The sequence below is a fragment of the Helianthus annuus genome, chromosome 1, assembly GCF_002127325.2.
Source record: "Helianthus annuus cultivar XRQ/B chromosome 1, HanXRQr2.0-SUNRISE, whole genome shotgun sequence".
Taxonomy (NCBI): Eukaryota; Viridiplantae; Streptophyta; class Magnoliopsida; order Asterales; family Asteraceae; genus Helianthus; species Helianthus annuus.
Window position 1 is genome coordinate 110,067,896 of NC_035433.2, and position 72,089 is coordinate 110,139,984.

Here is a 72,089-nt window from a genome sequence, read left to right on the forward strand (position 1 = left end):
AATCGCGGTCCATTTGTTCATATATTTGGCCGTCTTTATAGACATATACAACATCTTCAGTCTAGGACCAATTGGCATGTACGCCATCACCAAATTAGGCACCTTACTTCGCTCACTCTTGTAACGAGATTCTTTACAATATTTACAATGTGTTAGAGTCTTGTCTTCCTTATAGAATAACATGCAATGATTTTTGCAAACATCTATTCTTTCATAAGGAAGGCTTAACTTTTCTAAACTTTTCTTTGTATCATAAAAACTTTTCGGGAGCTTATTCTCTTCAGGCATCATTGCATTAACCATGGAAATGTTATAGTTGTAGGCAGCAGTGGACACATTGAAAAGTGATTTCCATGTCAAAAAGTTTGTGGCAGCTTGTAACTTTGAACAACTAGTGGCCTTCTCCCCCTCCCACAAAGGTTCATCGACAGCTTGTAACATATCATAGAATCTTTTTGCTTCCGGATTCGGTACATGTCCTTCCAAAATATTTGAAGTATAACCACGTGAATACATGTTATCTAACACCATACGTCTATAGCCATCATCGTTATCATCAACTTCCATTCTAGTAGAAGACTCTCCTATCTCACGGATGGAATTTTCACCATGTTCATGCCATGTTGTATAACGAAGCATGAAACCTTCCTTATACAAGTGTTGTTGAATGGTGGCTTTATCTCTTAAACTTACATTTTGACACTTGTAACAAGGGCATTTTATTTCACGTATTGTCTCACCATGCATAGTCACCCTCGTATCAACAATTGCTTCCTTAGAAAAAGCAAAGTCTAAAAATAAATCTACATTATCACAGTATTCGGAACTTAGAAATCCATCACTATCGGTCTTTTGATACATCCACCTCTATCAATGTACCACGCCATCACTAATCAGATAAAAACTATTCAGTAAACTATATCAATACATAAAATGAGGTAGTATTTACTAAAATATCATTCACTTAAAATATATAATTCAACATGCTTTGATTACGTGGAGCTAGTAAATCAAATTCAAAAATAAAACTATAATATCACTTTTAGGATATGACTAGATTAATATCAGTACTTAAAATGAGGTGCCATCACCACTTTTAGGATATGACTAGATTAATATCAGTACTTAAAAAAAGTATTCTATCGCAACAAATACATGTGCTTTGCTTACATGGAGCTACTAAATCAAATTCAAAAACAGAACTATAATATTATGAAAAATAATAATTACTAATTACTTTTCGCTTAAAATCTGCAGCAACCTACAATATTAAATGTCCACAAATGATAATAAACAAACTAAAACAGAAGGTTAAAGGTTGTTGGGGGACATTACTAATTTCAACCAAGTTCAAAATCAAAAGTATGATTAACAATTTTTTCTTCATAAACTACCATCAATATTTTCCTAGAATTAAACTAAAATTTGAGACATCACAACAACTTAGGAAATACTGAAGTAGCAGCTCTGTTTTATATACCTTATGAAAAATTGAAGTAAACAAGCTACAACTAGTGGGAATTCCAAATAAACAAAGTAAATGAACAACGGTGTACCTATTTTTGGCCAGAAGACAAACGATAGTCCAGGTTCGATGGTCTGAGAAGCACTAGTACAAGTCGAGACGGGAGCCGCTTGTACAAATGCTAGGGTTCCAAATCGTGAATAATTTAGTAAATAATTGAAGCAAACAAGCAATAATTAGTAAGAAACTCAAGAAAAATGCCGTATACCTGAGATGGGAGTAAACCTAGCTTTGCAAAATGTGAAGTGTGTGAAGTCTTGAGATGGGAGCCCGTGGATAGCCCTAGTTTTGGGGGGGAAGAGTAATTAGGTTTGGGGGGAAAAAGTAATTGGGTGAAAATATCAAGCGGGAACAATTTCCTATTATTAAATTCTATAAAATTAAATAAATCAATAATTTGATGTAAATGTGATGTGTGGTAAAATACACATATTTGTCTCGTGTAAATTGTATAATTTTTGTATAGTTTTTATTTATTCTTTTTAGTTTTTGGTGTATATTATATTCTTTTGTGTTTTGCCAGGTCCTGGTGCAAATGGAGCAAAAACGAGTAATAAGGAAATAACCAGCCAGTTGGGCAGAGAGAGGCGCCAATGGCCGAATTGAAATTACAACTATTTTCCGTGAATGGGTCGAGCCCACTATCTCTATGTATAAGATAGCAATATAAATTATATAATATAAATAATATAAATAAATTAAAAAAAGAAAAAAAAATAATAAAAATATGTTGGACAACTTCTCGTGGGATAAAAAGTATAGTAAAAATATGTTAGAAACCCCCCCCCTCCCCTCCCTCAAACGTAAAAAAAACCTTTTAATTAATGTCGTGTCAATTTAGTTCTAGACAAAGTAATTAACGTAATTAGAGAGTCTCGTGGGTTCGATACTCAGACTTACTTTAGCTATACTGCATTGACCGGTACACTTGCCGGTTGTGTGGTTTAGGTCTAAGATATTCCTTAGTATGTCTTAGTTGGTTACGATGGATTATAATATACCCTAAGGTATCATCAATGACCATAATGAATGTGCTTGACCATCATTAACCCTAAATTATCATTAATGACCATGCTTAACCATCATTAACCCTATTTGGCCATGAATGACACGAACTGACACCTTGCATTCCCGCATTACAGATAAAGCCTAACTAACCTAATTCACCATATCTAAGCCTAATAAACAAGTATCACAACTTGCCCTCAATGAACATCATTGGCCCTAGTTGAACCATCATTCACCGTCAAATACCCTAAATTAAGCATTACTACCCTAATTAACCATCAATAGATATAACCGACCAAAAAGTCTGGTCACCGACCCAAATTAAAAATTCAATGTTGACAATTGAGCAAAAGCAGCCATGTACAATTTTAATTGAAACGGTTGAAACCGGAGAGCGAAATAACAAATATTGAACAAACAGGTTCCAGTGGTGGTCGTCAAAACCAGCAGAGGCACGAAGGAGGTGTAGCAACTCGAGCGGTGGTCGGCGGGAGCCGATTAGGGCAGGTGGGCGACTTGCGCTGGTCGGGCACCGGTGTCCGGTAGCAACAGTCTCTTTATTTCCATCTTTTTAATGACCGTCAGTAACCTTAAATAAACACGTTTTTGTTAGGCATTTAAATGATTATTTTTTTTTAAATTTTTCACATTTTTTCGTAAAAAAACTGGACAAAAAACTTGCAACCGAAAAAGTTGGTCGCAAATTTTTTAACTGATTTGCGATCGTATTGTATATTTATTGTTACCTTTTGTTAGTATTTATATATTTTTGCGACCGAAAAGCCGGTCGTAAAATTTACCACCGATTTTGCAACCGAATTATATTTCTGACTTTTGGTTTTTATTATTCATTTATTTTTTTTGCGACCGAAAAAAACGGTTGCAAATTTTGCGACCGAATTTGCGACCGTGCTTTGCACTTTAGTATTAAATAATAAAATTTGTGACCTATTTGCGACCGGAAAAGGCGGTTGCAAAATTTGCAACCGTTTTGCAACCGAATCTTTGGTGGTCGCTAATTTTGAGACAAATTTTATTTCGGTCGCAATTTGGCCGCTAATTTTACGACCGTTCCTTGCCGGTCGCAAATTTTGGTTGCAACTGCCTAGTATTCTAGTAGTGATTCACTATCACATATATTTTTACCTTTTCAAGGCTAGGTGCCTCAGTATGCTTCGTTCTTGTTATCTTAAAATTTTCGATTAAAGATTTGGTGGAGTTGTTCGATTAAAGATTTGGTGGAGTTGTATAAAGTTGTGGGTCTTGGCAGTAGGGCTAAAAAAGTGTTCCAAGGTATCATCATGGTGACCTGTTGGTGTTTGAGGAAGGCTAGAAACAAAAAAAAAAAACGGTTCTTGAATATTGAAATTAAAATAAAAAAAATCATTCAAGATATTAAGTCGCTAGGTTTCTTGTGGTATAGGAATAAATCGAATGACAGAAGTGTCTCATGGGATATGTGGTGTAATTTTGATTTATTGTAAGTCGGTGTTCTTGTTTGGTTGCCTCCTTCTGGTTTGATGGGTTGGCTTTGTGAATAATATTTACCTTTAAAAAAAAAACTTGTATTCTTCTTTAAATGGTGTGAATTACTGCGAGTATTGATCGCTAGGTTGACTTTGTTAGATTACTAAGTGCTACACGGAAACTTAGAAAGTGTAATTGTAAGTCATCATAAGGCTCAAGGGTGTGGTATAAAGCCCCCCGGGGCTTTATCACGCCACGTCAGATCCACCTATGCGCCACGTCATTGGGGGGGTGGGGGTATTTAAAGGCCCTCGCTTTAACTTGCATGCAATGGTTTAAAGCCTTCCTATTAAACAAAATTAAAAAAAAAAAATTTGGTTGAAAAGAGGTGGTCCCCACCTGCACACCAATTTTTTACTCGTTAGCACAATGGCAGACACCCTATAGCGCCCCCTCATTTAATTTCGAGGGTGTGGTCCATAGCACCTAGGGGCACCAAGATTAGTGAAGTGGCAGGGTGGCGTTAAGCCACACCACGTGGCCTAAGACTATGAGATGTGGAGGGGCTTGGGTTGGGACACGTGGCAAGGGTGGGATCCACAAGCTAATACTAAAAAACTAGGGGTGTGGTGAGGCGTCGTTTAGCTGGGCGTGACCTGCCATGTGGAATTTAAGAAAAACTACATAGAAAATTAAAAAAACCTACATTGAACCAGCCAACCACAGCCCACCATGTCACCCTCTCTTCCCCCCCCCCCCCGGCAGGCAGAATCTCCATGCCAACCGGGCAACGCTGACCAAAATGCCAACCCAGTGTGACCCGACGTTAAAGGTATAAAATGTCCAAAACTTACGCCCACATCCACCAGCCTAAATTACATACTTCCTTTGGTCAAAAGTGGAGTAAAAGAAAAAATTCACTATCACATATATTAAAGGCTAGGTGCCTCAGTATGCTTCGTTCTTGTTATCTTAAAATTTTGGAAAATTTCATTAGTTCTTGTTACATTGCTTCCTTGGCCGTGAAAAAATAGTGGTACGTGTGCGTTTTGAAACTAATAGATAATGAATACTAACTTATATTTTAGGTGAAAGCAACATGGTTATTCTTTTTCAAATATATAGGACAAGAATAAATTATTCCAGTATTTAAAATGAAAATCCAGGCAAATAAATTGTTATTACATTCCATGAACAATCCTTTTGAAGCTTCTATGTTTCGGTTTTCAGTACAGTGTTGGTTCAAATTTCTTGAAGAACATATGTTATTGGTCCATCCTCTTTCTTTTCTATGGAAGTCCATAATTTTTCTGCCCTGTATTATACCATGTAGAGAAGGCTGTAACAAAGAAGAAATGAGGAAGAAAAAAAAAACCTTAAAAACATTCTGCATGTGGGATATTACTGGGTACGTTCGAATGTTTGTTTATTGTTTTCCCGTATATGCTATTGAGCGTTTTGTTTAAAGATAGTGAAAACATACCTAATATTCCCAAATCGAAGATCTATTCCGCATGGTACTGTTGAGGTCACCCAACAAGCTCTCTACATCATCAACCATTGCAGACTTAAGGTTTGGTGTGATAACTGAACTTACAGAGAAAGTGTACATATCTGGACAACTCTTGATAACCACTTGGGTTAGTTCTGGTAGCTCCATGTCACATTTAGTGTGGGAGAAGTAGTTAAGATTTGGTAGAAATGCAAGCTTCACTTCTTCCAATTGATTGAGGGAAAGAACTTCATTTATTTTTCCATGTTTGTGGTCATCTGCAACTACTGCCTCCATCATCTTGCATCTACATATATCCAGAATCTGAAGATTTGAAAGACCTTTGAATGTGTGAAAAGAGCACAAATTTTTCAACTTTGGACACTCATAAACATGAACACTTTTCAGGTTTCTGATTTGTACCCCTTTGGAATCCCACACATGTTCAAGTGAATCACACTTTTCGACTTCTAACTTTTCTAGACTTGGAAATAGCGTTTGCAAATCCGATGGAAATATGTTGACCAGCTTGTGACATTTATCAACTCTAAGAGATTTTAGTTTACCAAATTGGGTCGTTGCAAGTTGGCTGGACCATAACTCTTCAACACTATCGAGTTCAGACACTTCAAGTGTCTCCAGATTGGGAAATGCGACCTACAAAGTAAAGCAAATAGATGTTAAATGACAACTTTTAAAAATTTATAGACCTTACTTAGTTAGACCAGCTAATTCACTAGATCTGTGTTGATGAAGCTTAATTAAAGTTAAAATATATGTTTAGAGCTAATATTTTGGTGCGACCTCTCTATCTCCTGAGAGGCTGGGATAGAGGAAAGGTTTTCCCTCATCTCACCATCCCCGTATCTTATTGATTGTGTTTGTTTTTTTATATATATGGAGTAAATAGTTTAACCTTGTATCAAAGCTGTTTATAGCTAGTTCCTTTGACTACCGGTTCATGACTTGATCAAGAAAACAAATTGATCATTTAACATATCCATGATCAATTATACCTTGTCATCAAAGACAGAAGACGGGTGATCAGTAGTATCTTCTTGACAGAAAGTTCTGAAATGTGTAAGCCAACGCAGTCGTAAAACTCTTAGTTGGGTAAACTCAATATGATCAACCCCTCTGCAGAAATAAGTGAGCCTGTTCAAACCAAATAGGATTACTTCTTTTAGTTTGACGAACACAATCCTTTCTTTTATTGTAGTTATAGAGGGTCTTTGGATTGAGATAACTTCTTCCATCATGTGACAGAATTGAATATAAAGTCCTTGTAGATGCACTAGATTTGGAAGGTGACCACTCCAAACTTCCTTCAGATTGGCAACATTCGTGATTGTCAATTCAGCCAAGATGGAAAATTCAACCTACAGTATTTTAGATAGTGTCAAGAATATCTTTAAAGTAATTTAGCAAATATTAGGAGTGAAAAAAATGAAATCTTATATAAAAGCACAAGGTTACTGTTACTGCTGGCAATGGCATATACTACAATAGGTAATAAAGAGCTCTATATTATCTATGAATAAACGGTAAAATGGATGAACTTTATAAATGAGACTCAAAGACCAACTCCAAGCTGATTCGGAATCTCCAAAGACATTAATCGTACAAACAAAAGTTTCATTTCAATCCCATTTTGGTCAAAGAAACATAATACTCAATTGTATTCAGGAGCACATAGTTTTGTACATACCTGAGATATTCTTTAAGTAGACATTTCAAAGAGAATATTTTGCATACTATAGTAAGACGATTATGAATACTTTTTCAAGTTAAAAAATGACAAAGCGAAATCATAATATCTACTGTCAACACTTGCAACATTACTCTTCCATAATATATTCTCTATCAAATAAAACAAAGGTAGAAATGTTCAAAATCTAGCAATCTAGTGTGTTAAATGAAGATGTGGGTAGAGGTAAACCTTGTGGTTGACCAGAGATTGAAACTTCGCGCCTCTGTAGTTAGTCTTTGAAGCCAAATTGACCTCTTCAGGACAAAAGGTAGAGAAATTTTGTAAATATTCAAGCTTCAACACTTTCAGTTGAGGAAACTCCACCTGAAGGTTGGCCCCCTGGGAAAAACAAATGAGACTTACAACATCGTTGAGGATTAACTCGGTTAACTTTGGGAACGGGATCTTATTTTCGGTGGTACTTTCAAGTGTAGATGTCCATGGATTGAAAATGACTTGTTTCATATTTGTGCAGTATTCTATATGAAGGCTTTCCAACAACACCAAATTCTTTGCTACTGACTGTGTAAACAGATAGGTTATTTCGGGTAAAACTGACAGATGGATCTTGCGTAACCGTGAAAATGATTTAGTTGGAAGCCCTTGGCCATTGTGACGTAATATACCCTTTAAAAGCCACATTTTCTCCATACGCAGTTTTTCCAGATTACTAAAGACACCGGCACCATTCGATGAGTAGTTGTAATCAGAAAGATACTCCATCCCTTCACTGTTACAGTATTCAACAGTTAAATTCTTCACTAACTGAAAACCACCTGGAACTAGCTCCTTTAGAGCAGTTTTCATACCATCTCCAGACAAGAATACCTTTTCTGTGTTCTTCCTTAACAACTTGTCAATGCCACCAGTTAAATGTGTATCTGTACTCTCATGCTTCAGCAAAAGCATCCTGTTATTGAAGGAACGTGTTTTTTCGATATGAACTCCCACAGAAATCACATACCTTTGTAGTTTTGCAAAGATAGAGTTCTTAGGAAGGATCTTTAAAGATGTAATGCGGATCCCTAAATATATTAAGTTAGTCAAGGACTCTAATTCAGCGAGGCTTGCATCACCTTCTTCTTCTCCCCACCACTTTGATCCTGTGTCAAGTTCTTCTAGTTGAGACAAGCTTGAGATGACACCAGGTGCGATCCTTTCAAGCCGGTGACAACGGCTCAAGTCTAGTAGCTTCAAATTAACAAATTTTCCCATCTGCATGGGCACCTCTTTAATGTCACAGTTTCCTAAACTCAGTATTTCAAGATTCTTGAACTCCTCTGGCCTAATATCTCCAATATGTTCCATTTTGCAGTCCATACACAAAGAGAAAATGTCTCTAGGCAAAGCAATTAGTAATGATGAGAATGATGATATAGCCATGTTCCACAATTCAACAACTCTTAACATATTCATTCCCTGAAACATGGTATTCAGTTTCTCTAAAGAGAGTTGTGGACACGAGAGTTGTAAAAGTTCAAGTTTTTGAAAATTCAATCCGCGTGAAGGTATCTCGGATAGTTCATTTGATACAACTGAAACTGCACTGTAATCTTTGTATGCTATACCTCTAGGCCATCTATCCTCATGTATCACCATTGCACTGAATTGTTCCATGTTTAGCTTTGATGTAGAGGCGACCGATATTCCTACCGCACGCACAACATTGTGTACCTTCACTGTAGATTTTCTATCACCACTTAACAACAGATAGCGACTTTTAAGTTTATCAGTGAGTGCATGTACCCTGTCTCTTGCTCCTATAAGTAAGTCGACCCCTCTAAAGAAATCCAACCCGATCCCACAACGTACCAATGCTTCTAGTGGGACATTTGCATATTCTGGGTACAGACAACACAAAATAAAGACATTCTTGGCTTCCTTATCATCTAAAAGATCATAACTTAATTGTAGAGACTTATAAACGTCTTCCTTTACGCCTTCCATGTTTTCTGGTACAATAGATCTCTGCAGTTTTTGAAGCGTATCGTTCCACACTTCTTTTCTTTTGTCCTTCAGTGCTCTACCAAGGCATACTATTGCAATGGGTAAACCTCCACACTTTTTTGCAATTTCAGATGCAGTTTCATGCAGACTTGGATCATGTATTGATTCACCAACCATCTCTCCCAAAAGACTCCAAGTTTCTGATTGTGTTAATATGTCAAGTCCTAGAATATCATTGCACCCCATTGCTTTGCACGCTTCTTCGCTACGCGAAGTCAAAAGCACTTTGCAATTATATTCTTTTCCAAAAGGAATTCCAATATCATTCAAATCAATATATTTCCACACATCATCAAGTATCACAAGATTTCCCTTCTTGCTTTGGAGTAGCCGCTTCCATAATTCATCTGCCCTTCCTTCTAAATTCTGACTTTTGAACCTTAATCCCAACCCTTTTGCTATACCTTCTTGAACTTTCATCAGATCATGATCTTTTGAGACCACTGTGAAAATGATCTCGTCAAACAATTTCTCCCAATTTACACGCCTCGCGACTTCCTCCACCATTGTGGTCTTTCCTGATCCTCCCATACCACATAAGCTTATAATATTTTTGCTATCATCCTTTAACCACATCATCAACTTATTTATGGTAGGTATTCTAGATTCAAAGTTTCTAAAATTTTTGATAGATCTGTCTCCTACTGCCAGTGGAGGTGCCGGGTAGGATATCCTAGGAAACACTTCCGTTGTTAACTTGGCAACCTTCTCAGTCTTCTTCCTTGCTTTCTTGCCTAAGATATAACGTCTTTTGATGTTTGGAAACCAACCTTTCAGGATATCCTTGTTTTCTTTAACTTTTTCAAGAAATTTTGCAGACTCTTCAAATACTATTTCCACGTTCGTAAACCACTCGTCAACCTGTGGTGCAATAATTTCTCCGTTTCTAGTGGCTTCTTCAACATCTAGTATCATTCCTTTTGATTTGACCTCTAACTTTTTCACTTGTTCCTCGAGACTTCTAACGTAGTTGTTATAGAAGAACACATATCCTAGGTGACGGCGAGTCTTAACAATAAGTTGTTCTCCAATTTTAGCTAGAAGATTAGCAGCGAAACCTGTCACTACTTCCATTTCTTGAGAAATGAGATTTGCACTATGGCAAAATATTGCCCTGGAGAAAAACAAAAAAAAAAAAAGAAGAGTTCATGTTAGTAGCCAAATATTATGTCATATTTCGTTAGTCATTTTAGTATTCCTCATCTATGATAATATATGACGATGATGACATCACCATATAACAACATGTAACAACTTAACTAGTGGATGCTAACAATACAATTTGCCATTAGATCTTCATACCATATAGTTATGTCACAACCACTTCAAAAAAATAGTCATAAGTCACGTGTTTACTTTTACTCACATATGCAATAATGTTGGACGATGAAAACACAGATATAATGGTCCAATGCGCGAATCTGAGTTGTGTAGAAGACAAAAGGCATTTTATTGCACTTCTTAAAGCTAATTAAATAGGTTTGTTAGGGCATGAGCAGTGGCGGATCTTGCCCGTTAAACGTGCCAGGGCCGAAAGACACGGGCACTAAAAAAAGTCCGGGTAAGCCCGGGCCAAACATAGTATATATAAAAAATTTCAATCGAAATGCGGAAAATTAGCACTATGGCCGAAAAACTTGCCCAGACCGTGGCCCTGCCATTAGCCTTCTAAGAACCGCCCCTGGGCATGAGATAGAAATAGACGCTTATCATAGAGATCTAAACACTCATTTGTGTTAGAAATCTGATGTTAGGGTTTGAAGAACGAAAAGTTTTGTTCATATGATAATGAATTGATAATCGTCGAATGTTGTAATACATACGGATATATACAAACATCAGTGGCAATAACCGCCACATAAAACTTATGATAATAAAATAATAACAATAATATTAATATGATCTAGCTTATAATTATTCTTCTAACACCCTCCCGTAAGCTTGATCATTTCAGATTCATTTGCAATAATCCCTTTAACCTTGTGAAGTCCCTCGGCTGTAGAGCTTTTGTCATGATGTCTGCAAGCTGATCCTTTGTAGCACAGAATATTACGGTTACTTCCCTTTTCTTGATTAAATCTCTGATGAAATGATACTTGACTCTTATGTGTTTGCTTTTACCGTGATATACTGGATCTCTAGCCAAACATATAGTTGACTTGTTATCACAATAGATTGGTATTGTGTAATCTTCTTTTCCTTGCAGATCATCTAAAACGCCTTTAATCCATAAGGCTTGACATCCTGTCAAGGATAAAGCCATGTATTCGGCTTCAGTTGATGACAGTGCCACTACCTTTTGTTTCTTTGATTGCCAAGATATAGGACCTGATCCTAAATGAAAAATACAACCTGAAGTGCTTTTGCTATCATCTATATTTCCTGCATAGTCACTATCGCTGTACCCTATTAAATGTTTCTTTCCTCCTTTCGAGTATGTGATTCCTAATTCTTGTGATTCCCCCTTTCGAGTATACGCTTCGCTGCTTCCCAATGACTCCTCTTCGGACATTCCATAAATCTACTTACTTTACTTACAGCAAACATAATGTCTGGTCTGGTATTTGTTAAGTACATCAGACTTCCAACCAGACTACGATATACTCCCTCATCTATAAATTCTTCTGGATCTTCTTTAGATAATTTTAATCCATATTCCATGGGAGTTGACACTGTGTTGCAGTGTGTCATTTTCTATTTCTCCAGCAGATTTCTCATGTACTTCTTTTGTGATAGAGTAATATTTCCATTCTCATATGTGACTTCCATACCGAGGAAATAGTGCAAACGACCCATATCCTTCATTTCGAATTCCTTTTTCATTGAATCCTTGAATTCGGAAATTAAATTCATCGAGCTACTTGCTATTATCAAGTCGTCTACGTACAAGCATATCACAATCTTTCCTTCTTTTGTGTTCTTGATGTAGAGAGTATGTTCATAGATACATTTCTTAAACTTGTTCTTAATAAAGTATGTATCTATTCGACTATACCAAGCCCTGGGAGCTTGTTTTAAACCATATAATGCTCGCTTGAGAAAACATACCTTTTTCTCTTCTCTTTTCTTGATGTAGCCTTGAGGTTGTTCTATATAAACTTGTTCTTCCAGTTTGCCATTTAGAAAAGCAGTTTTCACATCCATTTGATGTAGATGCCATTCATATTGAGCTGCTAGAGCCAACACTAAACGAACAGTCTCAAATCTAATTACAGGAGCAAAGACCTCTTGATAATATATCCCGTATTTCTGTTTGTACCCTTTTACAACCAACCTGGCCTTGTATTTGTCTACATTTCCCTTCTCATCATATTTTGTCTTATAGATCCATTTAACACCTATTGGTTTTTGTTGTGCTGGAGGATCCACAAGTTCCCATGTTTGATTCTTTTGAATTGACTCTATCTCTATGTCCATTGCTTCTTGCCATTTTGAATCCTTACTAGCTTCTTCGAATGTTGTGGGATCAGAACTAGTGTATAATACAAAGTTGACAACTTGATTCTCTTTATACTTTTGCAAAACTTCTGCTTCAGTGAGTCTCCTAGTCCCTCGATATATATTACGTATATTTTTAGTTCGAATAACTTCATTTTCAGAATCCGATGAGGACGAGTTGTTCTCCTGTTGACAAGCAGATTCAAGTTCGTATCCGGTTTCAGTTTGCTGTTCATAACTGATATCATGAGATTGATTCCCAGCCTCTTGCAGTGTTTGTTCATTGTACTCGGGTAGAGTTGCCGATGCCTGCTCGGCTTGCACGGTATCTGGTTCTTCATTTTCACGAGACCGAGGCTCATTTATATCAGATATTATGAATGGAACCTCCGAATTTTCTGTATTTATGACCCATTGTTTGCTTTCATCAAACACTACGTCTCGACTTATGATCATCTTCTTTGTTAGTGGATTGTACAGTTTATATCCTTTACTTTGTTCACTGTACCCAACAAATATTGTCTTTTCCGTCTTTTCATTCAACTTGCCTCGATGTTGTTTTGGAACATGAGCATAAGCTAGACTTCCAAAAACTTTAAGATGTTCTACATTTGGCTTTCTACCATTCCATGCTTCATAAGGTGTCATATTGGGTCTTGTTTTGGTAACTGTTCGGTTGAGAATGTAAGTTGCACATGCTATTGCTTCTGCCCAATAACTATTCGGTAGTTGCTTGACATTCATCATACTCCTGCTTAGTTCCATTAACGTCTTGTTTTTTCTTTCTGCCACCCCATTCTGTTGGGGTGTATAACTGTTCGTTAATTGATGACGTATTCCATTCGTCTTCAAGTAATCTTGAAAAAACTTACTACAGTATTCTCCTCCTCGATCCGTTCTCAGTGTCTTGATTAAATAACCGGATTGTCTTTCATTTAGAGCTTTGAATGTTTTGAAGAAATTCAATGCTTCTGATTTATATTTTAGAAAAAACACCCAAGTTTTCCTTGAATAATCATCGATGAAAGTGATGAAATACTTACATCCTCCTATGGATTCTGTTCGCATAGGACCACATATATCGGAGTGAACCAATTCCAAGGGTCTACTAGCTTGCCAGGTAACTTTCTTCGAGAATGCCTTCCTAGCTTGTTTTCCCGAAATACACCCTTCACATACACTCTCGTCCTTTACCATTTTTGGTAGTCCAAGCACGGAACCTTTATTCCTCGTACTGACTAATGTATCCATGTTGACATGAGCATATCTTTTGTGCCATAAAGTTGACATCTCTTTAGTAGTCATAGTCATTACAAAATTCAAATCATTACCTAGTCGCAGTGGAAACATCTTATTGTTTGTCATCTTAATGTCTCCGATAACTTCATTTTTAACATCCTTGATAATGCATCGATCCTTCTTAAAGAGTACCACATATCCTTTTTGTATAAGTTGGCCTACGCTCAATAGGTTATGTTTCAACCCTTTAACATAAAATACGTTTGGTATTTTCCGTGTATGTTCCTTGATTTTTATCGATACTTCCCCACATCCAAGCACTTCTAATCGTTTGTCATCTCCGGTCCTGACTTCTCGCTTTACTGATTCGTCTAGTTTAACAAACAGATCCCTATTACCGGTCATGTGGTTGCTGCAACCACTATCCAAATACCATCAATCATCTTTAACTGTTTCTTCCATATTAAAAATCATGAACATTGTGTCATCTTGATCTGTGATATCTTCATCTTTGTGTATTAAAACATTGTCCGACTTGTCGTTGTCGTCTTTCCTTTGACAAAATTTAGCCGTGTGGCCCAATCTCTGACAGTTATAACATCTAACCGAACTCCAGTTTCGGCCCCTGTTCTTACTTCTTCCCTTTCCTCCTGTTTCGTTTCTGGACTGCCCATACCTTTCATGACTTGAGTTTTGTAATTGAAACGCATGTTCTGTTGGAACATCTTCATATCTCTTCAATCTCAATTCATGAGATTGAAGGATTCCCATTAATTCCTCAGTCGAAACATTTTCAAGATCCTTAGTTTCTTCAATAGTGATCACAACCGACTCGAAATTTCGAGTTAAACTTCGTAGAATTTTCTCTACTATTTGTTGTTCACTAATCGTTTCTTCATTCATTCTTAATTTATTAACAACAAGAATTATTCTGTTGAAGTAATCTTCAACAGATTCTCCTTCCTTCATATTTAATGCATCGAATTCACAACGAAGGGATTGAAGTTTAACAGATTTTACCCGATTTTCGCCTTGATAGGATTTACGTAAAATACTCCATGCTTCCTTTGATGACCTTGCGAGGGCAATCCTTTCGAAAATAGTGTCTCCCACTGATTGAAATAAAATGTGTAGCGCTCGCTTATCCTTTTTGACTGCATCTTTGTATGCGGCTGTTGCCTCTTCAGTGGGATTTGTACCCAATTCGCGAATTCCTTCTTCAACAACACCCCATAATTCTTGAGATTCGAATAGAACTTTGATTTGAATATTCCAGTGGTAATAGTTCTGTCCAGTAAATTTTGGAACCTGTGTTTGTATTCCTTGCATCTGATTCATCGGTGAATTTTGGTTTGATTTTGCGGATTTGATCGATGTGGCTCTGATACCACTATGTTAGAAATCTGATGTTAGGGTTTGAAGAACGAAAAGTTTTGTTCATATGATAATGAATTGATAATCGTCGAATGTTGTAATACATACGGATATATACAAACATCAGTGGCAATAACCGCCACATAAAACTTATGATAATAAAATAATAACAATAATATTAATATGATCTAGCTTATAATTATTCTTCTAACAATTTGTGTATCCCTAGCTAAAAAGAAGAGAGGCATGCCTAAACTTAAGTCGCAACTCTCAGAATTTATAACTTTTCGGGCAAATCTTGAAGCATCGAGAGCAAATTGGAAGTCTCTCGAAGGCGCTGTAAAATTCTGGTCTAAGTATGTATAAATGCTTCCTTAAAAATATCCACAAGTGGTGACTAATAGAGGCTGCCATAGAAGTTCTAGAACAGCCTTGTGGAACCATCGAAATCATCATGGAAAACTACATTTTTGATAGAAATATCTAGACTTAGAAAGCTCTTGAAATATAACAAGTAAGACAAATAAGGTGGTGAGGTCTCCTTTGCATCTCAACCAAGCAAAAACATCTCTAAATCTTCTTGTATTCTTGTAAGAGTTTTCAAGGAAGACAAACATATTCTTTTGTCCAACAATCTAGAGTTTCCTTAGCTAATCATTCGAATTACTTCTATGTTGGGGAAAAGACTTACTTAGAATACATCTAAGCTCTGCAAGAGAATCGAAAGAAGCGCTATGTGACAAGTGGTATTAGAGCACATCGATTCGTTGGGATGGTGACTGATTCGAGAAAGATTTTAGTCACAAACGTTGCTACCGGAGAGAGAACCATCAACGGGAAGAAACTCATTAAGGTGGCAAAAAGAACCTAGGCATGACAAAAGCGTCGAGGGCATATAGATGCCCATCATTAAACTCAAGACACATGTCAATGAGTAATGACTTCAAGATACAAGTCAGCGATGACTCACTACAAAAAAAAAAAAAAAAAAAAAAAAACAGATTTGTTCAAAACCATGTTTGTCAAAATGAGGGAAGACTTCAAACTCACTATCGCTATCATTGAAGCGAAATAAAAGAGATGCTCATGAAAGAGCTGGAAAATGGGAGGTAAGATATGTGGACTACTTCATTTGGGAAATTGAACAATCAAATAAGGGCATGGACATCGTCGATGATGCCAAGAAAATCAAGCTGACACCCATATACTTCAAGGACAACACTGCTTTGTGATGGTGTCGTAAGCACACGGGAATCAAAAGAGGTGCATGCGTAATCAATACTTGGGATGGTTTTATAAAAGAAATCAAGACATTTTTATTTTAATACTTGGGATGGTTTTATAAAAGAAATCAAGACAATTTTATTTTAGAATACTGAATACGAAGCCACGATTAGCTTTGGAATCTTAAACAAGGAGGAAACTAAAAAAAAAATACACCAAATATTTTATAAATGTTGTGATGGAATTTCTAATTCAAAACCAAAGACTTTCCTCTTTACTTTATCAATGGCTTGAAATCATGGGTCAAGATCGAATTGTAACAAAGAAATGTCTAAGACCTGCCCTCAGCCATTGTCATAGCTAAAACCTTGATCGACCATAGTTAAAGGCGATTAGACAAGTCCACAATTGTGAAAAATGATGACAATAAAGGTGGAGGAAACAAAACCATTTCCGAAAAGAGGAAATACTAAAGCTACTAAGGTACAACAAAGAACGATTCATGAACAAATGGAGTTTGATTGCCCAGATAAAGTAAGACGGGTGAAGAGTCATGTGGAAATGAGCCACACTTTGGGGAAATGCAATTGTAACGCTGCATTGCCATTACCACTCACGCAGAAGCTCACAAGGCAAAGGCTAATAATAAATCGTATGCAAAGTTGATCATTAAATGACTTTAGCCGTAAACATATAACTAAACGTAATACTGAAAAAACGTTAGATGATGCCAATGCTAAACAAAAATTAATCTCTAAGGAAATGACATAAAGACTCCATATCAAAGTGACAACAAGAGATTGATGGGTAAAAGTCAATGATGGAGACATCAAGCCAATTAAAGCAATGGTAATGAACTTCTTCAAAAAAAATGTAAAATCCCATTCCTTTTGCAAATCCTATTCCGAAGGCCTATTGACTTAAATTAGCAGTGTGACGCCTGCGTCCCTGAACTTTTACCTTTTTGTCAATTCTAGTCCTTATGCTATGTGAAACTTAACTCTGATGATACTTGAAACTTTGTGAATCTTGATACTTTGCAACTTGAATCTTGGTGATACTTGATTCTTGATACTTGATTCTTGATACTTGATACTTGATACTAGATACTTGATTCTTAAAACTAGAGACTTGAGGCTTGACTCTTGATTCTTGACTCTTGAGACTTGTGAAACTTTGAGACCTTGTTAAACGAGAAACTTGAGACTTGACACTTATGTAAACTTGGAAACATGGAAACTTTGTGTTAATAATCTTGTCATGTAATAATACTACACAATAATACGCAACGCAACACTTAATCTAGCTCGCTAACAAACCAAAGTCGGAAAATCTAGCAAACGGGTCTCGGCTTTCTGAATGGACATCCGATCGGATGGTCATCCGTTCAGAGGGCCATTCGACCGAACAGCCATCCGATCCAACTCCTACACCGCCTTACTTACCCTCTTGCACTATAAATACGACCTGTCACATCATTCTTCACTGATGTGACAGGCTCCTCCGACCAGACACACGCACCCTCGTTCTAAGGCACTTTTCTTCCATTTTTGGGCGATTCTTGTAAGTTTTCCACTTGATTCTTGTACAACTTTCATCTATACAATTTTCCTCACATGATTCTTCATCAAAATCACACTTTTCACCGTGAAATCACTAAGATTTGAGCTCTTGAGGATGACGTCATCATGGTGGTTTGTACAATCAGCTGTGTGATGTCATTTTCGTCAAGCTTTAGCTCAGATCTAAGAGATTTCTACGTGTTTTACCACGAATCTTTACAAAATCCAGATTTTTTCGGTTAAATTCACACATTCTTCAAACTTTCTTAAACTTTCACTCCAAACGGTGGTGTCTGGAACCAAAATAGGCCAAGGACTTGTTCCTTAGTCTGGAGTCGGCTCAATAACGCATTTCCACCGGAGAGATGACCAGGTTACGGGTCAGACATGAAACTTTGTCAAAGAACAGCCGTCCGATTGAAAGCGGTGATTCCCATCCGACCAGACAGACTGAACCTTGGTGAGTTTTTCGTTGTCTTGATATGTACTACGTCGTCTCTGCTAAATTAAAACTTAGAAACTTTACTATGGTTACAAGGGAAAAAGGATCACGTAGACGAATGACCATCCGATCAGACGGTCATCCGATCGAACGATCATCCGACCGAACGACCTGCTCCCCACAGCCTTCAATGCTTAAACTATTTTAAATCAGAACTTTGAACCTTGAAACTTACACTTGAAAAGTCATTCGACCGAACGGCCATCCGATCGGATGACCATCCGATCGAACGACTTGGATTTATACTACAACGAAAACTTCAAAAGTTTGTACATTTTGGAAACACACCCTTTGATCGAATGACCATTCGATCGAATGGACATCTGTCCGGATGACCATCCGATCGGATGTGGTCCGTCTAATCTAACAGGTCATCCGACCGGATGACCATCCATCCGGATGGCCATCCGATCAGGGACCTGGTCCGACACTTTGCACTTTTCGTTATTCTGTTCAACGCTTACACTGTAACTATAATCAGGCTAATCTCGGCGCTCCCTTCAATCCAATAGTAGGTGTCGCTACTTAGCACCCACTGTGAGTATACTCGATCCCTTTTTGTTTTAAACACTTTTGGGATGCAACATGTATTCTATAAACTTGATACTTGTTTGGAAACATACTCTTTCCTCTGTGAATATGAAACTTGATACTTTTTGGATTCTTGATTCCTAATGCTATGTGAACGTTCAATCCTTGTGTGTAGTTCCGCCTTCACAATAGTAGCGCTATAGGAGTAATGCAACTCCCCATTATTCTCGGGGGTATTGTTAGGAGGAGACATTTATCTTCCCATTATTCTCGGGGAAGAGCTTTTAAACGCATTGGAATTCTTGGGCTATCACTTGGACTGCGTAAACTAGCATGGATAAAACTTTTATATGTTTACATGACGGATATGAGTCTTTTAAACTATTATGATACTATATACTCAAACTTGTATACTCGCCAGTACATTATTGTATTGACATTATTTTAATACATGTTGCAGGCTGATAGGATGCTGGATCCAAGAAACAAGTTAGGATGACGCTTAGACCCTCACCTAATTAATTTAAGAAATTAAACAATGTTTAATGTTATGTACTTGATACTTTGATGAGTGGTTGATGTTTTAGACAATTTGATATGAATCTTGATCAATCTATATTGACACATTTAGTGTTGTGGAAACTTCTGAACAATCTGAATTGCTTAGTGCCGCACCCCGATGTTTCTGCCATCGGTTGGGGTGTGACAGATTGATATCAGAGCCATATCTATAGCGAATTAGGAAAAGTAGGAATGCTTTGCCTAGTCTATAGTTCTAGGAATCTTGACTCTTATCTGTTGTTTAAGACTTATGCATTCTACCGTACTTGCTTCCTAGCAACACATATTCCTGTTAAGAACTACATGCTCTTCCTAAGGCTGACATAACATACACTTGGATACTTTGAAAACGCTGCCATGCAGTGTTTGTGTTTTGCACGAGAGTTACCTTCAAGCCAGGAGTGACATCCAAACCTTGAAGGAGATTTCCATACTATATTCTAGTAGGTCTTATCTTTTGATAAGTACCGACGCTGTTTGGGTATGAAGTTTTCAAGTTAGAGGTGAAACTCACACCTTGATAGCTAGTCCCACTCTTTGATTTTTCTGTTTAGCCAAAGTCTCAAAATTCCCAATCAATTAGGAATGTGTAATGATCGAAAGGATATATATCGTAGGCCTAACATCAATGACGTATTTGTCTAAGTAAGTCAAGACATGTTGCCTCAATTCGAGAGGGGTTCCATTCACTTTGGTTAGTCACCATTCCTCTACCCAGAACAATCCTATGTTTTATGAAGCCTATCTTTTATGTTATCTTGATTTTTATATGTGGTTTTAAACTTGATTCTTCGTTCATTTTGAGACTTTTTACACAAATCGCACGTATGTCCGCAATCTAGACAATAATCAAAATCTCACAAGATCGAACTAAATTTATGATGCTTTACTCGTTGTGATAAACTACGTGGAATCTTGATTAAACTATGTGAAACATGATTGGACGTAACACTATGTGAAACTATTTGGCTAATCTATGTGCTGTTGTAGGTAGCAAAACACTACATGTAACATGGCACTGAAAGACGAGACAGAAGTGACACGGACGAAACATGGTGGATACGCCGCTGGTACTTCCTATATATAAGTGTTTCCGACATGTTATCAACTTTCGTACCACGTGCCATGCGAAATGTGTTATTTTGCAGACCGGTGATGAGAATGTTGAGACATTGAACTATGTGGACTACTTGTTTAATCTATGTGTACTCTAATGCGTATGTGTTGTTCTGAGTGGCAAAATACGAAACGTAGCCTAGCACCGAAGACGAGACGAACGTGACATGTCCGAAACATGGTGGATACACCGCTGGTACTTCCTATATATAAGTGTTTCTGGCATGTTACCGAACTTTCGTACCACGTGCTATGTGAAATTCGTGGTTTTGCAGACTCGTGGTGGAAATGTTGAGACTACTTGATTGATCTATGTGAAAATGATGGAGTCTAATGTTATGGGTGGCGAAACATGACACCGACGACGAGACGGACGTGGTGTGATCGAAACATGGTGGATACGCCACTGGTACTTCCTATATATAAGTGTTTCTATCATGTCGCCAAACTTTCGTAACACGTGCCATGTGGAATTCGTTGTTTTGTTGACTATGGAGAGGATGTTGAACGATAATCTACGTGAAACTATTGGATTGATCTACGTGTATGTGATAATGGTGGAGTGTATTGTTATGGTTGGCAAAATGCGACACGTAACATGACACCGAATATGAGGAGGATGTGATATGCCCGAAACATGGCGGATACGCCGCTGGTACTTCTTATATATAAGTGTTTCTGACATGTCACCAAACTTTCGTACTACGTGCCATGCGAAAGTCGTGGGTTTGCGGATGTTGAATCTTTCGAACTATGAGAAACTTGTTGAACGTTCTGAAACTATGTGAAACTTGAGTCTTTATGCAACCGTGTGCGAATCTATGTACTGTGAGACTTTGTGATCTAGACTTATATGATCCTTTCCTTTAGATGTCTTCCCGCAAACAATCCGACTCTCTCAAGAGATCCAGGGAAAACTCTCAGAAAAATATGATGTCATTCGTGGCCGATCAGATCGCTCGCATCGTGCCAAAGATCGTCTCTGAGATCCAAGGGTCAAACACTCATCCTTCCTATGTGGAATCTAAAGGATAGAAACTAAAGCCTACGAAGTTCAGCTACAAACATTTCGTCTCTTGCAATCCTAAGCCTTTCACAGTCAGTGATGGGGTGACTGCTATGCTGGAATGGTTCGACAGCATCGAGGTTACCTTCATTAACAGCGAGTGCCCAGAACATTTAAAGACTAGGAGTGCAACGGGAATGTTTCAAGGCAGAGCTCTTGAGTAGTAGTCGAATGAAAGAAACATCCACTCTAACGAAGAAGCTTATGCTCTTCCATGGCCAGAGGTGCGAGAATTGATGATGCTCGAATTTTGCCCTCCCCATGAACAACAAAAGCTTGAGGAAGAGTTTTGGCATCTCAAGCAAGTTGGAGATAACAACTTGGCTTATACTACCTGTTTTAAGCAACTCAGCATAATCGTTCCCCACTTGGTTTCTACCCCGAAGCGCATGATAACCAAGTACATCAATGGCTTACTTCGTGCCATGCGTGATTCGATTGAAGCAGCTCAGCTAGAGACTATTGAAGAAGTTTATCATCTTGCCGCAAGTTTAAATAACAACCGTGTCCCTAACAAACAGTTCGCTACTCCTGCTCACTCCAAATCAGCGAACTCAGTTACTCAGCAGCCAAGTGGCAGCAGGAACAAGAAGAGAAAGTCTCAGGGTTTAGGGTGCAATGGGATTGTCCCTACTGCAAGCCTTGCTGTTAAGACTACTCCTGCTGCTCTTGTTCTAAACCCTCCTGCTCCGGAGAACAAAAAGCCGCACACTGGGCCTCATCCTAAGTGTGCAACTTGTAATTTTCATCACCCTGTAACTTCTGCTTGCCGCCTGTGTACCAACTGCAATCGCTATGATCACACAACTGCCTACTGCCGTCAAGTTAACCAAGCACAGCAAGCCCCAGTTTAGGCAGCTCTACCAGCTCCCCCAGCTCCTCCGCAAAATCCTAGGCCAGTCAACGCTGTTCGTGGATGCTACAAGTGTGGAGATACTACTAATCTTCGTAATCAGTGTTCTCAGCTAAACCAGGAGCAATAGCCAGCCGCTCGTGGACGAGCGTTCAACGTTAATGTTAATCAAGCTCGTAACGACAATGACGTCGTTAATGGTACGTTTCTTGTCAATAACCTTTACGCTTCGATACTATTTGATACTGGTGCCGATAGAAGCTTTGTGTCCGTAGAAATCGAATCTTTGTTAAAATGTGCACGCTCTAAGCTACCTAAGTCGTTTTCGGTCGAGGTTGCCGATGGAAAGTCTATTCTAGTTGATTCTATCCTTAGTGGTTGTTCCTTGACTCTTAACGACCACGTCTTTACTAATGATCTTATACCCATGCAATTGGATAGTTTCGATGTCATAATCGGCATGGATCAGTTGCGTAAGAATCATGCCGAGATCGCTTATCAAGAGAAGTATGTTCGTTTACCTCTTCCGTCCGGCGATATTTTACACGTCTATGGAGACCGACCTTCTAGGGGACTGAAGTTGATGTCATGCACACAGGCGAACAGGTGCTTACGTAAAAAGTACTTTGCCTTCTTGGCCCACATGGTGGAACAAAAGGGCAAGGGAAAGAACATAAGCGATGTTCCAGTAGTGTGTGATTTCCCTGACGTCTTTCCTGAGGATCTTCCTGGTCTTCCTCCTCCTAGATCTCTTGATTTTCGTATTGATCTCATACCTGGTGCGACTCATGTCGCGAAGGCTCCTTACCGACTTGCACCTTCCGAGATGCAAGAACTATCTAGTCAACTACAAGAACTGCTTGACAAGGGATTCATTCGTCCAAGTACCTCTCCGTGGGGTGCTCTTGTACTATTTGTCAAGAAGAAAGATGGTTCGTTTCGTCTGTGTATCGACTACCGTGAACTTAATAAGCTTACCATTAAGAATCATTATCCTCTCCCTCGTATCGATGATCTATTTGACCAACTGCAAGGCGCGTCCTGTTTCTCGAAAATCGACCTTCGATCTGGTTATCATCAGCTCCGTCTTCTCGAAGATGATATCCCCAAAACTGCGTTTCGCACTCGTTATGGATACTACGAGTTCGTGATTATGCCTTTTGGCTTGACCAACGCCGCTGTGTTCATGGATCTGATGAATCGTGTTTGTAAACCTTATTTGGATCGTTTTGTGATAGTCTTCATTGATGATATACCTATTTATTCGAAAACTAGATCTGATCATGAACGTAATTTACGCTTGATGCTGGAGCTATTACATGGTAAACGCTTATACACTAAATTCTCTAAGTGTGAGTTTTGGATTGATGAAGTACAATTTCTAGGGCACGTTTTAGTAAACAAGGTATTCATGTTGACCCGTCTAAAATCGAAGCGGTGAAGAATCGGAGTACACTTAAATCCACATCTGAGATTCGTTCCTCCCTAGGATTGGCGTGTTATTACCGTCGATTCATCTCAGACTTTTCTAAGATCGTCGTTCCTCTTACTACTTTGACTCGGAAAGAGAAACCTTTTGCTTAGGGTCCTGAGCAAGAGGAATCCTTTCAAACTCTGAAGAATCGTCTTTGTAATGCTCCTGTCCTTACTCTCCCTGATGGGAATGATGACTTCGTGGTATATTGTGATGCCTCGAACCGTGGCTTGGGCTGTGTGCTCATGCAGCGGGACAAGGTTATCGCTTATGCCTCCCGCCAACTCAAAATACATGAGAAAAACTATACTACTCACGATCTGGAGCTTGGTGCAGTTGTGTTTGCGTTAAAGATTTGGCGACACTACCTATATGGAACTAAGTGTGCGGTTTTCACTGACCATAAGAGCCTTCAACATATCTTTAACCAAAAGGAACTGAACATGCGACAGAGGCGTTGGGTGGAATTGCTTAACAACTACGACTGCGAGATTCGCTACCATCCTAGCAAGGCAAATGTTGTGGCTGATGCTCTTAATTGTAAGGCTCATGTTAATACTATCTGTTGCTTTCATATTTCTAGTGATTTTCATGCTTGTATCCGTGAAGCTCAGTATTCTTCAGCTAATGAAGGTAGTCTATTTATTGAAGTACGAGGTGCTAGTGTTGATCAACTTGAAACTAAGTCTGATGGACTTCAATACTATCTCAATCGCATTTGGGTGCCAGATTGCGATAATCTTCGTGAGCTCATTATGAATGAGGCTCACAAATCCCGATACTTTATTCATCCAGGTGTAGATAAGATGTACCATGACTTGCATATGAATTATTGGTGGCCTGGTATAAAGAAGGACATTGTTGCATACATCTCTAAGTGCCTTACTTGCACGAAGGTAAAGACTGAACATCAACGTCCTTCGGGTCTTCTTAAACAACCCGAAATCCCTGTTTGGAAATGGGATAGCATCGCTATGGACTTTATAACTAAACTACCCCGTACACTTATTGGTCATGATATTATTTGGGTGATCATTGACCGTTTGACTAAATCAGCCCACTTTCTTCCTATTCGCGAAGATTATAAAGTGGAGAAACTTGCTCGAATCTATACCGATGAGATCATATATCGTCATGGCATAGCTCTTGACATAATCTCTGATCGTGATAGTCGTTTCACTTCCCGTCTGTGGCAAACGTTTCAATCCGCTATGGGTTCTCATCTGAATCTTAGTACAGCCTTTCATCCTCAAACGGATGGATAGACCGAACGTACTATCCAGACCCTAGAGGATATGCTTCGTTCCTGTGTCATCGACTTTAGTGGTAACTGGGATGTACATTTACCCTTGATTGAGTTCTCGTATAACAACAACTATCTTTCCAGTATTCAAATGGCTCCTTTCGAAGCTTTATATGGTCGCAAGTGCCAATCTCCTCTCAGCTGGCATGAGGTTGGTGACAAGCAACTTACTAGCCCTGAAATCATTCAAGAGACAACGGATAAGATTCTTCAGATCCGTGATAACTTGATCAAGGCTAGGAGCAGACAAAAGAGTTATGCTGATAAAAGGCGTAAGCCTCTGGAATTTGATGTTGGAGATCGGGTTCTTCTCAAGGTATCTCCCTGGAAGGGAGTGGTTCACTTTGGTAAGAAGGGAAAGCTCGCCCCTCGCTATGTGGGTCCTATCACGATACTCGAAAATATTGGCAAGGTGGCGTACAGACTCGACCTGCCACAAGAACTAAACAACGTACATCCGATGTTCCACGTATCTAATCTTCGTAAATGCCTGTCCGACGAGGAACAACAGGTTCCCCTCGAAGACTTGCAAATAAATGAAACTCTACACTTTGTGGAGAAACCGGTCAAAATCATGGATCAAGGTGTCAAGCGATTGAGGTGCAGCAAAATTTTCATAGTCAAGGTTCAATGGGAAGGAAAGCGTGGCGCTGAATTCACTTGGGAACTCTAGAGTGAGATGAAGGCCAAGTATCCGCAGCTCTTCAAGCAGTCTTCCTCTTAGATTTCGGGGACGAAATCTCCTAAAGGAGGGGAGACTGTAACGCCCTGCGTCCCTGAACTTTTACCTTTTTGTCAATTCTAGTCCTTATGCTATGTGAAACTTAACTCTGATGATACTTGAAACTTTGTGAATCTTGATACTTTGCAACTTGAATCTTGGTGATACTTGATTCTTGATACTTGATTTTTGATTCTTGATACTTGATACTAGATACTTGATTCTTAAAACTAGAGACTTGAGGCTTGACTCTTGATACTTGATTCTTGACTCTTGAGACTTGTGAAAGATTGAGATGTTAAACGAGAAACTAGAGACTTGACACTTATGTAAACTTGGATACATGGAAACTTTGTGTTAATAATCTTGTCATGTAATAATACTACACAATTATACGCAACGCAACAATTAATCTAGCTCGCAAACAAACCAAAGTCGGAAAATCTAGCAAACGGGTATCGGCTATCCAAATGGACATCCGATGGATGACCATCCGATTGGATGACCCGGTCGGATGACCATCCGACCGAACAGCCATTCGACCGAACAGCCATCCGATCCAACTCCTGCACCGCCTTACTAACCCTCTTGCACTATAAGTACGAGCTGTCACATCATTCCTCACTGATGTGACAGGCTCCTCCGATCAGACGCACGCACCCTCATCCAAAGGAACTGTTCTTCCATTTTTGGGTGATTCTTGTAAGTTTTCCACTTGATTCTTGTTCAACTTTGATCTATACACTTTTCCTCACATGATTCTTCATCAAAATCACACTTTTCACGTGAAATCACTAGGATTCGAGTTCTTGAGGATGACTTCATCATGGCGGTTTATACAATCAGCTGTGTGATATCATTTTCGTCAAGCTTTAGCTCAGATCTAAGAGATTTCTACGTGTTTTACCACGAATCTCTACAAAATCCAGATGTTTTCGGTTAAATTCATACTTTCTTCAAACTTTCTTAAACTTTCACTCAAAACGGTGGTGTCTGGAACCAAAACAGGCCAAGGACTTATTCCTTAGTCTGGAGTCGGCTCAATAACGGATTTCCACCAGAGAGATGACCAAGTTACGGGTCAGACATGAAACTTTGTCAAAGAACATCCGTCTGATTGAAAGGGGTGATTCCCATCTGACCAGACAGACTGAACTTTGGTGAGTTTTCCGTTGTCTTGATACGTACCACCTCGTCTCCGCTAAATTCAAACTTAGAAACTTTACGATGGTTACAAGGGAAAAAAGGATCACGTTGCCGAATGACCATCCGATCGGACGGTCATCCGATCGAACGACCTGTTCCCCGTAGCCTTCAATGCTTAAACTATTTTAAATCAGAACTTTAAACCTTGAAACTTACACTCGAACAGTCATTCGACCGAAAGGCCATCCGATTGGATGACTATCCGATCGAACGACTTAGATTTATACTACAACGAAAACTTCAAAAGTTTGTACATTTTGGAAACACACTCTTTGATCGAACGACCATTCAATCGAATGGTCATCCGTCCGGATGACCATCCAATCGGATAGTGGTCCGTCTAATCTAACAGGTCATCCGACCGGATGACCGTCCGTCCGGATGGCCATCCGATCAGGGACCTGGTCCGACACTTTGAACTTTTCGTTATTCTGTTCAACGCTTACACTGTAAACTATAATTAGGCTAATCTCGGCGCTCCCTTCAATCCAATAGTAGGTGTCAATACTTAGCACCCACTGCGAGTATACTCGATCCCTTTTTGTTTTAAACACTTTTGGGATGCTACATGTATTCTATAAACTTGATACTTGTTTGGAAACATACTCTATCCTGTGTGAACGTGAAACTTGATACTTTTTGGATTCTTGATTCTTTATGTTATGTGAACGTTTAATCCCTGTGTGTAGTTCCGCCTTAACAATAGTAGCGCTATAGGAGTAATGCACCTCCCCATTATTCTCGGGTTATTGTTAGGAGGAGACGTTTATCTTCCCATTATTCTCGGGGAAGAGCTTTTAAACGCATTGGGATTCTTGGGCTATCACTTGGACTGCTTTAACTAGCATGGCTGAAACTTTTATATGTTTACATGACGGATATGAGTCTTTTAAACTATTATGATACTATATACTCAAACTTGTATACTCGTCAGTACATTATTGTATTGACATTATCTTAATACATGTTGCAGGCTGAAAGGATGCTGGATGCTGGATCCAAGAAACAAGCTAGGATGACGCTTAGAAACTCACCTAGTTAATTTGAGAAAACTGAACAATGTTTAATGTTATGTAATTGATACTTTGATGAGTGGTTGATGTTTAGACAATTTGATATGAATCTTGATTAATCTATATTGACACATTTAGTGTTGTGGAAACTTCTGAACAATCTGAATCGTTTAGTGCCGCACCCCGATGTTTGCGTCATCGGTTGGGGTGTGACAAGCAGAGTCATAATAGTGCAAGTTAACGAGGCCAATACGGGCAGTTCATGATCATAAAAAGTTCTTGACCACGAACGCTCTATTAAAGGAGTCAAGAAGTAACGAATCCTCAAAAAGTTAAAAAAAATACTGCTAAGAAACATGACGTGGATGTCATGGATTTAGATTTTGAAGAATGTCACGACCCACTTAAATTCAAGTATAAGCTTTCGGAATCAAGAACTTCTGGGCATTTCTTGAAGCATTTAGAGCTACTCAAAAGTCGCTAGAAACGTTACAAAATTTCTTATATAAGTTGGAAGCCTTGAAAAAGTCTAGACTAGCCTTGAAAGTCTATAGGAAAGTCAAGATATTTAACTAAAGATATCTAAACATGGTGATTAATGGGGGCTACCATCTAGGGTTCTAGAACAACATTGGAGAATAAATATGCACCGAATAAAATATATTTATGTATTTTAGCTATTTGATACCATCAACTTGGTATATAATTATAAAACATGTTAAAGTTTTGAGGGTTCAAACATTACTATTAATCGGTGCATTTTAGGTATACTCTAGTTCATATTAATTATAATTAAAATGCATTGATATTTGCTAAAATTATGGTTCTTTGATGTGGTTTTATTATCATACGGGTTAAGGTGGAAACGAGTTATAATGATCAAATTAAAGATAAAAATAGATATTAATAATTAGCCATCAGAAAACTAAGGGGCTGTTTGGTAGCCTCTTAATGACCGTTCAGTTGCTACCTCTTAATAGTTTAAAACTCTGAATGAATAAGAGGTAACCTCAAGTCTGAATGGTTAAGAGCTAACCTCTGAATGGTAAATCATCACATGTCACATTCTTCTACCTTCTCATAGGTAAAATTCTTAATGGTTCCATTAAGATGTAGCCTTTTAATGACCATTTAGAGGCTACCAAACAGCCCCTAAAACTACATAATATTAAGTAATATTTATATTAGATATTTTATGTATATAAATAATATAAATCAAATGATTTGTTGTGATGTAATTTAAACAAAGAAAACTAAAATTAACATATGACACTTTTGTGCAGGTATTCGATGTCAATTAATTTCACATATGGGCATGGGCTAACTAGCAATATAGATGAAAGTGGGGAATTTATTAAGAGGCATCATCCTTATTTTATTGTGACAAAAAACGGAAGTCAAGGGGACAATTAGAAGCGGCACATGCAAGGATTTTGGAGGAGATTTTTGGGCCGACATCATCATTGAGGGACACAACTATTGGGCCGCAGTTGGGCTTGGCAAACTTATTACATGAACAAGAGGATTTATTATAAAAGATACTCATCAGCCGTCAATACGGGGTAGGGGGGATCGACTATTAACAGCCGTCATCGTCGAACACAAGGAGAACATCAGGGACGACTTTAATTGTTCTATCTCATCTTCCAAGCCAATCCATGAAGTCTAACCTAACCGGGATGACAACCGATGCTGTGAAGACTACTATGAGCGGCTAAACTCCTCGTGACTTCCGCCCGGATGAACGTTTACGCGGTTTGACTTAATTATTCGTTTTTTCTGATTCTTGTAAACTGGTATATCTTGACCACTTGTGTTGGATTATTGGTAAACGTTTCTTGTGTTTGAATTACTTGTCATTTATTAAGCGTATTGGCAACTTTCTTGCTTGTTAGCGGGTTGGTAAATTGGTGGGTAATTGATACAATCAAACGGGTTATTAGGTTGCATAGTGAATCTTAAAAACTATCCCTATTAACTAATCAAATTCATTAATTCCGAGGCCATGTCTATGTGGTGTTTTGAATCAGAAAATGGATTTTTATGTTAAAACGGGTATTCGGGATTCCGGGTGGAGATTACTTCTTCTTAATATTGATAACACCTTTTGTGACAAATCGTGTTTTCTTTTAAATCTACAGACAAACCCCCAATTTAGATAATTTAGTTTAGTTTAATTTCTTTAACGCTAACCAAAATTCTCCGTGGATACGATACCCTACTTATGCTATCTACGTAGTTTAATTAGGTTTTTGATTGACCCTTACGACAGTCATCAAAATGCCGTTGCCGGGGAATTAGTGCGCTTAGTGTTAATTAGTTAGTTAGTTGTTCTTGCTTTCTAAAAAAATTAAAAAAAAATCCAAAAATATTTTTTGTTTTATCTGGTTTGTTCGTGATTTACGTGGGTAGTTGAGCTGTGTTTGTGCAGGATGACAGATCTTACTATATTTTGCGGCTCTTCTTCATGCAAGTTGTGCGGGGAACCACTTCACCCGTGTATTGGTTGCCACGAGGCCCGATTTAGACGGGAAAAAGCGAAATTGGAAGAACTACCAATGCCTTGCTATGAGAATTCTTCCTATCTACCATATTTCTACAATTCTGATACAACAGTGGAGGATGGTTATTACTCTGACGGATGGGATCGGGACGAGGATGCTTATTATGAGCCAAGGACGGATGGACGATGTTTCTGTTGTGGTCGTGATCATACTTATGATTATGATGATGTGTGTGCGGTGTATTTGGAAAATCCAGAGTATTGGAATAAAAAAATGATGGATGCGTACATCTCAAGACCGTATCAGGGATACCGACAGTATCATCCCGAGGAATATTCTGAGCCCGAGGGTGTCTATACTTATCAGACCGAGGAGGAGAAAAAGCTTGCTACGTTGGAAGTGATTTTGTCCAAACTCGAGCAGTATTTATCAGCACCCAACCTTTCCGATGAAGATCGAATCAGCTTTCTAGTTTCCAAGTGTCAAAAGTTAAAGATGAAGATAGAATTAGAAGAGCGTCTTTCACCATCACCTGATGATATTAGAGATTATTCTCACATGGAGGAGGAGGTTGTGGAGGATAATATCACACCAATGAATCCTTTATCTGATGAAGAGTCACTGGTGGATCAAATGGTGTGTGAGGATGATGAGGCAGAGCAGTCTGATGAGATGAATTTGTGTACCGAACCTCTTCCCATATCAATCATTCCAATTAACAAGTGTGGGGAAGAGGATTCGAGGAAGAAGATGAAAAGGGCGAAGCTACAAGACATCGGTGTATATCTCCTGAAGTGGATCAGCCAAACCTGCAGTTGCTTTCTAAACATGCCAATTATACTGACGAGCTTATGGAGATGGCATGTAAAATTCTGGGCATTCATTGGAAATACAAGGGGTAAATGTGCATTCAAACCACCGTAGCGCATATCAGGTACGATCTGGCTGAAGATCTAAAACTTAGCGCTCTCGGGAGGCAACCCGAGGATGTAGAGTATTGTATTTTTGTGTTGTTTTGTGTTGCGTGTGTGTTCTTCCAAGTTTTAATTATCTTCACGGATACGTTTACCCAAGTGTGGGGAAGTCTGAGGAGGTGACGATCACTTTTGTCCATACTCAATCTCCATTTGGACGAAAGTGATTCGAATAATTTAAAGAAAAGCGTCCCGTGTTGAAGCAACCACGAATGAAATGCTATACGGTTATGGTAGAACAAGCCTGAAAGGATTCAACCGCGTCAAATCAGGGGAGTCTGTTCCATTATCTATATGTTTTTATTTATGTTTTTAGTTGTGTCGTAGATAGTTTCTCGCTCCATTGAGGACAATGAAGGAAATAAGTGTGGGGAGGGGAAACTAGTGTCTAGTAGTGTTGTAGTCATGTCGTATAAAAAAAAAAAAAAAAAAAAAAAAAAAAAAAAAAAAAAAAAAAAAAAAAACCCTTGAAAAAATCAAAATTAAAAAAAATTGAAAAAAATAGAAAATGCTTCCAGAAAGTTTTTGCAATAAATGGAAAATGATAGGTATAATTGGATCGTTGGCATTTAATTATTATATATATGAGATAATGAACAGTCAGTCATGCGTCTAATTTAGGATATGTGGGTAGGCCCAGTCAGTTGATGAGTTCCTTAGGAATGATATAATATAACTTAAATTAGGAGTCTTGTGGGTTCTCACCTTAGAAGCTTTGGCAAAACTGAAACTATAGAGAGTATAAGGGGTACGTCATAAGTAAAAAACTTATAAGTTTTTCCGATTAAATTGGCACACCTGTTTCTTTTTATGAAAACAAATCCGAAACAGTGTGGCGCCCAAAAAAATATTCCATCCATTCATCTGAGCACATGTAAAAAAAACGTGAAGTTTATGGCATTAACCATGGGGATGGTGACTCGTGTGGCGTATGTCCGCTGAACTGATCGTATACAAAAGCATGCAAAGCTCACAATATCATCCATCTATCCATCAAAAGTTTAATCGGAATAGCATAAGGGTTTTTATATAAGACGGTAGATTTGATATCTTTTAATCTCATAAGCTCGAAACGAGATTAGGTGGCATTGTAGTCTTTTGAGTGTGGGATCCATAGATGACTATAAATTGCTTGAACTTAAATGAATCGTGAATAAGGGCTTGGAAGCTGGCGGTTGGGTTTAGGTGGATCTTATACCTGCAATCCTGGTTAACGTGTGGTTTGACTTGTTAAATAATATAATCGAATATATTAGATGCTAATGTTCTGATTGTGATTCCATTACAAATAATTTTTTCGGGACGAAAAAATATAAGTGTGGGGATTTGATCGGTGCATTTTAGGTAGACTCTAGTTCATATTTATTATAATTAAAATGCATTGATATTTGCTAAAATTATGGTTCTTTGATGTGATTTTATTATCATACGGGTTAAGGTGGAAACGAGTTATAATGATCAAATTAAAGATAAAAATAGATATTAATAATTAGCCACCAAAAAAGTAAAACTACATAATATTAAGTAATATTCATATTAGATATTTTATGTATATAAATAATATAAATCAAATGATTTGTTGTGATGTAATTTAAATAAAGAAAACTAAAATTAACATATGACACTTTTGTGCAGGTATTCGATGTCAATTAATTTGACATATGGGCATTGGCTAACTGGCAATATAGATGAAAGTGGGGAATTTAGACCATGGGGTATGATGGGGTGGGGGTTGGGGCATTGGTTGATATGTGGAACGGGGTGGCAGACATGGGAAACCCACAAGAACACACGGTATGGTGGGCGGGGGTTTGGGGGGCGTGGGTTTGGTGGGCTTGTGGGCTGACCCGCTGGGCAGACCCAATAACACAAATTTAATTTTTTTAATACTTTTAAATAAAGAAAATTAGAAAAAAAGAAGATTACAAAAAAAAAAAAAAATTCCTAACTTTTATATTTGTTTTTTTATCTCTTCACTCAACGCTAAGACTATTTCTAACTCGTCACCCTGTAGGTGATCAATCGGCTGGGATAGAATTTTCAAATCATCTCGTCTTTGTTTCAGGGCATCTCTAGAGGCATCTCTAGCTTCTTTGCTCCTTCGTATTTCGGCCCTTTGTTGTTGGAATACGTTGAATGTATCCAACTTGCATGAAATGTCATCCAACTGGTCGCTGTATATTCACCTACGCGAGCCAGAACTCCCAGCTGAAGACGATGCCGTTTGTTTTTAAGCACGCCTTCTTGAGGCATTTCTTCCATGCTCAGGCCGGTTTGAGCTTGGCGAATCATCCAAAAGGTCCTCAAACTCTTGAAATCCATACGGGTTGCTCGGGTCAAAAGGACGGTTGTAAGGATACATTTTTTCGTTTTGTAGAAGGAGAATTGAAGATGTATAGAAGATGTGGTTGAATGTGGTAAAAATGGAAGTAAAATGTGAGTTTTTTATAGTGAAAAAATCAAAGAATTTTTTTTTTAAATATAGTCGTTGGCCAACGGCTAGCCCAACGGCTCTTTTCTTTGGGCCATTCACAAACCGCCATGTCACCTTGCTCCCCCGCCCCACGCCCGATTTAAAACCCAAGCCCCAAGGGGCCACGCCCCAACCCAAGCTCACCCGGAGTGGTGACTTGGGCGTTTTACCCCAACCCACACCAAAACTCCCGCCCTATATCCCACGGCCTTATTAAGAGGCATCATCCTTATTTTATTGTGACAAAAATCGGAAGTCAAGGGGACAATTAGAAGCGGCACATGCAAGGATTTTGGAGGAGATTTTTGGGCCGAGATCATCATTGAGGGACACAACTATTGGGCCGCAGTTGGGCTTGGCAAACTTATTACATGAACAAGAGGATTTATTATAAAAGATACTCATCAGCCGTCAATACGGGGTAGGGGGATCGATTATTAACAGCCGTCATCGTCGAACACAAGGAGAACATCAGGGACGAATTTAATTGTTCTATCTCATCTTCCAAGCCAATTCATGAAGTCTAACCTAATCGGGATGACAACCGATGCTGTGAAGACTACTATGAGCTGTTAAACTCCTCGTGACTTCCGCCCGGATGAACGTTTACGCGGTTTGACTTAATTATTCGTTTTTTCTGATTCTTGTAAACTGGTATATCTTGACCACTTGTGTTGGATTATTGGTAAACGTTTCTTGTGTTTGAATTACTTGTCATTTATTAAGCGTATTGGCAACTTTCTTGCTTGTTAGCGGGTTGGTAAATTGGTGGGTAATTGATACAATCAAACGGGTTATTAGGTTGCATAGTGAATCTTAAAAACTATCCCTATTAACTAATCAAATTCATTAATTCCGAGGCCATGTCTATGTGGTGTTTTGAATCAGAAAATGGATTTTTATGTTAAAACGGGTATTCGGGATTCCGGGTGGAGGTTACTTCTTCTTAATATTGATAACACCTTTTGTGACAAATCGTGTTTTCTTTTAAATCTACAGACAAACCCCCAATTTAGATAATTTAGTTTAGTTTAATTTCTTTAACGCTAACCACAAATTCCCCGTGGATACGATACCCTACTTACGCTATCTACGTAGTTTAATCAGGTTTTTGATTGACCCTTACGACAGTCATCAACTATCGTTTTCATTTCCCCACACCCTATGTCTACCTACCCCTAAATCGTCTGACCCACATATTGAACCCGAGTTTAAAGAAAATATTAAAATAAAGTTAAATTATGAAGTTTGATTTGACATGTTGGTCACGTTTACAGGCCGACCGCTGAAGGATGTGTAATTATCAAATCAATCCGTTGGAGGATCTGTAATTAGTTCATGGTCCGACCATATAAAAAAGTGGTTGTTAGTGGGGATAACCATTATATCATGCTAACTTTATTATTCAGTTTTTTTTAAAGATTTGATGTAAACTTTGATAAATATTGTAATTGATATTTAGTAGTTATAAATAGTTATAAATGCTAGTTAAGGCTTATAAATACTTTCACATCAAAAGGAAAAAAATGCTATATTTTTCAGGGGCGGACCTGAAGGGTTAAGGGGCGGAGCCCGGGCTACGGCTCAACTTTTTACTAGAAGTGTAAAAAAAATTTTTTTTTCCGATTTTTATATATAGGACACCCCTGAACAAAAACGAGGACACCCCTCAAAAAATTTAACAACCCAAAAATTTAACAACCCAAAAATTTAACAACCCAATTGCCCAAATAACAGCAACCGAATGACTGAATGAGCCCAATTATGAATAATAGCAACCTAAATACCTAATGACTAATGAGCCCAATAAAGTATTAAAAGCCCAACTGCAATTCTCATCAGATCAAGAACGTCGACTCCAATTCCTTAATGATTTTGGGCGGCATATCAAACGTCGACTACATTCTCATCATACGAACGACTGAACGAACATAGAGGCAAGATTGAAGGAAAAAATCGAACATAACTGGAACTTCGGGCAGGCCGGGCGATCATTGAACGAAGACGAAGTGACGATTGACGAACACGGAAGTACGGGCGATAACTGGAACTTCGGACCTGTTCAGCAGGTTTGTTTCGATTTCAATTTTTCCAACATATTGTTTGATAATTGTTACTTGTTATATGATTGTTTGATAATTTTTCCAACATATTGTTTGACAATTTTTCCAACATATTGTTTTGATAATTGTTACTTGTTATTTGATGATTGATATTTGATAATGTTTCAATTTTTCCAACATATTGTTTGATAATTGTTACTTGAACTTTGATGTTATTTGAACTTTTATTGTTATTTGAACTTTTATTGTTATTTGAACTTTGAAGCGATGACGAAAACAAAATCCAAAAAACAAGCTTTAATTGGGAACTTTTTCAAAAGAAAATACGAAGAAATTAATGATAATGACTCAAGTCCGAATGTTGGTAATGATATCCAAGCAAATGATGACGTTGATACAAGTCCGAATGTTGATAATGAGAATATCAAGCAAATGACGACGTTGATGCAAGTCCGAATGTTGATAATGATAATCCTACAACTTCAATTCCAACAACACGAGGTATTATTGATTTGAATGATCTTCCTTCGGATCCACATGATAGGCCACCTATTACTAGTTATCACCCAAATCAAATAGATGACATAAGAAGGTCATATCTTGTTAAAGGGGCTTTTCAACCTCGTAGTCATAAGTTTCCCGTTAAAGACTGTTATGAAAAAAAAAGACGTTTTGTTGTTAGTTGGTTTAATGATTGTAGTTGGTTAGAGTATAGTATCAAAGCAGACAAAGTATATTGTTTATATTGTTACTTGTTTAAAGAAGATGTTGGTAATCAAGGCGGAAGAGATACATGGTCTTCTAGTTCTAAAGGCTTTTGTGATTGGAGTAAAAAGGGGTCATTAAAGGAACATGTCGGGAATGTTGATAGTCATCATTTAAAGGCGGCACAAAAATGTCATAATCTCATGAATCAAAAGAAACATATGGATGAGAATATGAAGAAGTTGACTAAAGAAGAAATGATTGCAAACTATTATCGATTACTTGGTTCCGTTATGAGTGCTAGATTTTGTTTAGAAAACTCTTTACCCTTTCGTGGCCATGATGAGTCGGAAGAATCTAATTCTCAAGGTATGTTTCTTTCGGTGTTAAACTTGATTAGTACTAACCACCCGGAAATTGGAAAGTACACATTAGGGAACGCAAAAAAGAACAATAAACTGACATCGCCAAAGATTCAAAAGGAGATTATTGAATGCTTTTCAAAGGAAGTAACAAAAAGCATTTGTGCAGAAATTAAAGATGATGTGTTTGGGTTGTTGGTAGATGAATCTAGTGATGTTTCTTTAAAGGAGCAAATGGCTGTAGTTGTTAGATTTGTTGATAAACTTGGGGCTGTTAGAGAGAGTTTAATCGGAATTGTTCATGTGAAAGACACGACTTCTATAACTCTTAAAGAAGCCGTTGATGATTTATTAGCAAGCAACCAGTTAAGCGTAAAGCAAGTAAGTAATAAAATTCATAGATTCTTTACATTATTTATTGTAATAATCATTTTTTTTTATGTTATAATTCTTTTTTGTTTTAGGTGAGAGGGCAAGGTTATGATGGTGCAAGCAACATGCGGGGAGAATTTAATGGATTAAAAGCGTTGATTTTGAAAGATAACCCGTCAGCACATTACATCCACTGTTTTGCTCATCAACTTCAGTTGGTTATTGTGGCTGTTGCAAAAAAACATAGCGGTGTCAAAACTTTCTATGAGTTCCTTTCCATGGTTGTCACTACGGTTTCAGCTTCTTGCAAACGAAAAGATATGTTAAGGGAGGAAAAAAAGGCTAGAGTGGAAAAAGAATTACTTGAAGGTGAAATTAAAACGGGTAAAGGATTAAACCAAGAGGTTTCCCTAGCACGACCCGGTGATACGCGATGGGGTTCACATCATAGAACCATCATCAGTTTGCTTAGATTGTTTCCGGAAGTTGTGACCGTACTCCAATATGTTAAAGAAGATGGAGATTGCAGTCAACAACGAACAAATGCAAAAGGTATTCTATCGTATTTTAAAAAACTCGAGTTTGTTTTTTATATGCATTTGATGGGAGATATATTAAGTTACACAAATGCTCTTTCAAAACACCTTCAACAAAAAGGTAAAGATTTATTAGAAGCGGCCAACTTGATAAATGGTACAAAACGAGCATTAAATGCTTTAAGACAAAATGGGTTTGAGCCGATGTTGGAAAAAGTGACTTCCTTTTGTAAAAAATATAACATTACAATGTTGGACATGTCGGAAAGTTATGGTAACCCAAGAAACCGAAAGAATGTCATTACAAATCGACATCATTTTGAGGTTGACATTTTTAATGAGGTTTTAGACATGCAAATTCAAGAATTAGGAAGTCGATTTAGTGAGGTAACAACTACTTTGATAAAAAATATGTCGGGTTTAAATCCTTCTAACGGTTTTTCTAAGTTTGATCCATCGAAGATATTGGCGTTTGCTAAGATGTACCCGGATGATTTTACTACACAAGAAATAGGGACTCTTTTGGGTGATATTGAGTCATTTCGTCACACAATAAGCGATGATGATAACTTTGACAACTTGAATGGAATAAGTGATCTTGCGCGTCTTATGGTTGAAACGGGAACGCATATTTCTTGTCCTATAGTTTATCGGGTAGTTAAGTTAGCTTTGCTTGTACCGGTTGCAACCGCAACCGTTGAAAGATGTTTTTCGAAATTGAAGCTTGTCAAGACGGATTTACGCAATCGAATGGGCCAAGAATATTTGAACAATGCTATGGTTTGTGCGGTCGAAAAGGATTTTCTTCGTGAAGTAAAAGACGAAGATGTGATGGAACGATTTCAAGCTATGAAAAAAAGAAGAGGACAAATCTATTAGGTAATTCTTTTACTTTATTTATTTATTGTCGTTTTTTTTTAATGTTGTATGATTGCACGGTAAAAAAAAAAATTTGGGATACCCCTGAGTTAATGTTCTAGTTCCGCCACTGATACTTTTGGTTAAAATGGCGTAACTAACTTTTATGAATAGTTGCCTACACTGTTTTCTAAAAAGCTATGTAAGTTTTACATATTATAATGATTTGTAACACGATCAAACATAATAAGACACAACATATTATGTAATTTTACTATATAAGCTAACACTTTAATGTTTCATTATCTCAGAGTTGATTTAGTGTAACCATGCAGGAGAAACTCTATCTGGAACTAGAAAATTAACCAATAATTATGTCTAACTGGATGTTAATATGAAAAGCTACTGAAATTATTGTAATTCGTTATGAAAGTATCTCTATGTTGTTAGTGGATACTACACATTCAAAACAATCAAATTGTTGAGGGGCCAATTATGGTAGTGAGGTTAGATCATGGGGAAAAAAGAAAAAAAGTTAGGTTCTTCACTCTCTTGATTGAGGATTCTTCATGACCCATATGTTTTTTTTTCTTTTCTTTTTTTTTTTTCTTTTTTTTTTTTTTTTGATAGAAGCTCTCCATATTAATATTTTTAGATGCTATAAAGTAAAATGTATCTCGTGGGTTTTTTTCTTCTTTTTGGTAACCCACGTGATGGTTTCATAGGGTTAAAGTGGGAACTTTAAATTCCAAATTTTCACTTTCGATCAATGAATTCACTGGGATGGTTTTGGAATATTTTGGTGGTCAAGATAAAAAAAATATATATATATTTCTTGTATCCTTGCTTAATTTTTTTAGCAATAGATTAATCGTCTGTATGACTTTAAACCAATATTTCCCCTTCTAAACTTAGATATTTTAAAGGTTTTGTCTTTACCAATAAATTATAACTCATCGATGTATCCTTAAATATTTCCATTAGCTTCTAGCGTGAAGGTCATCAAAACCGAGGTTAGTAATATTGCTTCTGTAATGGGTTGCCAAACGATGGGTGTCACAAAATGATATCATTCACGTACACTCATCATTTTCAGATTGCATGCTTGATGTCAAATTAAGGACTGAAGGATTAATCTTGATATAGAAAGGAGTAATTAAATAGTTAGAGATAATTATTAGTTTAAAGTATTATGTTTATCTAGTTACTTTATTAATTGGTTAATAAGTATTTGAGTTGGTATTGGTTTAGGATAGCTTGTTTAGCAAATAATTAGTTTAGTATAAATAGATAGGTTAGGTTATGTAATTAGTTGGATGTTTTGCTTTGTTCTTTAATAATATATAAAAGAGTCGTGAGGAGTTCTCACAAAATCATTGTGTTGTTGTGTTTTTTATCCAATTGATTCCAACAATTAGTATCAGAGTGTGTAACGATCAAGGGGGGGTAAGAAGAATCGAAACAAATCAGCCCGGTGAAGTTGAAAACCTTTGTGGATCGACATGGTGAAAGAAGTCGAAAACCTTCGTGGATCGACAGAGAGAAGAAGACTCGAAACCTAAGTGGATCGAGCAGGGAAGTCGAAGCCCTACGTGGATCGACAACGAGAAGAATGAAGACTCGAAATCTGAGTGAATCAAGTAAAGTGGTCGAAATTTGAGTGAATCGACAAAGAGGTTTAAAGGTACGTTGCAATCTTAGTGAAGCAAGTATTTTGTGATTGCGAGGTCTGTGAACAAAAGAAAAAAATGAAGTTTTGTTTTGGGCTCCGAATTGGTAATCTTTGAAGACTAAAGGATTTAATATTAAGTAGGTAAATAATTTGAACTTCAAAGTTTGATGTGGGCCACGTGAAGAAAAAGAAACAAAGTCGTTTTGTTGCTGATGTAAGGAATATTAGAGATAAGAAGTATTATTTGTCTTTTGGTGACAAAATTTATGTGACAACTCGAACTTTGGACTTATCTTGTGTAACGTTATATACTTACGTGAACTATATTATTATATGAATGCATGATATAAACGTTATGTGATTTATTGAATGTCGTTATGTGCTTAGTGTTTTATGTGTTCGTATGCTAATCGGGCCAAACCGCACAACCATTCCTTGAGCGCACAAGCCTTTGGGCCGTGTCACTCGTATTCGATTAGATGGCAGCCCAAGTGGGGGTTGCGGCCCACTCCCCTATTACGCATATACGTATTTATGCATACACACCTCATTAGGGTTTGGTTTTACACAACTTGACAACTTAGAGCACACACAAACTCTCTCTCTCTCTCTCTCTCGGAACCGGCGATCACACACCCACCCTTTGAAGCTCTCGGCTCCGCTCTTGTTTTCATCTCGGTTAGTAGAATGTCCTGATTGTATGACTTTGTATGTGTTGTTAGTATTTGGATTTCATGACCGATTAGGGTGCATGCTAGTAAGACGCAACAGAATCTATATATTTACTTTCGGTGATATATGTTGCTGATTAGTCGATGTTCTTAGTGTTAAATCGGTTGAATTGCATGTGCTTGTAACCGGCTGTGATGTTTAGATTGCATGCTAGCCTATAAGTTAGTTATTTACATGTTTGATTATTAGAAATTGGCTGTTCTTGATGTTGATTACACGAGTTGATCATATGAATATGTTATGAAATTGATAAATGTTGGTAATCGATCTGATAATTACCATGATTGATCTGTTATTGAAACTGCCATATCTGTTTGCTGGAATTACGGGATTTTGTTAAATGAAATAAGGAAACTGTTATAATCCGTTACATGATCGGTTGCGACACACTATTGCGACTCGAAACCTCACACCAGCAACAGCACGAACCGCAACCACGGTTGCGAGTCATATCGCGACTCGTAACCAGACCATGATGAGCCGTGATCACCTGTTGCGACTCGTAACCCGGTTGCGACTCGAGATCATTAGTTGCGACTCGAGACCACCTTTGCACGTACACTGTTTTGGGCTTTCACTGTCACGGGCCCAATCAGTTGGGCCAAATAATTGGACTTATGATTGTTATGTTATTGGATTGCTTATCTGTTTGGGCTGATATGTTATTTGGGCTGATTTTCTTCGGGCTTAGACATTGGATCGCACAAGTATAATATGTGGTACATAATTGGGCCGGGTTATGTTGGGCCGAGATTAGAACGCACAAGTTGTGCTCTTGACTGCTAAGTGTTACCATGCTCCATAAGTGCTCGAAACATGTTGACTTGTATGTTTTATACGTGCACTACGTGAAGTCAAAAACCTGACTTGTATAATAACCATGATAGGACGTGGTTGACCATTTACTTGCTACCTGTACTCTTTGTGTATCTGCCGAGCAAACCAAGGTGAGTTCACACAGCCAAGGCATGGGATTCCCGGGTTGGGACTTGGGTTGGAATGTTGAGATGATATGATTACTCGTACTTACGCAATCACTAGACTATAGACCATCGTCCTCAGGATAGTCAGGACACGTTACGTAAAGCCTACGTAACCCAGTGATTACCATCTGTCTCCCGGGTCGGGAGGACACGTTACGTAAAGCCTACGTAACCCAATACCATCTACTGTCTTCCGGGTCGGAAGGACACGCTGCGTAAAGCCTACGTAGCCCCCACGCGTACCACTGTCCTCGGGGAAGGGCACGTCACGTAAAGCCTACGTGACCCAGTACGTATTCCTGTTCTCGGTAAAGAAGAACACATGGTTGGAAGTTAGTCTAGTAAGTACCACTAATGAGAAGACCTCATTAGTATGGATAAACGTGGGAAGCCCCCACCGGTAATATAAACACAAGGTTTGGGAAGCCCCCACCTTTAGTACGTACTAGTATGGGAAGCCCCCACTAGTTATACTTATGCACTATGTTATGAACTTACTTTCTGTGAACTCGCTCAACTAGTTTGTTGATTATTTGCTGCATGCCTTGCAGGACCTTAGGTATACATGGAGCTTGCACTAGGAGGAGCAGGTCGTTGTGGGATACGGATCATGAACGTTATCTGAACTTATAACTATTTTGAGATACATTACTATGCTTCCGCTACCTAAACAATGTTTGGTTTTGAAACATCAATCGTGTCATGATGAACTACTTTAACTACTTTTATTATTAAATGCTATGTTTGATATGATTGATGGCTTGATCCTGGTCATGTCACGCCTCCAAGCGGTGGTACTCCGCGGGTGGATTTTGGGGGTGTGACAGATTGGTATCAGAGCCATTGGTTATAGAGAACTAGGTTTTAATATGAGAAAACATTTTTATTAAAACCAGACTATAACCAGAACAGTGCTCTCAACGATCCACAACGACGCTTCGCTCCACGTGCAAGACTCGACATCCTAGGTAATAAGGTTTATGTTTATGGCCTGTTTGCTAGAACTACTTAGAACTTTGCTCGCATTACGTTTAGATACACATGATACTATAGCATGAGAATCCCTACGTGCCTACACTTTTCTGTCATCGCCCTACTCGCGAACCACTCTCATTTACGTTACTTTTACTATGAAGATCATGTCTGGACGAATCAACATGACTCAAGCCCAGCTAGAGGCTCTCGTTCAAGCTCAAGTTGCTGCGGCACTTGCAGCTGCTCAAGCAGGTAGTATACCCTGCAGTATAGATTCATACTAGGATCCTTAGATCCTGCATTAACTCTCGTATTTAATCTCGTCCTATTCGTACACAATAGGTCAACACGCGCAGCAAGTTTGCACTTTTAAGAACTTCATGGACTGCCGTCCAAGTACCTTTAGTGGCACTGAAGGAGCAGTTGGACTCCTCCACTGGTTCGAGAAGCTAGAGTCAGTTTTTGAAATGTGCGAGTGCCCTGAGGCTCGCAAGGTCAAGTTTGCCACCGGCACCTTGGAGGGAATAACACTGACTTGGTGGAACGCCCAAGTTCAGATCTTAGGGTTGGAAGCTGCTAACGCCACCCCATGGAATGATTTCAAGGAACTCATCAAGCGTGAGTATTGTACGCACGAAGATATTCACAAGTTGGAAGACGAGCTGTATAACCTGAAAATGGTTGGGTCAGAGATTGAAGCGTATACTAAACGGTCGAATGAGCTGGCCGTTCTGTGTCCTACTATGGTGGACCCTCCATACAAGCGCATCGAGATGTATCTCAAGGGATTGACACCAGAAATCCAGAGCCATGTCACATCAGCTAATCTCGATAACATCCAGGAAATTCAACGCCTCGCTCATCGCATCACCGACCAGGCAGTGGATCAGAATAAACTGCCTAAGCGTGTCAACGCCACTGCTACAGTCACTCCTTCAGCTACTCCTGCTACTACTAGCGAAAGCAAAAGAAAATGGGATGGAGATTCCAGCAGGGGTTCAGCGACTGTTCAGCCACAAGCTCAGCAGCAGAAGATTGACCACTATCAGAGTCCCAGTCAGCAATCCTCTGGTGGTCACAGACAGAGGAGATATCAGGGAAGTCAACCTAAGTGTTACAATTGCCACAGACATCACAATGGCCCGTGTAACAAGGGTCGTTGTCAAAGGTGCCTTAAGATGGGTCACGAGGCCAAAGACTGTAGGAGTCCACGGCCTGCGAATCAGAATCAGCAGCCTCAGCTACCAGCTTCACAGAACCAGCAGCAGCAGCAGCCACAGCGTGGAAACCGGGGATGTTTCCAGTGTGGGGCTGAAGGTCACTTCAAACGCGATTGCCCTCAATTGAACCAGAATCAGAATCGCAACAACAACATTCAGGGCAACGGGAATAACAACAACGGGGGAAACAACAACAATAATGGCAACGAGGCTAGGGGACGCGCTTTTGTGCTAGGTCGAGGCGACGCAGTGAACGATCCCAATGTGGTTATGGGTAAGTTTCTCCTCGACAATATTTACGTTACTGTTTTGTTTGATTCGGGTGCGGATACAAGCTATATGTCTGTGAAAATGTGTCAACTGTTAAAACGTGCACCAACACTTTTACCCACCAAGCATGTAGTAGAGTTAGCTAACGGTAAAAGTTTAGAAGCCACACACGTAGTTCAGGGTTGTAATCTTATCTTAGCTGGCCAAGCTTTCTCTATCGATCTCATTCCCATAGTTTTGGGTAGTTTCGACGTCGTGATTGGGATGGATTGGTTGTCCCGATACCAGGCAGAAATCTTATGCAGTGAGAAGATCATTCGTATTCCTCGTTCTGGTCAGGAACCTCTCGAAGTACAAGGCGACAAGAGTGGTGCAGTGGTTGGCATCATCTCTTTCTTGAAGGCACAGAAATGTTTACGTAAGGGTCACACCGCCATTCTGGCACTCGTTACAGACGCATCAACAAAGGAAAAGAAATTGGAAGATATTCCAATTGTACGTGACTACCCTCAGGTGTTTCCTGAAGACTTACCTGGCTTACCGCCTCATCGTCAGGTCGAATTTCAAATCGAGCTCGCTCCAGGAGCAGCACCCATAGCTCGCGCACCGTATCGTTTAGCTCCATCAGAATTGGAAGAACTGTCAAAGCAACTACAAGAGCTCTTGGAAAAGGGCTTTATTCGTCCAAGCTCTTCGCCTTGGGGAGCTCCAGTACTATTCGTGAAAAAGAAAGACGGTACGTTCAGAATGTGCATCGACTACCGTGAACTCAACAAGGTGACGGTAAAGAACCGTTATCCTCTTCCACGCATAGATGACTTATTCGACCAGTTGCAAGGGTCGTGTTACTATTCAAAGATAGATTTGAGGTCAGGGTATCATCAGCTGAGAGTCCGGGATGAGGACGTCTCCAAGACAGCCTTCAGAACTCGTTACGGCCACTACGAGTTTCTTGTCATGCCGTTCGGATTAACGAACGCGCCTGCTGTATTTATGGATCTTATGAACAGGGTGTGCAAACCCTATCTTGACAAGTTCGTCATAGTATTCATCGACGACATTCTGATTTACTCCAAGAGTCAGGAGGAACACGAGCAGCATCTTCGTCTTATTTTGGAACTCCTTCGAAAGGAACAGTTGTACGCCAAGCTTTCTAAATGCGACTTCTGGCTTCGTGAAGTCCATTTCTTAGGCCACGTAGTAAACAAGGATGGGATCCATGTTGATCCATCCAAGGTAGACTCGATCAGAAACTGGCCTGCACCGCGTACGCCGACAGAAATACGCCAATTTTTGGGTTTGGCGGGTTACTACAGACGGTTTATCAAAGACTTCTCCAAGATCGCGCAACCACTTACACTACTGACACAGAAGGGTGTCACCTACCGTTGGGGCAACACGCAGGAAACTGCTTTTCAGTATCTAAAGGATAGGCTTTGCAGCGCACCTATTCTCTCACTGCCAGAGGGCACAGATGACTTCGTAGTATATTGTGACGCATCAATACTAGGTCTGGGTTGCGTATTGATGCAGCGGGATAAAGTTATTGCCTACGCCTCTCGTCAACTAAAGGTTCATGAACGGAACTACACGACGCACGATTTAGAGCTGGGAGCTGTGGTTTTCGCACTTAAGATATGGCGACACTACCTGTACGGTACCAGGTGCACGATTTACACCGATCACAGGAGTCTCGAGCATATCCTTAAGCAGAAGGATTTGAACATGCGTCAACGGCGATGGGTTGAATTACTGAACGATTACGAATGCGCTATCAAGTACCATCCAGGCAAAGCCAACGTTGTGGCTGATGCCCTCAGTCGGAAAGACACTTTACCACGGCGCGTGCGAGCGCTACAGCTTACGATTCAGTCTAGCCTCCCTACACAGATACGAAATGCTCAGGTAGAAGCATTGAAACCAGAAAACATTAAGGCTGAGGCCTTACGCGGCTCACGACAGCAAATGGAACAGAAGGCAGACGGCGCCTACTATGTAACGGGGCGTATTTGGGTCCCACTTTATGGCGGTCTACGAGAGCTTGTGATGGACGAAGCTCACAAGTCTCGCTACTCGGTACATCCAGGGTCGGACAAAATGTACCACGACATCAGCACTACTTATTGGTGGCCTAGCATGAAGGCCCACATTGCCACTTATGTCGGCAAATGCTTGACCTGTGCGAGAGTCAAGGTTGAATATCAGAAACCAGCTGGCCTACTTCAGCAGCCTAAGATACCTCAGTGGAAATGGGAAGAAATTTCCATGGATTTCGTTACAGGCCTACCTAGATCCCAGCGTGGGAATGATACCATATGGGTGATCGTGGATCGCCTCACCAAGTCTGCACACTTCTTACCTATAAAGGAAACGGATAAGTTCTCCACTCTCGCAGACATCTACCTTAAAGAAGTTGTTTCAAGGCATGGGGTGCCCACGTCCATCATTTCGGATCGCGATGCACGATTCACGTCAGAGCTTTGGCAAGCAATGCATAAATCTTTCGGCTCACGACTAGACATGAGCACAGCATATCATCCTCAGACGGATGGGCAGTCTGAGCGTACGATCCAAACTCTAGAAGACATGCTTCGGGCATGCGTCATCGATTTCGGCAACGGCTGGGAAAAGCACCTCCCTTTGGTGGAGTTCTCGTATAATAATAGTTATCACACCAGCATTCAAGCCGCTCCATTCGAGGCATTGTACGGGCGTAAATGCCGGTCACCTCTCTGTTGGGCAGAGGTGGGGGATAGTCAGATCACGGGTCCAGAGATTGTAGTGGACGCCACAGAGAAGATTGCAGAGATAAGACAACGCATGGCGGCAGCACGCGACCGTCAGAAAGCCTACGCGGACAAGCGTAGAAAGCCTTTGGAATTTCAGGTCGGGGACCGGGTATTATTGAAAGTCTCACCCTGGAAGGGTGTGGTACGTTTTGGCAAACGGGGCAAACTGAATCCGCGATATGTCGGACCATTCGAAATCATTGAGAAAATCGGCAAAGTAGCCTACAAGTTGAATCTACCAGCTGAACTCGGGGCAGTTCACAATGTTTTTCATGTGTCGAACCTAAAGAAGTGCCTATCAGATGAAACCCTCATCATTCCTTTTAAGGAACTCACTATCGACGAGCGGTTGCAGTTCGTCGAGGAACCAGTAGAAATCACGGACCGGGATGTGAAGGTCCTCAAAAGCAAGAGAATCCCTCTTGTTCGAGTTCGTTGGAACTCCAAACGTGGCCCAGAGTACACCTGGGAACGCGAAGACAGGATGACAGAAAAGTACCCCCAGTTATTCGAAACTAATGCAACCACTACTGAGACTGAAGCTACTACTTCGGAATTTCGGGACGAAATTCCAGATCAACGGGGGGAGGATGTGACACCCCAGGAAAAATCAGTGAACAATACAGTTTACCTAGCTTCCTCAGTGAGTGCATACTAAATTTCGGGACGAAATTTCCAATTAGTTGGGGATAATGTGACAACTCGAACTTTGGACTTATCTTGTGTAACGTTATATACTTACGTGAACTATATTATTATATGAATGCATGATATAAACGTTATGTGACTTATTGAATGTCGTTATGTGCTTAGTGTTTTATGTGTTCGTATGCTAATCGGGCCAAACCGCACAACCATTCCTTGAGCGCACAAGCCTTTGGGTCGTGTCACTCGTATTCGATTAGATGGCAGCCCAAGTGGGGGTTGCGGCCCACTCCCCTATTACGCATATACGTATTTATGCATACACACCTCATTAGGGTTTGGTTTTACACAACTTGACAACTTAGAGCACACACAAACTCTCTCTCTCTCTCTCTCGGAACCGGCGATCACACACCCACCCTTTGAAGCTCTCGGCTCCGCTCTTGTTTTCATCTCGGTTAGTAGAATGTCCTGATTGTATGACTTTGTATGTGTTGTTAGTATTTGGATTTCATGACCGATTAGGGTGCATGCTAGTAAGACGCAACAGAATCTATATATTTACTTTCGGTGATATATGTTGCTGATTAGTCGATGTTCTTAGTGTTAAATCGGTTGAATTGCATGTGCTTGTAACCGGCTGTGATGTTTAGATTGCATGCTAGCCTATAAGTTAGTTATTTACATGTTTGATTATTAGAAATTGGCTGTTCTTGATGTTGATTACACGAGTTGATCATATGAATATGTTATGAAATTGATAAATGTTGGTAATCGATCTGATAATTACCATGATTGATCTGTTATTGAAACTGCCATATCTGTTTGCTGGAATTACGGGATTTTGTTAAATGAAATAAGGAAACTGTTATAATCCGTTACATGATCGGTTGCGACACACTATTGCGACTCGAAACCTCACACCAGCAACAGCACGAACCGCAACCACGGTTGCGAGTCATATCGCGACTCGTAACCAGACCATGATGAGCCGTGATCACCTGTTGCGACTCGTAACCCGGTTGCGACTCGAGATCATTAGTTGCGACTCGAGACCACCTTTGCACGTACACTGTTTTGGGCTTTCACTGTCACGGGCCCAATCAGTTGGGCCAAATAATTGGACTTATGATTGTTATGTTATTGGATTGCTTATCTGTTTGGGCTGATATGTTATTTGGGCTGATTTTCTTCGGGCTTAGACATTGGATCGCACAAGTATAATATGTGGTACATAATTGGGCCGGGTTATGTTGGGCCGAGATTAGAACGCACAAGTTGTGCTCTTGACTGCTAAGTGTTACCATGCTCCATAAGTGCTCGAAACATGTTGACTTGTATGTTTTATACGTGCACTACGTGAAGTCAAAAACCTGACTTGTATAATAACCATGATAGGACGTGGTTGACCATTTACTTGCTACCTGTACTCTTTGTGTATCTGCCGAGCAAACCAAGGTGAGTTCACACAGCCAAGGCATGGGATTCCCGGGTTGGGACTTGGGTTGGAATGTTGAGATGATATGATTACTCGTACTTACGCAATCACTAGACTATAGACCATCGTCCTCAGGATAGTCAGGACACGTTACGTAAAGCCTACGTAACCCAGTGATTACCATCTGTCTCCCGGGTCGGGAGGACACGTTACGTAAAGCCTACGTAACCCAATACCATCTACTGTCTTCCGGGTCGGAAGGACACGCTGCGTAAAGCCTACGTAGCCCCCACGCGTACCACTGTCCTCGGGGAAGGGCACGTCACGTAAAGCCTACGTGACCCAGTACGTATTCCTGTTCTCGGTAAAGAAGAACACATGGTTGGAAGTTAGTCTAGTAAGTACCACTAATGAGAAGACCTCATTAGTATGGATAAACGTGGGAAGCCCCCACCGGTAATATAAACACAAGGTTTGGGAAGCCCCCACCTTTAGTACGTACTAGTATGGGAAGCCCCCACTAGTTATACTTATGCACTATGTTATGAACTTACTTTCTGTGAACTCGCTCAACTAGTTTGTTGATTATTTGCTGCATGCCTTGCAGGACCTTAGGTATACATGGAGCTTGCACTAGGAGGAGCAGGTCGTTGTGGGATACGGATCATGAACGTTATCTGAACTTATAACTATTTTGAGATACATTACTATGCTTCCGCTACCTAAACAATGTTTGGTTTTGAAACATCAATCGTGTCATGATGAACTACTTTAACTACTTTTATTATTAAATGCTATGTTTGATATGATTGATGGCTTGATCCTGGTCATGTCACGCCTCCAAGCGGTGGTACTCCGCGGGTGGATTTTGGGGGTGTGACAATTTATAGCAAGGATTCAAGGAATAATAAAGAAAGCACGTATATAAGTCTTGGTTTCTTTTAAAAATCAACACACCATCAAAAACAAACAAACAATATTTTTGTGAGGTTTTTGATAGTCGATCTAAGTGAAAAAAAGGGTGAAAGATGGGAGATGGGGTACCCGTTAATACAGGAATTATTACGAGAAAACAACAATACCTCGTTTCAAGTTCCACGATTGACGTTAAAGAATTACAATACTTGGACTATTTTGATGGAGTCGGTATTGGATGCTCAAGGACTTTGGGAAGTGATTGGTCCGGTAACAGGTGATGTCGTGGATGAGAAGAAAAACAAAGTTGCTAGGGCGGTCATTTTTCAAACGCTACCGGAAGACATACTTTTACAAGTTGCTAAAAACCGAAGTGCGAAAGATATTTGGGAAGCTTTACGAGTAAGATTTCTTGGCGCTGACAGGGTTCAAAAGGCTGGATTGGTTACGTTAAGGAGATAATTCGAGCAGCTTCGAATGAAAGAGACATATTCTATAGAAAACTTTGCCGGAAAGATAAGCGGTCAAAGTTCTAATACCAATGGACAAGACTCTAAAACCAATGGTCAAGAGAAGAATGAAGAGTCTGGTTGTAAGTGTTGTGGACGAGGATGGTCTACCTAAAGTGATCGTGGAAGAGGTCGTGATCGTGGTCGAGGAGGACGATCCCAAGGGGATAAAAGGTTTATCGTATGTTATAATTGTCAAGAAAAAGGTCATTATGCAAGTGAATGTCCTAAGAAGGAGTCAAAGGAAGAAGTAGCACACTTGGCCGAACAGCATGTTCCGTCACTATTTTGAAGAATAATGTGTTCATATCAAGATTAAGGGGGTGAATGAAGAATTAATCTTGATATAGGAAGGAGTAATTATATAGTTAGAGATAATTATTAATTTAAAGTATTATGTTTATTGGTTAATAAGTATTAGAGTTGGTATTGGTTTAGGATAGCTTGTTTAGCAAGTAATTAGTTTAGTATAAATAGATGGGTTAGGTTATGTAATTACTTGGATGTTTTGCTTTGTTATTTAACAATATATAAAAGAGTCATGAGGAGTTCTAACAAAATCGTTGTGTTGCTGTGTTTTTGATCCACTTGATTCCAACAAGGACACTTACGTGGGATCTGTTATTTCATTTTATTAAGAGAAAAAGTAAACTATGAAAAATTATATCTTTACTTTTTAGAAAAAATATCACAGAATACTAATCAAGTTTTTAAAGTGTTTTATTTGGTCACTCGTATTGTTTTTGTGACAATTAGATAACTTTACATTCAAATCAAGTCATGTCATTTTTTCATGTTTCAAGAAAAAAAATGAAGTATATGATGTTAGGGTCGGAGTATTTTAATATATGAAACTATACTTATTAAAAATAAAAACACTTTAATTAAATTAAAAAATAAAAAAAAGACAAGTTAAAATCCACATCATCACTCGACGTTACCATCAAATAAATGGGAAAAAGAAACAAAAATACACATTACCACGATTACCTATGAAATAAAAGAAAAAAACCTTAATTTAATGAAAAATGAATGTTGAGTGACCTAATTGAACACTTTTGAAACTTTATTGATCTAATTGGAACACTTTTAAAACTTGGTTACTAAAATAAATTTATTCCAAACTTTATAAGGTATTTACAATTTATTTAGTTAAAAAAATGAAAATATTGTTTTATAGTTTTTTATATTTATTTATTAAAAGTATATTGTATTTATTTTCAACATATTAAAAAAGTAATCCTAATTTATTAAATATATTTGCAATATTATTGTAGTTAATTTTTGTTAAAAAATATATTAGTTATGAAATATTAGTCTAAAAGGTGGGATCAAAAAAATGTAAAGGATAAACACATTTTTAAAGTAAAGCATTTAGGAACACTTAGGTTTGGAGGTCTTGGGCGCGGGGTTGATGTCCCATTGGTAAAAGTAAAGCCTTTAGGAGCATCTAGCTTTGGGTCTCTTGAGTTAAAGTCTCACAGACGATTGGATTAAGAAATTCTTCTTTAAAAAAAAGGCTATAACAGGATTCAAGTTGTGGTTCATTTAGTTTTCTAGGGAGTTTGGAGACACAGAAATGACATAATAACGTTGTTTGAGTGTGTTTGGTGTGTGTATAACTTATTGCTAATTTTTTTTAATAGAATTTGTAGGAGATGCAAGTAAAAGATTACATATTGCATAAAAATTAACATAATATACAATATGTGTAAATGTAATCTATAGTATCAAACCAGACAAAAGGATTCAGTTCATTCTTCGTAAGGCCATCCGTAGTCATAAAGCCCCTTGTGGGGCGTTATGCGACACGTGTCGTGCCACGTCACACAAGGGCTTTATGGGGCGTTATAACACTAGAGCCCGTAGTCATAAAGCCCCTACCCATCATTACCTATTTAATAATTTTCAACTTTATTAATTAATATAAAAAAAAATTGCTTGTTTCTGATTGGTGGAATTTTGGAAAGGAACAAGAGTAGCGGCGCCATCACCATCGCGCCTCCTCCATTTTTTCCAGCCATGGCGCCCTCCGTGGCGGTGTGCCGGCGCTATGCAGGCGCGAAGAGGCATACCGCCCCTCACATGCCGCCCCATAACACATACTCTAAAAATGATATATAGAAAGAGAACATACCTGTTGAAGTAAGTTGATTAACTTCCAGTAAAATGAACTCACATTATCTCTAAACCTATATAACAACATAAAATAACATAATGAGTATTAGACAGATTGTAATTAGTTAAAGTACATGGTAGATTATGTAATATGTATACATACACGACTTTTTGAATACAATTAGTTAATCACAATGATCAAAACACTCCTTTTATCATTTCCATGTTATGAGACACAAAGCAACATTGATCAGTGAAGCCAATTACAAGTTAACATCATGAAACAAAAGGCCGAATTAACTTACAAGATTTTATCGGAAGCAAATTGATAGGGGCCTTTTTTTATTGTACCAAAACAGTTAAATACATAGGTAGAATGCTAGATGACTATAAGCATCGCTACTAGAAAAACAGGATGTTTCCTTCGAAAATTGTGGTCACAAAAAGGTCTGTGGCTAATCCAACTTTTTGGCCACTTTGCGACTACATACAAATGGATATTTTTGTAACCATTTTAGCGGCCAGATCTCAGCTTTGCTATTGGTATGCCACCGCTAACTAACGATTGATTTGCCACTGCTTTTATTTTTTAACTTTTTAAATTTTTGTTTTCATGTGTTTTCCGTTTAAAATTAATAATCAAATTAAAAAATATACAAATAAAAATTTACTAATTTTACGAATGCATAAATTATACAAAATATCCAAAAAAAAAAACAGTAATCAAATTATAAAACACAAACCCAATTTTACAAAAATACTCGGGTTGTTTAGTAGCGTATTATGATAGGTGATCCCTCGCAAGAACTCGAGGTTGTGGTTGCAGTCACAAGTGAATCTGATTTTAAGTTTTGGAACATTTATATGATAGAAGAACATTGAGGATCAATTATTCCGCTGATCTCAAACCCTATGGGTTTTCTTTTCTAGGCATATTCCATGAGTTCCTTACATGTATACATTTTGGATCTTTAATTACATAGCCTTTTTAAAACATCTTAAATGCATACCATAGCCCAAACATTGAGGACACCACATAACTTGTTTTGTAATTGTTAATGAAATATTATCATTTCCATTCATACTTGCCAAGTTACATCAAAATCGTAAATTTCGATATTATAAAAAACCGTAAATTTTAATTAATGAAAACTCAACATATAAGTTTTTCATTGCTCTATTTAGATTCCTCAAAGTAAGCTTATACAGACAGAAAAGATTGAAAGGAAACATGAAAACAACAAAATCTAAGAAGTTGTTAAACAACTTATCTTTACCATTGTACACTAGTCTGCCCCCTCTATTGTTGGCATGAAAGAGCTTGAAGATGTGACATATGCAGCAACCCTAAAAGTGTTCAAAGGGCTTGTAGATCTCCAATTATGATGGTGTATGGGTTTAACAAGTTTGGTATAGGTATTGCATCAAAGGAATGTACCTATAAATAATAGCAAGTCACTTCTCTTGCACAAGTTATAAAAAGCTGGAAAGATTCTTCAAGTTTCTTTTCTTTTTCCTTTTCCTTTTCATAACCTTACCATAGACTCATATGACGCCGTTTTAATTCAGTTTAATTGATGAGAATAGTTCGTCAACTTTATAGTAATTCAATGTTGTGTTAAGTTTTTATTAGGCAAGTATTCTTGCCTCATTAAATCAAAACAATGGTATGTTTAATTCATTAGGCTATAGGGTGTTAACGGTGACGTGACATGTTAACCGGCATAGCAAACCATCCATTCCTTGTGTTAAGGGCGTTAAAGAGGTTATTTGTGAATATGTTAACTAGATCTTAAGAGATTGAATTAATTATTCTTTTATTTTTTTAGACCAAAAACCACTAAAAATAGGGTTAAATGGAGTTAACTGGATTAAATCATTTTCTTAGATTGAGGCAAAGTGAAATGAAAAAAAATGGGTTATGTGGCATTTCCTTGTAGTGGTGCACGTAATTTTAGCTACACTAATCAAGAAAAAACTTCTAGTTAAATTTAAGCAAGTACCATTATATATATATATATATATATATATATATATAGGACAAAGATCTGTTAGGAACCACCCTTTATTGCGAGAACCGCGAGAACCAGTGTGAACACAAACAGTAATACCTAAAAAATCTAAAAAACACCCAAATTTTTTTTTTATTTTTTTACTATTTTTTATATAAAAATCGCTACTTTTAGTATCAAAAAAAAAAATTTTATAAAAAATAGTAAAAAAATAAGAAAAAAAATTTTAGATTTTTTTTGATTTTTTTGATTTTTTTAGATTTTTTAGGTTTTTTGAAGGTTTAGTTTTTAGCATTTTAGCTTGGGGGGGGGGGGGGGTTTAGGTTTTTTGGGGGGGTGGGGGAGGGGGGTTTAGGTTTTTTTTTTTGGGTGGGGGGGGGGGTGGGGGGGGTTACGTTTTTTTTAGGTTTTTTGAGGGTTTTAGTTTTTAGCATTTAGCTTGGGGGGGGGGAGTTAGGTTTTTTTCTTTTTTTTTTTGGGGGGGGGGTTTAGGTTTTTTTTTGGGGGGGGGGGGGGTGGGGGTTAGGTTTTTTTTAGGGTTTTTTAAGGTTTTTTTAGCTATTTTAGGTTGTGTTCACATTGGTTCTCGCGGTTCTCGCAATAAAGGTGGTTCTCGCATGAACCTTACCCTATATATATATATATATATATATATATATATATATATATATATATATATATATATATATATATATATATATATATATATATATATATATATAGGGTGGAGTTATTGTAAAAAAGACCAAAAGTGTGAGAAAGGTAAGAAAGAATCTCAACCATTAGATCTAAATTAATTAAAAATGGTAAGATTGTAAATGCATTAACAAATTCAAATATGGTAATCCTTGATTTAAGGATTTGGAGAGAGAAAATTCTTGATTTAAGGAATATAACCGTCCATAACATCATTCATTTTAATTTTTTTTTTGCATCATTCACAGAATCAGAGCCATGTTCATGACATGGTGTTTTAAAAAAATTCATAGTTCAATTCATGGTGTTTTTACGAAAATAATATAACACCATTCAGTAAACAAAAATATAACACCATTTAGTACACAAAATAACACCATTCAGTACAAGATATAACACCATTCAGTAAACAAAAAATAACACCATTCAGAAACAAAATAACACCATACAGAAACAAAATAACACCATTCAGAAACAAAATAACATCGTTCAGAAACAAAAAAAAAAAAAAAAAAAACCCATCCAGTAAACAAAAAATAACATCATTCAATAAACAATATAACACCATTCAGTCAATAATATAACACCATTCAGTACAAGAATATAACACCATTCAGTAAATAAATATAACACCATTCAGAAAAAAAATAACACCATTCAGAAACAAAATAACACCATTAAGAAACAAAAATAACACAATTCAGAAAAGAAAATAACACCATTCAGAAAAGAAAATAAACACCATGACTGAAAGAAATATAACACCTCTGTATCATCTTCTCCACTTCCGGCACCGTTCGATGTAGAGAGAGAGATCGCACGACCACCACCGCTGCCATCCATCATCTCCGACATTCTCCGGCCGTCGTTCATCACATTCACCGTCAACCTCCATCTCCGGTTGTCGTCATATTCAACACCGGAGACAGACCAGACATACAAATATAACAGATAATCATCGCCGGACAGACCACCGCCGCTGCCGCTTGATTGACCGGAGACAGACCACCACCGCTGCCGCTTAATTGACCGGAGACAGACCACCGCCGTTGCCGCTTGATTGACCGGAGACAGACCAGACATACAAATAAAACATATAATCTTCCGGTTGATTGAACATGGAAGAAGAAAAGAGATAGAGAAATTGTGATCGTGTGTATGAGAGAGAGAACGAAATTGCAGGGATTTGATTTACAAATGAAGATAAAAAGACACAATTGCCCCTATAAATTTCAATTCAGTCCAAATTAACAAAAATATTTGCAATTTGGTCCCTATTGATCTCAACCATTAGATCAAAAGATCTAATGGTTGAGATTCTTTCTTACCTTTCTCACACTTTGGGTCTTTTTTACAGGATTCTTTACCTATATATATATATATATATATATATATATATATATATATATAGTTGTTGAGCAACGATGAATAGTAACTTTAAATTTATAATAATACATAGTTTTTTTAATATTTTATTTTTTTAATATTATTCTACATTATTATTATATTTAATTCTAATATATATATATATATATATATATATATATATATTTTGTTGTTGAGCAACGATTAATAGTAATTTTAAATTTATAATAATATATAGTTTTTAATATTTTATTTTTTAATATTATCCTACATTATTATTATATTTAATTTTAACATATTTTCTTTTTTTTCTAAAGATATTTTTTTTCTAACGATATCTTCTTTTATCATTTACTTTTTATTTTTCATAATTCTTTTTTTCCGTTTTTTAAAAGATATTGCCTTAATTAATTAATTTAATATTTTTTTAATAACTTTCGTATGCTAAATTTTTTAATAAAAACTTAAGTATGCTTATTTTCCACTGGACATTCCGATATAAGTATTGTTAAAAATAAAGTTGTATTCAGAATAGAGTATTTAGTTTGTATTGTTTTTTACTATACGATTATAAAGTAAACTGATTCCGCTGGTTTGGCTTTTGAAACAACATGATATATTTTCAAATAATGTTTCTTTAATATTATCATTTGCTCTGTTTCGCCGAAACGCGCGACATCAATAAAACCTAGTAAATATTGTTAACGAAGGACGATGAATAGTAACTTTATTTTTATAATAGTATATAGTTTTTTTCTTTTATTTAATATATTATAATAGTTTATTATTATATTTACTTTTAATAACCTATTTTTATTTTTTCCCTTTTTTGAAACCATATATTTCCTATACCATTTTTTAGTAATTGTTTTTTTCTTTTTTGAGAACATATATTATTTTATCGATTAATTTGGTATTTCTTTGATAATTTACGTTTATAATTTTTTTTTCTAAAAACTTAAGTTCGTAATTGTGCTTGATTTTTCCTCCACATTCTGTTATAAGTTCTATTAAAATGAACTTATACTCTAAATAAAGTATTTATTTAGTATCATAAAACGATACGATGATAAACTAAACCGTTCTAATGGTTTGGCTTTCTAAACAACATGCTTTATTTTCAAATCACGTTTGTTTTACATTATCATTTGCTCGGTTTCGCCGCAACGCGCGTCATAAAAAACTAGTTCCCTTTAAAAGTCATAGATATACATGTGTCATATCTTCAAAGCATTCCTATTGTCACGAGTTACATGTCGAGGGTCCCCTTGCTAGGTTTTGTACTTGAACACTTTGGTTTGTTGGCTAGTCCAGGACTTTATCAAGGACGATCTCAACGGATGTAGGAAAGTGTATGTGTCTAGTCGTGTCTAACCGACGAACGCACTATTGGTCAAGAGTCGTTGCCGCTCTCCTGATGACTCCAAGGCTACAGGGGACGCCACACTGGGATTAAAAGATAACTCCATGACAAGTGATATCAGGTCAGGTTGATCCTCGGATACATTGAAATGTGAACTCTTAACAAAAATGTGCTTAAAATATAGAGTATGGTTACACAATGGCAGTGGGAGAATACCAAATATGGGGCATTTCGAGGAAGGTCTTTGTACGCTGCGAGTATGGGATCGTGAGCGCTGCCCTAGTACAGTATAAATGAAGCCCGTCGAGATTCAATTCAGCAACAGTACAAGTAGTGCTGTAAACAGATTGAAAGCTGTTACAATCTTCAAGTCCCCGTAAATCTGAAACTATTGTCGAATATCGAAACCAAATAAGGAATCCGACCTAATATACTGAACGATCCAGATGAAGATCATTGTTTTTGTGCTACTGGGTGTCCTACCCAATCATAGTGAATCATGCTTAACTTACGAGGAATATGCATTGTCCAAGGCTGCAAGCAAGCATGGGATTGCAAGCATGCATGAGAACGTTCATGAAATGGTGGTGGGAGAGTCTCGCGGGCCAAATGTTCGAAGATCGCTTTGCTAGGGTTGTACTTAATCCTTTGGGTTTATTGGTTAGTCCGGGACTTTATAGAGGCGGCCTCAACAGATTAGAAGAGTGTATGTGCCTAGTCGTGTCTAATCGATGAATGCTCGATTGGTCGAGAGTTGTTGCCGCTTTCCTGATGAGTCCAAGCCAGGACGAAACCAGTGACCCAGATCAAGAGTGGGATGGATTGCCTTATCCCTAGGCAACCGAGGACACCTCACGTGTATCGAAAGATAACTCCATGACAATACGCTTACTAAAAAGGTTAACTTTCTTTTACAAACATACATACATACACATGATCACGTGTATGTATGTTTAGCGTACCTAGGAAGGATTTTGGCACGTCAATTTGATCAAATATTGGTAGATGTTGTGTGGGAAGATTACACTTAATATGAAGTTAAAATATAAAAATATACAGAAGTTAGAAGAACTAAAATTAAGAAATTGCATGCATTTCTTTATTTCAAATTTCAACAAAAACAGGTATTCACCTGTAACACATATCTTTAAATATACGGTAGTGTTGTAATTGGTTTTGATGCCCGTGTTAATATTAGTGTGCGTCAAACATATACAATAGGGTGTCCAAACCATCATAAATAGTGATTCAAACATTACAAGGTTAAGTAGTGTTGTGAGTGTTGTTGAAATGTGTTAAATATGTCAATCTCTAATTCTTGTGGCCTTTATAGTATATTATACTTATCTTTCTATTTTGTGTACAGGATATATTGTCTGAGGGCTAAAGTGTAACTAGTGTGTTTCACTAAGGTTTGTGGAGTCAATGTTACAAGACAAGAGGGGCTGGAGTATAAATTGGTAAACTGATGGTATAAAAGAGTGATCTAGGGTTTCTAGATAATTCTTGCAGTCATTCTTCATCTTGTTCTCTCTCTTTTAGCTGTTAGGGTTTTGTTCATATTGTTAGACTTTTGTTGATCATATGTTGTGATCATATTATCTATATTTCTTTCTTAAGATCAACTGATTATCATCAGTTGATCTATGTATTTTTTTACTGTTATCAAGATCTTACAATTATAAGATCTAGGGTTTGGTTTGGGGATTTTTGGGTTGGTTAATAATAAGATTTCTCCAATGTTTTGTCGCTATTTCTGCTGTTAGATCTTGTTCTGTGTTGATATCATACCATTTTACATGGTATTAGAGCACTGTAGCTCTTGATTGTGTCCTGTTCTTCTCTGATTTCCGTTCGATTCTTGGGGTTCTTGTGTTTCTAGGCTCAGAAATTGGAGTGGCTTTGTTGTTGTGGTAAGATCTGGTGAGATCTGAGTCGTTGAAGATTATTGGGACTCGTGTCATGATCTGGAAGAAGAAACCCTAATCTAGAGTTTGCAAGTTGTTTGGAGATTCACTCAGAGATCTTGGAGCTTGGAATTGTTCTTGGGATCTACGTTGGTCTTTATAACTCTTGAAAGTTATAGGGCAAACCAACCTGATCTTGTTCGAGGCTTTTTTGATCAGTATCTAGTAACCCTAGAAGGTTACAGATCTGATCTATTGCAGAGGCTTTGGTGAGATTCTTACTATCTCCTATCTCTTTTTACTTTTGTTCTGTTTTTGCATCATATTGTTGTTGTGTCTAGGCATCTCTTGTTACCGGAGTAGTGTGGGTCGGCCTTGATCGAGTCTACTTGTTATCTATTGCATTTGTCTGGTTTTTTGTTTTTTATTGTGTTGTTATTCTATCTTGTTCTGTTCATAGACTGTGTAGTGTTGGCTCCTGTGTAAAGGCTTGTCCACGCACCATTGAGTGACGAACCTGGAATCTTGACCCTTACACAGCTTCGCTGTTGTTAGGATTCTTTATGCTATTGTTGCTATCTTCTGTTTGTTGTGATTTTGTTTGTCTGTTACTGTTGATTATGGGTGATGCTAGTACTTCTCAGACCCTAATCAGCAAACTGGACATTGGGGACCCAGTATACTTGCACCCTAGTGATTCTAGTAGTTTGACCATAGTTAGTATCAAGGTGAAAGGTACTCGGAATTACTCTGTTTGGTCTAGTGCAATGAAACTTGTACTAGAAGCCAAGAATAAGTTTGGGTTCAATGAGGGTAAATGTGAGAGATCTACTGATGATCATGTTCTAGCTAATCAGTGGGATAGATGCAATTCAATAGTTTTAACTTGGTTATTAAACTCAGTCTCTGAGGAGTTGTTTTTGGGTCAAGTTTTTTTCTAAATATGCCTCAGAGGTTTAGGATGATCTTAAGAAAACCTATGACAAGGTGGACGGGGCTGTCGTGTATGACCTTTATAAAAAGATAAATGTTATTTCACAAAAGGGGAGTTCTGTTGCAGACTATTATAATAGGTTAACAACAATGTGGAAATAGTTTGATGCTATGCTCAAACTACCCACTTGTTCTTGTAAAGCAGCAAAAAATTACAATGATTTTTCAATATTAATAAAACTTATGCAGTTTCTCATGGGTCTTGATGATATTTATCAACTTGTGAGAACTAACTTGTTAACAAGAGAGTCCTTTTTCATCTGTCAAGGTTGCCTTTGCTGTGGTTTCTAGGGAGGAGTCACATAGGATTACTAGTGGTGGTTCTAAGGGTCAAAATGTGTCTTTTGCTTCTAAAACAAATCAGGCTTTTGATCCTAAAAGAAGGATAACTAGAGGTCCTAATCCAAACTTAAAATGTACAAAATGTAATATGCTTGGTCATCCCGTTGACAGATTTTTTGAGTTAATTAGGTATCCTCCTGGCTTTAAGAAAAGATCAGGAGGTCAAAGTGGTAAATCTAATGTGTCTAATAATAAATCAAATGTGTCTGCTGATTTACCATTTACTTCTGAACAAATTAATAAGTTGTTAAATTTGGTAGGAGAGAAGTTTGGAACTGAACAGTGTTGGGATTGAACCTACCAGAGGAACAGATAATGAAAGCCAAAACCGGATCACAATAGTGGATTCAGAATAAGCAGCTGTTTACGCTTTGCTTTCCCCTTGACAGTGGTAATCTAACAGCTGATGGATCTGAAGTACTGCTCACTATAACAACTGCTGAACCAAACACTGATGAAACTCTAAAGACTGCTGAAGACAAACACTGTTGCTCTATCTACTGTTGTTTCCTAAGTACTGCTGAAGACACAAGCACTGCCCATTCAAGGACTGATCACCTTTGAAGAAAGCACTGATGCTCAACATCAGTGCTCAGGCTACAACAGCGGAACGTGAAGCAGTAGTTATCTCTTGTTTTGTATTGTACTTATAATCAGTTGTTAAACATCAGTAGTTTGTATAGAACAATGTTTATAGGTTGTTAGGTTGTTAGATGTCACTTTCATGGTGACGTCAGCTGAGATGCCTCAGTGGTTTGGTTTGCCTATAAATGGAACAGTACCCTGTACTGTTACATTTGATTTACTGAGTGGATTCTTCTTCTCCAGTCCAATCCTTTCATCTTGTGCAACCAACCTTGGAGTATCAGGCTGAGGGGGAGCTTAGTTCTGTAAGCATGTTTGTAATCATTTGATTTGTAATTGAATCATTCAACTTAATGAGAAGCATCTGTTTATCAAACTATTTCCCACTTTGATTGTGCTTACAAAGTTTGTTTTCATTTCCGCTGCACTTAATCATATTTTATATTCATTGATTTGTCAAATTTATACAAACAAGCACAATCATGACAGCCTCCGATCCTAACAATTGGTATCAGAGCCCGGACAGTCAAATTCGATCTAACAATCAATTTGACATAACAATTCAGCTCAAAATTCATTGATACTAAGGTTGATTGTATTTAGTTGAAAAACAGAGCAACGAGAAATCATGTTCAAAATGATAAAACTGATACTCTGTAAAACAACCAAGATGTCATAAGATTCACAAATTTCAAACAACAAGTAATGTCATGCACGAATCACTCATAGTTTCCAGATCTGGAAACAGGTCTGGTAACTATGGTATGACTATCTTCATTCAAAATTGATTTCAACTGTTGTTATGGAATTTGTTGTCACACCCCCAAAATCCACACGCGGAGTACTACCGCTTGGAGGCGTGACATGACCAGGATCAAGCCACCAATCATATTGAACATATAAGTAATTAGTAAACGTAAATGTATATCAACCCACAATATGAAAGGTGTTCAAGCAACATAGTTTAAGTAGCAGAAGCATAATATGAAAACCCAATGTAAGTAACACGTTCAAGTGTTATAAAGTTTAACATGGCATCCAAGATCCATGCCCCACAACGACCTGTTCCTCCCTGTGCAAGCTCCATATGTACCTAAGGTCCTGCAAGGCATGTATCAGAGAGTCAACAACTAGTTGAGCGAGTTCACAGTGGTTTGTTCAGTTAAAGTAATCGTATGGTATTCGTATGTTCGTTTAGTAATCCATATATCGTATGCATTTGTATCGCAGCCCTCTAGGCATGTGTGCGAAGATTAGTGGGAATTTCCCAAGTATTTCTAGACTAGGTATATTTGTATCGCAGCCCACCCGGCGTGTGTGCGATGTTTAGTATACAGTTCGCGGCCATTCTAGGCATGTGTACGAAGATTAGTTCAATTATCGCAGCCAATCCCGGCGTGTGTGCGAAGGGAAGAGTATGTATCACTAGTCTAGCAGTTTCTATCCATATCCTTCCTCTCCCGAGGGCAATATCACTAAGTTCCATTAACTAGGTAAGTACAAGTAAGTCATCCAATCCCATTCCCAACCCCGGGAATCCCATGCCTTGGTAAGAGTGTGAACTCACCTTGGTTTGCTCGGCAGATTCACAGAAAGGTCAAGTTTAGCTGCTAGTGGTCAACCACGTCCTAACATGGTCACCATACAAATCAGGTTTTGGTTTCAAGTAAAGCACGTATGATTACACATAGTTAAGCAGGTTATGAACACGTATTCATCATAGAAAACACGTATAACACATTAGCAGTCAAGTTCATAACACACTAACACTTGTACGATCCCAAAGATAAAGCCCAATACACAGGCGGCCCAACCTATTGTGCGATCAGCACAACTTGTGCGATCCACAATGGGTTGTGCGATCAGCCTTATACCCGGCCCAATAACGTAAGTAGTTCAGTAAGTAAACGGCCCAATAAAATAACATATACACCCAGCCCAACAATTAGCATAACGGTCCTAATATGTATCGGCCCAAATAGACAACACAAGTCTTGTGCGATCCGATTTGGGTTGTGCGACTGGGTTTGGGCTTTGAGGCCCAACAGTTAGACAAACATCATCACTTGTGCGATCCAGTACCTTGTGCGACTGTGGGTGCCTTGTGCGAGTGGACCTCTTGTGCGATCAGTTTAAACATCCGATTATTTTGCCATTCGGTTACAATCTATTTAATAGTTTCCAATTTTATGATAATCAATCAACACTAACAGTTTCTAAACCAATCAATAATCGATCAAACAAGGCAATTATCGACTAACTCATAAGAACCCTAAATAATCATCATCATCTTCATCGAATTATCGGTAAGATTAACATCAAAACTCTTAACTTAAGCAATCACTTTTGGTAAAACCTACAATCATCCACAGCCGATTCACATGCACATCAACGATTAATGATTTAAACCACAATCAATCACAAGATACCATTAACTCATCATGAAATCAATCCGAAAACAATACATGATAGCCGATTAACATTATAATACATATCCGATTCACAGGAACATCATTCATACATACTATATCATGGCAACATAATATCACGACATCATAGAACACTAACCGGTTAAGAGAATGATCCGAATCAAAAGGATCTTCGATCCGAAAGGGTTGCTCGCCGTCGGCTTCAAGAGAGAAGGAAGGAATAGGGTTTGTGTGTGTGTTTTGTAACAAATGAGAGAACAACCCCAGAGGTGGGTGCTTGTTTGTGTAAAAGAGGAGTGGGCCGGCCCATCATGGGCTGCCCCCTTTGGTCCGAGCACAAGGTATACGGCCCCAAGTGGGCTTGTGCGATCGGACGGGTGTTGTGCGGTTTGGGCTTGATAAACACAAACATTTAATACACATAGCATACAATCGTAAAATTCAATTAATACAATTCACATAATTTCATAACGTTGCACACATAATTACATAACGTTGCACAAAAATAGGTTCGAAATACGAGTTGTCACATTATCCCCAACTTAAAAGAAATTTCGTCCCGAAATTTGGTACGTACTCACTGAGGAAGCTAGTTAAGTTGCATGGTTTTCCTGGGGTGTCACATCCTCCCCCCGTTGATCTGGAATTTCGTCCCAAAATTCCATGGTAGCTTCAGCCTCAGTAGTGGTTGTACTGTTCGCGAACAATTGGGGGTACTTTTCTTTTATTTGATCTTCTCGTTCCCAGGTGAACTCTGGGCCACGACGGGAGTTCCAATGAACTCGGACAAGAGGGATTCTCGTGTTCTTGAGGACCTTAACATCCCGGTCCGTGATTTTGACTGGTTCCTCGATGAAATGTAACTGTTCGTCGATAGTGAGCTCCTTCAAAGGAACTATGAGGGTCTCATCTGACAGACACTTCTTCAGATTCGACACGTGAAAGACGTTGTGAACTGCACCGAGTTCTGCTGGTAGGTTCAGTTTGTAGGCCACTTTGCCTATTCTTTCTATGATCTCGAACGGTCCGACATACCGCGGATTGAGTTTGCCTCGTTTGCCAAAATGAACTACACCCTTCCAGGGCGAAACTTTGAGTAGTACTCGATCCCCAACTTGGAACTCGAGTGGTTTCCTACGCTTGTCAGCGTAGCTTTTCTGTCGGTCGCGAGCCGCCGCCATGCGTTGCCGTATCTGTGCAATCCGTTCAGTAGCATCAACTACCATTTCTGGTCCTGTGATTTGACTATCCCCCACCTCTGCCCAACAGAGAGGTGACCGGCATTTACGTCCGTACAATGCCTCGAATAGAGCGGCTTGAATCTTGGTGTGGTAACTATTATTGTACGCAAACTCCACCAAAGGGAGATGTTTTTCCCAGCTGTTGCCGAAATCGATAACACATGCCCGAAGCATGTCTTCTAGGGTTTGAATCGTGCGCTCAGACTGCCCATCCGTCTGAGGGTGATAAGCTGTGCTCATGTCTAATCGAGAGCCAAAAGATTTGTGCATTGTTTGCCACAGTTCTGAAGTAAATCGTGCATCGCAATCCGAAATGATAGAGGTGGGCACCCCGTGCCTCGAGACTACTTCCTTCAAGTAAATGTCTGCTAATGTGGAGAACTTGTTTGTTTCTTTGATTGCCAAGAAATGAGCAGACTTGGTGAGTCGATCCACGATCACCCAAATAGTATCGTTCCCACGCTGGGATCTAGGCAGGCCAGTAACGAAGTCCATGGAAATTTCCTCCCATTTCCACTGTGGTATCTTGGGTTGCTGGAGTAGGCCTGATGGTTTCTGGTATTCCGACTTGACTCTCGCGCAAGTCAAACACTTGCCAACGTAGGTTGCAATGTGGGCCTTCATGCTAGGCCACCAATACGTAGTTTTGAGATCGTGGTACATTTTATCCGAACCTGGATGTACCGAGTAGAGAGACTTATATGCTTCGTCCATTACAAGCTCGCGTAAGCCGCCATAAAGTGGTACCCAAGTACGCCCAGTTACATAGTAGGCACCGTCTTCCTTCTGTTCTAATCATTGCCTTGAGCCACACAAGGCTTCAGCCCTGACGTTTTCTGGTTTCAATGCTTCTACCTGAGCATCTCGTATCTGTGCAGGGAGACCAGACTGAATAGTAAGCTGTAGTGCTCGCACGCGTCTAGGTAGAGTGTCTTTTCGACTGAGAGCGTCAGCCACAACGTTGGCTTTGCCTGGATGGTACTTGATGGCACATTCGTAATCGTTTAGTAGCTCAACCCATCGACGTTGACGCATGTTCAATTCCTTCTGCTTGAAGATATGCTCGAGACTCCTGTGATCGGTGTAGATAGTGCACTTGGTACCGTACAGGTAGTGTCGCCATATCTTGAGCGCGAAAACAACAGCTCCCAGCTCTAAATCGTGCGTCGTGTAGTTCCGTTCGTGAACCTTGAGTTGGCGTGAAGCGTAAGCAATAACTTTATCCCGTTGCATCAATACACAACCAAGCCCCTGTATCGATGCGTCACAATAGACCACAAAATCGTCCGTGCCCTCTAGCAATGAGAGAATAGGTGCGCTGCAGAGCCTATCCTTTAGATGCTGAAAAGCTGTTTCCTGAGAATTACCCCAACGGTAGGTGACACCCTTTTGTGTCAGTAGTGTAAGCGGCTGTGCAATCTTTGAGAAATCTTTAATGAATCGTCTGTAATAACCTGCCAAACCCAAGAATTGGCGTATTTCCGTTGGTGTACGTGGTGCAGGCCAGTTCCTGATCGAATCTACCTTGGATGGATCGACGTGGATCCCATCCTTGTTTACCACATGGCCTAGAAAATGGACTTCACGAAGCCAGAAGTCGCATTTTGAAAACTTGGCGTACAGCTGCTCTGATCGAAGAAGTTCCAAAATAAGTTTTAGATGCTGCTCGTGTTCCTCCTGACTCTTGGAGTAGATCAGAATGTCGTCGATGAAAACAATCACAAACTTGTCTAGGTAGGGTTTGCTCACCCTGTTCATAAGGTCCATAAAGACTGCGGGCGCGTTCGTTAACCCGAATGGCATGACTAGGAACTCGTAGTGGCCATAACGAGTTCTGAATGCTGTTTTGGAGACGTCCTCATCCCGGACTCTCAGCTGATGGTAACCTGACCTCAGGTCTATCTTGGAGTAGTAGCTCGACCCTTGCAACTGGTCGAATAAGTCATCAATTCGTGGAAGAGGATAACTGTTCTTCACTGTCACCTTGTTCAGTTCACGGTAATCAAGACACATGCGGAAGGTACCGTCCTTCTTCTTCACAAATAGTACTGGAGCTCCCCAGGGCGAAGAGCTAGGTCGGATAAATCCCTTATCCAAGAGTTCTTGTAGCTGTGTAGAGAGTTCTTCCAACTCTGATGGGGCTAAGTGATAAGGTGCACGTGCTATTGGTGCTACTCCTGGTGCTAGCTGGATTTGAAACTCGACCTGGCGATGAGGCGGTAGACCAGGTAAATCTTCAGGGAACACCTGAGGAAAGTCGCGTACAACTGGAATGTCTTCCAATTTCTTTTCCTTTGCTGATGCATCGGTAACAAGTGCCAGAATGGCAGTGTGGCCCTTACGCAAAAACTTCTGAGCCTTTAGAAAGGAGATGATGCCAACCACTGCACCACTTTTGTCGCCTTGAACTTCGAGAGGTTCTTTACCAGAACGGGGAATACGAACTATCTTCTCTTTACATAGGATCTCTGCGTGCTGTTGGGATAACCAGTCCGTTCCAACGACGATGTCGAAACTACCCAAAACTATGGGAATGAGGTCGATAGAGAAAGTCTGACCAGCAAGGATAAGATTACAACCCTGAACTATGTGTGTGGCCTCTAGATTTTTACCATTAACTAACTCTACGACATGCTTAGTGTTCAGAAGTGTGGCTGTACGTTTGAGCATTTGACTAACTTTCAAAGACATATAACTTGTATCCGCACCCGAATCAAACAAAACAGTAACGTAAAAGTCGTCAAGAAGAAACTTACCCATGACTACGTTGGGATCATTTCTGGCATCACCCTGCCCTAGCACAAAGGCACGGCCCCTAGCTTCGTTGCCATTGTTGTTACCATTCCCCTTATTGTTGTTGTTACGATTCTGGTTTAACTGGGGGCAATCCCGCTTGAAATGGCCTTCAGCACCACACTGAAAGCATCCCCTGTTGCCCCGTTGTTGCTGCTGCTGCTGGTTTTGAGGCGCTGGTGGTTGTTGTTGGTTCTGATTCGCACATCGCGAGCTCCTACAATCTTTAGCTTCGTGCCCTATCTTGAGACATCTCTGACAGCGGCCCTTGCGGCACTGACCACCGTGGTGTCTGTTGCATCTATTACACAGTGGGTGAATTCCCCGATATCCACCCTGCCCCTGACTGCCTGATGATTGTTGATTCGGACTCTGGTAATCATTGGTCTTGCGCTGCTGTGTTTGAGACTGAACGGAAACTGATCCCTTGCTGGAATCCCCATCCCATTTCCGCTTGTTGTCAGTAGAAGTAGCATGAGTAGCAGAAGTGGTAGCAGTAGTAGTTGCACTGATGCGCTTTGGCAGCTTGTTTTGTTCCACCGCCTGATCCGTGAGGCGATGAGCAAGACGCTGAATGTCTTGGATATTGTTGAGGTTTGCCGATGTAACATGGCTCTGAATCTCTGATGCTAGACCCTTGAGGTACAACTCGATGCGCTTGATTGGAGGGTCCACCATAGTTGGACACAAGATGGCCAGCTCGTTCGACCGTTTCGTGTAAGCTTCGATTTCCGTCCCCGTCATTTTCAGATGATAAAGCTCCACCTCCAACTTGTGGATGTCATCATGCGTGCAGTATTCTCGCTTGATCAGTTCCTTAAAATCGTTCCAAGGGGTGGCGTTAGCAGCTGCCAGCCCTAGAATCTGAACTTGCGCGTTCCACCAAGTCAGCGCAATTCCTTCCAGAGTACCAGTGGCGTATTTCACCCTGCGAGCCTCAGGGCATTCACACATTTCAAACACCAACTCGAGCTTCTCAAACCAATGGAGGAGTCCCACTACTCCTTTAGTGCCACTAAACGTGCTTGGACGACAATCCATGAAGTTCTTGAAAGTGCAAACAGGTTGCTGTGCGGGTTGACCTATTGTGTACGAATAGGACAAAGTTAAACACGAGAGTTGGTTTAGGAGTGTAGGATCTAAAGATCCTAGTGTGAGTTATGACTACAGGATATACCTCCTGCTTGTGCGGCTGCAAGTGCCGCAGCAACTTGTTCGTTAATGAGAGCCGTCAACTGGGCTTGAGTCATGTTAATTCGTCCAGACATGATCTTCATAGCAAAGATAACATAGGTAAGAGAGAGGTTCGCGAAAAGTGCGATGACAGAAGAGAGTAGGCACACAAGTGTTCTCAAGCATTAGTAGTTATGTGTATCTAAGCATACTCTGAGCAAAGTTCTTTGTCTAGCAAGTAGGCAATATAAACATAAACCATATTACCTAGAATGTTGAGTCTTGCACGTGGAGCGTAGCGTCGTTGTGGATCGTGGAGAGCACTGTTCTGGTTATAGTCTGGTTTTAAATAAAACGTTTTCCCATATTAAAACCAAGTTCTCTATAACCAATGGCTCTGATACCAATCTGTCACACCCCCAAAATCCACACGCGGAGTACTACCGCTTGGAGGCGTGACATGACCAGGATCAAGCCACCAATCATATTGAACATATAAGTAATTAGTAAACGTAAATGTACATCAAACCACAATATGAAAGGTGTTCAAGGAACATAGTTTAAGTAGCGGAAGCATAATATGAAAACCCAATGTAAGTAACAAGTTCAAGTGTTATAAAGTTTAACATGGCATCCAAGATCCATGCCCCACAACGACCTGCTCCTCCCTGTGCAAGCTCCATATGTACCTAAGGTCCTACAAGGCATGTATCAGAGAGTCAACAACTAGTTGAGCGAGTTCACAGTGGTTTGTTCAGTTAAAGTAATCGTATGGTATTCGTATGTTCGTTTAGTAATCCATATATCGTATGCATTTGTATCGCAACCCTCTAGGCATGTGTGCGAAGATTAGTAGGAATTTCCCAAGTATTTCTAGACTAGGTATATTTGTATCGCAGCCCACCCGACGTGTGTGCGAAGTTTAGTATACAGTTCGCGGCCATTCTAGGCATGTGTACGCATATTAGTTCAATTATCGCAGCCAATCCCGGCGTGTGTGCGAAGGGAAGAGTATGTATCACTAGTCTAGCAGTTTCTATCCATATCCTTCCTCTCCCGAGGGCAATATCACTAAGTTCCATTAACTAGGTAAGTACAAGTAAGTCATCCAATCCCATTCCCAACCCCGGGAATCCCATGCCTTGGTAAGAGTGTGAACTCACCGTGGTTTGCTCGGCAGATACACAGAAAGGTCAAGTTTAGCTGCTAGTTTTCAACCACGTCCTAACATGGTCACCATACAAGTCAGGTTTTGGTTTCAAGTAAAGCACGTATGATTACACATAGTTAAGCAGGTTATGAACACGTATTCATCATAGCAAACACGTATAACACATTAGCAGTCAAGTTCATAACACACTAACACTTGTACGATCCCAAAGATAAAGCCCAATACACAGGCGGCCCAACCTATTGTGCAATCAGCACAACTTGTGCGATCCACAATGGGTTGTGCGATCAGCCTTATACTCGGCCCAATAACGTAAGTTGTTCAGTAAGTAAACGGCCCAATAAAATAACATATACACCCAGCCCAACAATTAGCATAACGGTCCTAATATGTATCGGCCCAAATAGACAACACAAGTCTTGTGCGATCCGATTTGGGTCATGCGACTGGGTTTGGGCTTTGAGGCCCAACAGT

General features: G+C 38.9%; 2 protein-coding genes across 3 annotated transcripts; one reads left to right on the top strand and one right to left on the bottom strand.

Annotated features, from left to right (window-relative positions):
* Window positions 1–5,082: 5,082 nt before the first annotated feature.
* On the bottom strand, window positions 5,083–54,959 carry LOC110873510 (disease resistance protein At4g27190). Of its 2 annotated transcripts, none has more exons than XM_022122457.2 (6): window positions 54,823–54,959; window positions 53,565–53,619; window positions 7,432–10,363; window positions 6,509–6,871; window positions 5,484–6,149; window positions 5,083–5,315 (listed from the first exon to the last, which is right to left on the bottom strand). In XM_022122457.2, exons 3-5 carry the CDS (start codon window positions 10,321–10,323, stop codon window positions 5,484–5,486), a joined length of 3,921 nt encoding a protein of 1,306 aa, XP_021978149.1. In that variant the 5' UTR covers window positions 10,324–10,363; window positions 53,565–53,619; window positions 54,823–54,959; the 3' UTR covers window positions 5,083–5,315. The 2 variants fall into 2 exon arrangements, with proteins under 2 accessions (XP_021978149.1, XP_021978143.1); XM_022122451.2 differs by having other exon boundaries at window positions 5,083–5,339.
* Window positions 36,714–39,948, top strand: LOC110928813 (zinc finger MYM-type protein 1-like). Its single transcript, XM_022171854.1, has 4 exons — window positions 36,714–36,904; window positions 37,147–37,894; window positions 37,978–39,075; window positions 39,910–39,948. The coding sequence occupies exons 1-4, from the start codon at window positions 36,714–36,716 to the stop codon at window positions 39,946–39,948; spliced, it is 2,076 nt and encodes a 691-aa protein (XP_022027546.1).
* Window positions 54,960–72,089: the final 17,130 nt, after the last annotated feature.

Excerpts from the sequence above, each read along its gene's own strand:
- LOC110928813 (XM_022171854.1), top strand. The coding sequence starts at position 36,714 with ATGACGAAAACAAAATCCAAAAAACAAGCTTTAATTGGGAACTTTTTC. Across the intron at positions 36,905-37,146 it reads ACGTTGATGCAAGTCCGAAT|TTGGTTAGAGTATAGTATCA; the intron begins GTTGATAATGAT and ends TAATGATTGTAG. Across the intron at positions 39,076-39,909 it reads CTTGTCCTATAGTTTATCGG|AAGCTCTCCATATTAATATT; the intron begins GTAGTTAAGTTA and ends TTTTTTTGATAG.
- LOC110873510 (XM_022122457.2), bottom strand. The coding sequence starts at position 10,323 with ATGGAAGTAGTGACAGGTTTCGCTGCTAATCTTCTAGCTAAAATTGGA. Across the intron at positions 6,872-7,431 it reads AATCTCTGGTCAACCACAAG|GTTGAATTTTCCATCTTGGC; the intron begins GTTTACCTCTAC and ends AAAATACTGTAG. Across the intron at positions 6,150-6,508 it reads CTTCTGTCTTTGATGACAAG|GTCGCATTTCCCAATCTGGA; the intron begins GTATAATTGATC and ends TTTACTTTGTAG.